This window comes from Bufo gargarizans, chromosome 5 (genome assembly GCF_014858855.1).
Source record: "Bufo gargarizans isolate SCDJY-AF-19 chromosome 5, ASM1485885v1, whole genome shotgun sequence".
Lineage (NCBI taxonomy): Eukaryota > Metazoa > Chordata > Amphibia > Anura > Bufonidae > Bufo > Bufo gargarizans.
In genome coordinates this window covers 94,523,999-94,596,087 of record NC_058084.1, presented here as the reverse complement: position 1 = coordinate 94,596,087, position 72,089 = coordinate 94,523,999, and the positions used below count along the sequence as shown (strand labels likewise).

General features: G+C 46.8%; 1 protein-coding gene across 1 annotated transcript; it reads right to left on the bottom strand.

The window, feature by feature from the left end:
* Positions 1–24,955: 24,955 nt before the first annotated feature.
* Positions 24,956–53,167, bottom strand: LYPLA1 (lysophospholipase 1). The gene is made up of 9 exons (XM_044293463.1): positions 52,969–53,167; positions 49,561–49,592; positions 48,646–48,711; positions 47,350–47,397; positions 41,829–41,899; positions 34,266–34,339; positions 30,217–30,318; positions 27,761–27,937; positions 24,956–25,465 (listed from the first exon to the last, which is right to left on the bottom strand). The coding sequence occupies exons 1-9, from the start codon at positions 53,035–53,037 to the stop codon at positions 25,415–25,417; spliced, it is 690 nt and encodes a 229-aa protein (XP_044149398.1). The 5' UTR covers positions 53,038–53,167; the 3' UTR covers positions 24,956–25,414.
* Between the last annotated feature and the right edge of the window lie 18,922 nt (positions 53,168–72,089).

The following is a 72,089-nucleotide window of genomic DNA, read 5'->3' as shown; positions in this document are numbered from 1 at the left end:
TCTGAGATGACAGCGCGTCACCTAGCGGCGGGAGGTGGAAGTGCACTGTGCGTCTCTATTCTTCAGTAGAGCATCTGGAGCTGCAGGTCTCCTGGATGGATGATGCAACAAGAATTTATAAAACTTTTTTGGGGGCAAAATTATCATAAATAAGCAGCTTTTGAGATAAAACTTTATTTTTCCTTCTTTTTTTCTTTTTTTGGGGGCAAAAAAACAGACTTGCTCATCACTTTTGATAGCGGTTCATAGTAGTTTTTTTTTTTTTTAGGGATTTTGCCCACATAGCGCATTTCACTACACAGCATTTGTTTTGTTTTTTGCATGCTTACATTTTTTGTGAGGACAGTATGTCCCCCCTGTAGAGCAGTTTAGGGAAAATACATTTGTAGAAAAAAAATGCCATTAACCCCGTCCTGACAGCTATTTTACATTTTTTACTCCCTGTCTTCCAGGAGCCATTACTTTTTAATTTTTCCGTTCACATAACCTTATGAGGAGTTGTATTTTTGCAGGAAAAATGACCCGAATTTACAGTGTTGCCACATTTATATAGTTTTTTTGTGTTTTTAATACTGAAAATAAAAATAAAAACTTTGGAAAAAACTTTTATTTTATTTTATTTTCTTTGCCATTTATGTCTTTGGAGCTGTGTGAGGGCTCGTTTTTTTGCAACCTGTAATTTTCAGGGATACCATTTTGGAGTGTGTAAGCCTTTTTGATCACTTGTTTTGAAAACTTTTTTTTACATATATCACATATTTTACGTCCTCTTGGGGGACTTAAAGAAGTGATTGTTAGATGACTTGTCCCCAATGAATTTACAGCAGTGTTCCTGGGGAAACCTGCCTCAGATGCCTTGGTCACAAATTAGCACAGCATCTGAGGGGTTAAAGAGGACCTTTCACCTCTACTGACACATCTGTTTTAATAGCTTCATGCATTCCCCATGTAATAACAATTCTGGGACATCTATTCTTATGTCTCTATGTTGTGCCGTTCCTTTATTATTTCTACTAGAAGTTATGAATGGATTGCTATCAGTCTGCAGTAAGGGGACAGAGGGGTGGTAACCAGTTGGGGGGGGGTGTACCCGCACAGTCTGAAATTGGCAGCACTGATTGGATAGAGCGAGTCTGTGCAGGTACACACCTTCAAGTGTGAAAGCGCTCCTATTTTATCTTGGGAGTAGCATTCCTCTGCCCTTCCTATCCAATAGAGCGCCTTGATTAGGTGGTACATATGGCTGTGCTTGCTCCTCCTCCCATTGGTTGCTTGATGCACATGGAGGGGACTAGGAGCAGCACAACATATGTGCGGCGTCTGCGCTCCTGAACATAGATGCCAAATGGTGTAGGTAGTAGGACCCGCCTGACCTGAGACCACCTTGGCGCGGGTAGGTGGGCACAGATATGTTTTGATCAAAATATATTGACTAAGGCCCCTTTCACACGGGCGAGTTTTCCGTGCGGGTGCGATGCGTGCGGTGAACGTATTGCACCCGCACTGAATCCTGACCCATTCATTTCTATGGGGCTGTGCACATGAGCGGTGATTTTCACGCATCACTTGTGCGTTGAGTGAAAATCGCAGCATGCTCTATATTGTCAGATTTTCACGTGACGCAGGCCCCATAGAAGTGAATGAGAAGCGTGAAAATCGCATGCATCCGCAAGCAAGTACGGATGCGGTGCGATTTTCACGCACGGTTGCTAGGAAACGATCGGGATGGAGACCCGATCATTATTATTTTCCCTTATAACATGGTTATAAGGGAAAATAATATCATTCTGAATGCAGAATGCACAGTAAAATAGCGCTGGAGGGGTTAAAAAAAAATAAAAAATAATTTTACTCACCTTAGTCCACTTGATCGCGAAGCCAGCATCTCCTTGTGTCTCCTCTGCTGATGAACAGAGGTGAGCTGGGTGAGCTGCTGCATTAAATAGAGGTTAAGGACCTTTGATGACGTCACTCCGGTCATCACATGGTCTTTTACCATGGTGAATCACCATGGTAAAAGATCATGTGACGTACCATGTGATGACCGGAGTGACGTCATCAAAGGTCCTTAACCGGTATAGCAGCTCACCCCAGGTCCTGTTCAGCGCAGAGGAGACACAAGGATATGCCGGCTTCGCGATCAAGTGGACTAAGGTGAGTTAAATTTTTTTAATTTTTTTTTTAACCCCTCTAGCGCTGTTTTACTCTGCATTCTGTATTCAGAATGCTATTATTTTCCCTTATAACCATGTTATAAGGGAAAATAATACAATCTTCAGAACATCAATCCCAAGCCCGAACTTCTGTGAAGAAGTTCGGGTTTGGGTACCAAACATGCGCGATTTTTCTCACGCGAGTGCAACGCATGACAATGTTTTGCACTCACGCAGAAAAATCACGCATTTTCCCGCAACGCACCCGGCTCTTATCCGGGCAAAAACCTGACGCTCGTGTGAAAGAGGCCTAAGTGTCTCACATTTTATCATACCAGAGTGAGGGCTTTGTCCATATATAATGCTGGCATCTATTGTGATTTTATATATTTTTTTCTTTCCATATATGTTCACACTGAATTCTTCCAACATGGATTCCGGTACAGAATTCACACCCAAAAACTACGCCGAAAATGCTTTTTCCTGCTTATGGCCATGATGCGGATTCTGCACAGAAAGTAGTTCTGATCACTGTGTCAATCTGTGAAGCGGTCGACAGGCCTCTTCCGACCTGAAGCCTGTGTTCCAATTTCCTGCCATCCCGGCGCTGGCAGCCGCAATGGAGATATTGCACCACCTGCATCCTGGCGCAATGATGTCATTACTACTGCCTGAGACCTGGAGCAGGCGGTCGCAATGATGTCATCACTTCGCAACCGCCTGTGCTTCCTCATAGGCTTCAAGCCTAGTGACCTGTGAGAGTGAACGGTGCGATTGGGAACCACTTTTCAACTGTCTTGCCATCCACCAGCCCATCTGGCATTTGCTAGACAGGCAGTCAGGCCCTGCTGTGCAGCCATTAACAATAAACATCAGATGAACAACTGAATTCTAGTCATGCTGTGGCTTGCATGGCCGCTCTGGACTCAGCCACATGGTCACCGCATCCCAAATATAATACAGCTGCCACCATACCCAGACTTATTTCACATGCTGCTCCACACTTTCTACACTGAACAAAAATATTAACGCAACACTTTTGGTTTTGCTCCCATTTTGCATGAGCTGAACTCAAAGATCTGAAACATTTTCTACATACACAAAAGACCCATTACTCTCACATATTGTTCACAAATCTGTCTAAATCTGTGTTAGGCTACTTTCACACTAGCGTTCGGGCGGATCCGTTCTGAACGGATCCGCTCATAATAATGCAGACGGAGGCTCCGTTCAGAACGGATCCGTCTGCATTATTTTTAGCATAGAACAGCTAAGTGTGAAAATAGCCTAGTACGGATCCGTCCAGACTTTCAATGTAAAGTCAATGGGGGACGGATCCGCTTGAAGATTGAGCCACATTGTGGCATCTTCAAACGGATCCGTCCCCATTGACTTACATTGAAAGTCTGGACGGATCCGCACGCCTCCGCACGGCCAGGCGGACACCCGAACGCTGCAAGCAGCGTTCAGCTGTCCGCCTGTCCGTGCGGAGGCGAGCGGAGCGGAGGCTGAACGCCGCCAGACTGATGCAGTCTGAGCGGATCCGCCTCCATTCAGACTGCATCAGGGCTGGACGGCTGCGTTCGGGTCCGCTCGTGAGCTCCTTCAAACGGAGCTCACGAGCGGACCAGCGAACGCTAGTGTGAAAGCAGCCTTAGTGAGCACTTCTCCTTTGCCGAGATAATCCATCCCACCTCACAGGTGTGGCATATCAAGGTGCTGATTAGACAGCATGAATATTGCACAGGTGTGCCTTAGACTGCCCACAATAAAAGGCCACTCTGAAATGTGCACAGTTTTGCCTTACTGGGGGAGGCAGCCGCAACGATTTGATACATATGCAAATTAACCTGAGATGCGTCCTGTACGCGACTCATCTCAGGGACAGGACTCATCTCAGGCTAATTTGCATATGTATCAAATCAGGTTTTTTACACAATAAAAGCACACAGAGCTATGGGGACTGGGTATTGCGGATGTGCTAGCGGCCATCTAGCAACCCATGTCCTCAGCTCTATACCCAAAATCCCGGTGACAGGTTTCCAGATCCGTTTTATATTGTGTCATAGAAAACGGATCCGTCTCCACTGACTTACATTTGTTTGGCTCAGTTTCATCAGACGGACACCAAAACGCTGCAGGCAGCTGTTTTGGTGTCCGCCTCCAAAGTGGAATGGAGATGGAACGGAGGCAAACTGATGCATTCTGAGCGGATCCTTTTCCATTCAGAATACATTAGGGCAAAACTGATCTGTTTTGGACCGTTTGTGAGAGCCCTGAACGGATCTCGCAAATGGGAAGCCAAAACGCCGGTGTGAAAGTAGCCTAAGAGAGATTTGTGAACAATATGTGAGAGTAATGGGTCTTTTGTGTATGTAGAAAACGTTTCAGGTCTTTGAGTTCAGCTCATGCAAAATGGGAGCAAAACCAAAAGTGTTGCGTTTATATTTTTGTTCAGTGTAGTTACACGAGAATTGTGGGGCAATTTTGGCACTAAATGCCACCTATTAGACCCTGCCTCTTTACAGTAAGCCGTTCCTTCTTTCGGGCACGGAGCAGATGCTTTCTCTAAACCTAGATGCTTAAAGGGCTTCTGTCACCCCCCATTTAGCAATTTTCAGTATCGGAGATCAGCTATTTGCTAATGTCAGTTGAGTCCATATATATCACTCTTACCTCTCTCTGTGCTGTCGTTTCTTTAAAAATCGTACTTTTATAATATGCTAATTACTTCACTACCAGGAAGTTGGGCGGTTACTTGCTGGTAGCCGCCGCATCCTCGGACTATAAACACGCCCCCTCCTCCACTTGATAGACAGGGCCAGCAAGCGTTCTCCTCCTCCCGTTGGCCAGGTCCGCCCATGAAATCCCGCGCCTGCGCCGTACCGGTCTGAGAGAAGGACGCTTTTCTGGGTGTAGGCTGACGTCATCGGCGTAGGCGCACTGAGGAAGGGGCGGGCAAGCGAGCGTCCTCTCAGAGCGCCTGCGCCGAATGAGGACCGGTACAGCGCAGGGGCGGGATTTCATGGGCGGATAGGGCCAATGGGAGGAGGAGACCGCTCGCTGGCCCTGTCTATCAAGTGGAGGAGGGGGCGTGTTTATAGTCCGAGGATGCGGCGGCTACCAGCAAGTAACCACCCAAGTTCCTGGTAGTGACATTAGCAAATAGGTAATGTCCGATACCGAAAATTGCTAAATGGGGGGTGACAGAAGCCCTTTAAATTGTGCCATACTTTGGTCTGCCGAGCTCCTACTTACACATAGCAGCCAATTTGAGCATGCTGCGGTGTAAGGCATGGGAGAGGGACAGGGCAGCAGCAGGTAGAGCTACTGCTGAGACATGAGGTGCATGTGCACTCACTGACAAAAAATAACGCACCCAGATAGAAATGGTGCATTGCTATAAAACTCAGCATGCAGTTATGTCTCAGACAGATATGTGAATGAGTACTGGTGTGGTCTGATTGGACACTAGGTCTTGCCACGAGAGGGCTTAAAAGTGCTTCCCTACTTCAGATGCTACTTTTGGGTAGTGTACCTCTTGGTGAGAGATCATTGACTGCAACATATTCCTCTATAATGCACTCAGAGACATTTTGCACAGTTGACAGACTTTGGGATGGGAGCATCAATAGGCCTCTTGCACACCAACGCATTTTCTTTCAGTGTCCGTTCCATTTTTATTTTTTTGCGGACCGTATACGGAACCATTCATTTCAATGGGTCCGCAAAAAAAAGGAAGTTACTCCGTGTGGATTCCATTTCCGTATTTCTGTTCCGCCAAAAAATAGAACATGTCCTATTATTGTCCGCATTACGGACAAGGATAGTACTGTTCTATTAGGAGCCAGCTGTTCCATTTCGCAAATTACGGAATGCACACGGATGTCATCTATATTTTTTGCGGACCGCAAAATGCATACGGTCATGTGCATGAGGCCTTAGACTGAGAAATGAGTATTACACTCACCGGTAATCCGGTTTCCTGGAAGTCTCCATGACACCACATGCTGAGATTGACTCCCTCCTGATTGGACAGGAAAAACACAGAGAGGTTAAAACCCCCACCCCCTCCTCACATCACCAGTGTATTTTAACGAAGAACCCCAGGATGAAAGGATAATAGCTAATAGCAGAACAAAGGGTGGGATGTATGTGGTGTCATGGAGACTTCCAGGAAACCGGATTACCGGTGAGTGTAATACTCATTTCCCCAGTCGTCTCCATGACACCACATGCTGAGATAATATCAAAGATATCATTAGGGGGGGACGACTGCCGACAGGACCTTACGTCCGAATCTTAGGTCATCATTAGCGGCTAAGTCTAGCCTGTAGTGCTTAGTGAAAGTATGAGCTCTCTTCCAGGTTGCTGCCCTGCAAATCTGTTGTAAGGAGGCTGAAGCTTTTTCCGCCCAGGAGGCGGCCATGCCTCTCGTAGAATGTGCCTTTAGTGAAGCGGGGACATCTTTTCCCTGAGCTTTGTATGCTTCCGAGATGGCCATCTTAATCCATCTAGAGATGGAACTTTTCGCCGCTTTCCTCCCCTTGTTGGGACCTGAAAATTGGACAAACAGATTTTTGTCTATTCTCCAAAGACTGGTAGCTTCCAGGTACTTTAGTACCGCTCTCCGGACGTCTAATGTGTGGTAAGTAGATTCCTGATCGTTTTTCGGATCGTTACAGAACGAAGGGAGAACAATGTCCTGAGACCTATGAAAGGTCGAGACTACCTTGGGGAGGAAAGTTGGATCTAATTTGAAAATTAATCTGTCCTCAAATATTGTAAGGAATGGTTCTTGGATGGACAAGGCCTGCAGCTCACAGACCCTTCTGGCTGAGGTTATTGCCACCAAAAATATAGTTTTAATTGTAAGCCATCTGATGTGAATAGAGTCCAGAGGTTCAAACGGATTGGAGGTTAGACCCCCTAGTACCGTATTAAGGTTCCATGGTGGCACCATGTTTTTAATCGTAGGTCTGATCCTATCTGCTGCTTTAAGGAATCTGGATATCCAGGGATGTTCCGTTAGCTTGGTATTATATAGTGCCCCTAATGCCGATACCTGGACCCTAAGGGTATTAGGGGATAGCCCTAAATCTAGCCCTTCTTGAAAAAAATCCAGGATTAGTGAGATGTTGGCTCTGAACTGGTTGAAGGAGGTTCCAGACCAATCCGCGAATTTCTTCCATATTTTTTGGTACTTATCGTTGGTAGTCTGCTTCCTGCTAAGGAGTAAGGTGTTCACTACTTTTTTTGATAAACCGAAGTTTAATAAGTTGGATTCTTCAGAATCCAGGCTGATAATTTTAGTATTTCCAGGTCTGGGTGAGTGATGGGCCCCTGACTTAGAAGGTCCGGCCTCCGAGGTAGAAGGAAAGGAGCTTCCACGCTGAGGGCTTTCAAGAGGGAGAACCAACTTCTTTTGGGCCAGAAGGGGGTTATCAGTATTAGTGTACAACTCTCCTTTAGGAACTTCTGTAATACTTTGGGAATAAGCGGAAATGGGGGGAATGCGTAGACTAGGTTTGTTGTCCAGCTCTGATTGAAGGCGTCTACTGCCCCCGGATGATCCCTGGGGTTGAGGGAGAAGAACTGGTTTAGCTGATGATTTCTCCTGGATGCAAACAGGTCTATCGTCGGCCTGCCCCATTTCTTTGTGATTAAGTGAAAGACTTCTGGGGCTAACATCCATTCCCCAGGGTCTAGTCTGTGCCGGCTTAGGTAATCGGCCTGAATGTTTAATACTCCCTTCAGATGAACCGCTGAAAGAGATTGAATGTTGCTTTCTGCCCAGGAAAAGATTTTGTTCGCCTGGTTCTGTAACAGGTGATGCCTTGTGCCTCCCTGGTGTTGGATGAAGGCCACGGCTGTAGCGTTGTCCGAGTAGACTAGGACGTGACGTCCTTCTGCCAGCTGACTCGTATGTTTCAGTGCTTCCCACACTGCCTTCAGCTCCTTGAAATTTGAGGATTGCTGACTTACGTAACTCCCCCATGTTCCCTGGTAGGAGTTCCCCTGGACGATCGCTCCCCAACCGTGGAGACTGGCATCTGTTGTGATGACTAGAGGGAGATCTTGTGCCCAGAAAATCCCGTTTTCTAGGTTGGATCTGCTGAGCCAACAAGGTAGCGATTTTTTGGTCTTTGTATCTAAGAATATTCTCCTCTCTAGGGTTAATTGTGATCTGTTCCATTTGTCTAAGATGAATTTCTGAAGTGGTCTTAGATGGAACTGTGCCCAGGCTACTGCTGGAATGCAAGCAGACAGACTCCCTAATACCTTCATGGCCTGTCTTATCGAACAGAATTTCTCCTTCTTGAACTTCCTCAAAGCTGTCTGAAGCTTTACTATCTTTTGAGGTGGCAGAAAAGATCTTTGGGAGACTGTGTCTAAGGTTATGCCCAGAAAATTTTTCCGTTTGGATGGGATTAAATCCGATTTTTCCCAATTGATGATCCAACCTAGGTTCTGTAGATGCCCCAGGACTAACCCGAGATGGTTTTTCATGGTCTCTATGTTGTCTGCCACTACCAGTAGGTCGTCCAGATAGGGGATCACACAAATTGCCTTTTCTCTCAAGGTTGTCAAGGCTTCCGCCATTATTTTGGTAAAAACCCTCGGGGCAGAAGAGATCCCGAAGGGGAGACACCTGAACTGGAAATGTTGAATGTTTCCCTCCAATTTTACTGCGAACCTTAGAAACTCCCTTGATGACCTGTGAATTGGAACATGATAATAAGCGTCGCTTAAATCTATTGTGGCCATCACTGCGTCCTTCTTCAAGAGCTTCACTGCTGACTTCAGGGTCTCCATTTTGAATTTTTGATATCTTACATATTTGTTTAGATGTTTCAGATTTATAATTACCCTGGATTTCCCGTTTGGTTTTTTTATAATGAAGAGGCGGGAATAAAATCCCAGCCCTGTCTGATTTTTTGGAACTGGCTCTATGGCGTCCAAGGTTAATAGGTTTTTTATATCTTTTTTTAAGGTCACAGTTTGAGATGGGGGAAGGGTAGTGATTACGTATTTCTGTGGGGGGGGAGAAAGAAGATCTATCTGATAACCCTCCTGTATAATACTTAAGATCCACCTGCTGTTTGTTACGTGCTCCCAAGATTTTAGAAAGGAGCTGAGTCTTCCCCCCACAGGTATAGCGTCATTGTTTGCTATTGGATGAGGAGGCCTCTGCCCGGTTTGGGTTGAAGAGGAAACTTCTCCCTCTGCCTCCCTTCGCATAACTCCACCTCCCAGTCTTCCCTTTATCTTTTTTATTTTCGGGTTGAAAAAATCGGTCACGAAAGGGCTGTCTCTTTTGTTTATATCTTTCCTCGGGAAACCCCCTTTTTTTATTTGTTGCGTTGTCTAGGATTTTGTCCAAATCTTCACCGAAGACGTACTGACCGTGGAAGGGTAGTGCGATTAATTTATTTTTAGATGTGATGTCTCCTGACCACGCTTTGAGCCATAATGCCCTTCTCGCAGTATTTGAGAGAACAGCTGTACGGGCAGATAGTTTCACTGATTCGGCTGCTGCGTCTGCTAGGAACGAGGTTGCCATCTTTAGTAGAGGCAAGCTCTCTAGAATTTGATCTCGTGGCGTTTTGTTAACAAGATGTATCTCTAGCTGGTCTAGCCAGAGGTTCAGTGTTCTGGCCACACATGTAGAGGCGACGCCTGGTTTGAGAAGGGCCGCCGTAGTCTCCCAGGTCTTTCGTAAGAGACTCTCCGTTTTCCTGTCTAGAGGATCTTTCAACTGTGCTGAGTCCTCAGGCAGGGCCGTATGTTTTGCTACCTTGGCCACAGGCGCGTCCACTTTTGGAATAGTTTCCCAATCCGTACAATCCTCTTGGCTAAAGGGGTAGCGTCTCTTAATTCCCCTTGGGATAAAGGATCCTTTATCCGGTTTTTCCCATTCTGATCGAATTAGTTTTTGTACACTATCAGGGACCGGAAAAACCGCCTTCTTTCTTTCCCCTAGACCCCCAAATATTTATTGTTGGGTAGACTTAGGGGCTTTAGGCATCTCCATCTGAATGGTGGCCCTGATGGCCCTGATAAGTTCCTCAATATCTTCAGGATTGAACAGGAAGCGCTTATATTCGCTCTCTTCGTCTGAAGATCCTGGGTGCTTTTGCACCGATTCGGAGTCTGAGACCGCCAGTCCCTCAGAGTCGGAATCCAGGATGAGTGATTTAACACTACGGGAATCCTGAGTGGGAGCAACTTTGGGGGGAGTGGGTTCTCTGGCAGCTAAGGCTAGCTGGACCTCCTCTTTTACCACTTTTCTAATGTCTTCAATTAAACCAGAAGACTCAGCCTTGATGACACTGGCTGTACATTCTTTACACAGGGCTTTGGATCCTGTGTTAGATAATCTCTTGCCGCAAATACCACATTTTTTGGTTTTTTTGGCTGCAGAAGTGGAATCCTTTTCTCCCTGAAAATGTTAAGGGAGGAAAGGATGAGCAAACTGAACCCACCATACAAATCATATGCCTGAGAGCATGTTACTCACTGTCCCAGGGTTTGATGCAGGCTCGGTTCCAGAGCCCGGCGTGAGGGGGGTGCTCATCTTGACTCCCGACCGCACAAAGATGCTCCTAGTATGAGCCACGCTTAAGCAGGGCGCCATTACCCAGGTCCTGCGCGTTTTTATGGTGTTCCCTCGCTTCAGGACCTGTGGCGCATGTAGATGACGTCAGCGCGCTTGCTCCGCCCCTGGCGTCTGACGTCACTTGCCTGCCAGCCGGAAGGGACGCATCTCAGCGCCGATCCGCCGCGTCCTCCTCCCCTCTGCATCAAGCCCTCCTGGACCGCCGCAGAGGGAATCTTCGCAGGGGCACTACGTGTGTGCCCGAGCCCAGGCCTAACCGAACAGAGGAGGGAGAGCTGCACTGCAGATCCGACCTCGGCCTGTAGATGAGACGATACTCCAGGTGAGCCCAACAAGCTCCGTGCACTTCTCCTGCTTCCTTATCCTGATGGGACAGGAAAAACACTGGTGATGTGAGGAGGGGGTGGGGGTTTTAACCTCTCTGTGTTTTTCCTGTCCAATCAGGAGGGAGTCAATCTCAGCATGTGGTGTCATGGAGACGACTGGGGAAAAGCAGGATGGTCATTTCAACGAATTGTCGTTCTGACCTAGCTGTTAGGAGGTGTTGAGAGCAGTGGTTACTTGAAGGCATGCACACATGGCGAACAGGCTCCGGATGTCCCAGACAGACAACTAGTAGAAAGAACTGTCAGCTTCATTTGAGGGAATGCGCAGTGGAGCATCATTATAGTAAGGGCAAGCGGAAGTGGAATAGGCCTATTTAGTCCTGAGTGCATGAAAGGTAATGAAAAGGCCAGAAATTGAGGCCTCTTCCATTGGAAGTGCTAGAATGCTGGCTGGGTAGAAATACCTTGAGGTCCTAGCGGGTGTGCACCCTGGTGGAACGCACGCCTATGAAGGAACACTGGATGTGGGAGCTTAGGTAGTATATACAGGTGCAACTCAATAAATTTGAATATCATTGAAAAGTTTATTTATTTTTAGTAATTCAATTCAAAAAGTGAAACTCATACTATATAGATTCATTACACACAGAGTGATCTATTTCAAGTGTTTATTTCTTTTAATGTTGAAGATTATGGATCACAACTAATGAAAACCCAGAAGTCAGTATCTCAGAATATTATAATATTGTGAAAAGGTTCAATATTGTAGTCCCATAGTGTCACACTGTTCTAATCAACACAAAACACCTGCAAAAGTTTCCTAAGCCTTTATCAGGCATCTCAAACTGCGGCCCTCCAGCTGTTGTAAAACTACAACTCCCACAATGCCTTGCTGTAGGCTGATACCTGTAGGTTGTCCGGGCATGCTGGGAGTTGTAGTTTTGCAACAGCTGGAGGGCCGGAGTTTGAGATGCCTGTTTAAATGTTCCTTCAGTCCGGTTCAGTAGGATACACAATCATGGGGAACACTGCTAACTTGACAGTTGTCCAGAAGACAGTTATTGGCACCCTCCACAAGGAGGGTAAGCCCCAGTAGGTCATTGCTAAAGAAGCTGTCTGTTCACAGAGTACTGTATCCAAGCATGGAAAGTTGAGTGGAAGGAGAAAATGTGGGAGAAAAAGGTGCACAAGCAACAGAGATAACAGAGGCCTTGAAAGGATTGTCAAGAAAAGGTCATTCAAGAATTTGTGGGAGAGTCACAAGGAGTGGACCTCGACTGGAGTCAGTGCTTAAAGAGCCACCACACACAGACGTATCTAAGACATGGGCTACAACTGTCGCATTCCTTTTCTCTGGGTCATGAGTGGCTTGACACAACATCAGAAGCGTCTTACCTTGGTTTACCTGAGAAAAAGGACTGGACTGTTGCCAGTGGTCCAAAGTACAACTTTCAGATAAATATCCATATTGCATTTCATATGGAAATCAAGGTCCCAGAGTTTTGAGAAGTTTCCACTATCAGTGATGGTTTGGGGAGCCATGTCATCTGCTGGTGTTGGTCCACTGTGTTATATCAAATCCAAAGTCAGCGCAGGTGTCTAAAGGGAAATTTTAGAGCACTTCATGCTTCCCTCTGCTGACAAGCTTTTATGGAGATGTTGATTTAATTTTCCAGCAGGACTTGCCACCTGCTCCACTGCCAAAATTACCTAACTCGCCTGATCTGTGGGGTATTGTGAGGAAGATGAGACACTAGACCCAACAATACAGAAAAGCTTAAAGGGGTTATCCCATCATAATGATCACTGTTAAATCTGTTAATGATTTGACAGTGATCATTTTTGTAAATATACTTTATTAACAAATTCCCACCGATTAGGATAAAATTCACCCCCACTTACCTTATTGTTGTGACTCGGTCTCCCCTGGTTACGACCACCGCTCTTCTCCAAAATCCCGATGGTCGCGCTTGCCCAGAAGACTCCTTCTTTTCTCCCGGCCGGTCCGCTCGCTGTCCTGAACGCGCACGCTGCCGCGCATGCGCGACGGTGACTTCTTCCCGGCCAGAATAGTACAGAGCTGCGTACAAGTCACCATTGCACATGCGCGGTGGCGTTCGCGTTCAGTCCAGCGCGCGGCACGGCCGGGAGAAGACTTCAATCAAGATGAAGCCCGCCCCCAGCCAGAATCCAGGAAGTGAACGCGTGGTGGCAGCAGGTAAGTTTAAAAACGCAAAGTGGGATAACCCCTTTAAGGCCGCTATCGAAGCAACCTGGGCTTCCATCACACTTCAGCAGTGCCACAGGCTGATTACCTCCATGCCATATCATCCAGAATAAACCAAAAATAAAACTGCAGCACTCGCCGGTCTTCAATTCATGCTGGTTTATTCACCAAAAGTTTCGACCTCTCGGCCAGGATTGCGTAAATGTATTGAGGGCTATGTGTCAGCTTGTGAGACTTGTGCGCGTGCCAAGGTGACTCATACTCGGTCTTCAGGATCTCTACTTCCCTTGTCTATCCTGTCCTGACCGTGGACTCATTTGTCCATAGACTTTATCACAAATTTGCCTAATTCTTCAGGGAAAACTGTGATTCTGGTAGTTGTTGATCGCTTCAGCAAGATGTTGCACTTTATAGCATGTTCAGGTCTACCTAATGCTAAAACTCTCGCACAAGTGTTTGTCGATAACATTGTGAAACTACACGGTATTGCCTCTGATGTGGTGTCTGATAGGGGGACTCAGTTTGCTTCCAGATTCTGGAAGGCATTCTGTATTTGCCTGGGGGTTCAATTGTCCTTCTCTTCGGCTTTTCATCCTCAGTCGAACGGACAGACTGAGCGCACTAACCAGAATCTGGAGACTTATTTGAGATGTTTTATCTCGAAGAATCGGCAGGAGTGGTCTTCATTTTTGTTGTTGGCTGAGTTTGCCATAAATAACCGTAGGCAGGAGTCCACTGATAAGTCGCAGTTTTTTTGGAGCATATGGGTTCCATCCGCAGTTTGACACTTTTTCTGGTATTGAGACTTCTGGTATAGCGGAAGAGGAAAGATTTTCCTCTTCGTTGTCATCTATTTGGTGGAAAATTCAAAAAAAATAAAAAAAAATATGGGCAAAAAGTATAAACGTATGGCTGACAAGAGACGTATGAGTGGTCCGGACCTGAGAGTAGGCGATTCTGTGTGGCTGTCCACAAGAAACATTAAGTTGAACGGTAGTTGGAAGTTGGGGCCAAGGTTTATTGGGCCACATAAGATCTCTTCCATTATTAATCCGGCTGCTTTTCATCTTAAACTTCCGCAGGCTTTAAAAATTCATGTTTTTCACAAATCATTACTGAAAAGATATGTTGAACCTGCTGAACAGATCTCCTTACCTCCTGCTCCTGTCTTGGTGGACGGCAATCTTGAATTTCAGATTGCCAGGACAGTGAACTCACAAATTCTGTCGATCTCTTCAGTATCTCGTGCACTGGAAAGGTTACGGTCCAGAGGAAAGAATGTGGGTTCCTGCGACTGACGTTAATGCCAGTCGCCTTGTGAAGGCCTTTCACAGGGCGCATCCTGGTAAAGTCGGCCCTGGGTGTCTGGAGGTCACCCGTAGAGGAGGAGGGGGGGGGGGGGGGATACTGTCATGGTCCCTCCCATGACAGATGTGAGAAGATATGAGAGACTGGAGGCATGTGAGGGCATCTGTTTTCTCCTTGCAGTGTTGTTGTTTGGCAATGACCACACCTCTTGGCAGGTGCAGCTTGTGGTCATTACTTAGGCTCTATTTAGTTCTGGCTCACACTGCTTACCATGCAGTAGATATTTCCTGCTGGAGTTGGTTGAGCTGGTGTGTTGTTCCTTTGGATCTCCTGCTCCTCCATTCTTCTTTAAGCTAAGTGCATTTTGTTGTTCGCTTGTGTTTGTTGTCGTCTAGGCCTCAGGGAGACGCTGGTTCATTCCCCTGGGGAGGAACCAGTAGTCTCAATCCCTGCCACTAGTCCTAGGGAATTTCACGGTCTCCAGGGCTAAGGTTCCGGTGTATGAGTATTTCCACCTTCAGGGTCTACTCATACTGGCAGGAGCCAGGGAGAGGTCTAGGGATTCCTAGGAGGTCACCATCCCTCTCCCTTAGCTTTGAGGCCTAGACTTCAGTTTATTCCTTCTGTGCGTTATCCCCTCCCCATTACCCGTGACAAGAGCCTTACCTGGATAACCCCTTAAAGGCCCCCCCCCCCCCCCTTTTTTTTTCTTTTGCTCACTAAGGAAAACCACCAAAGGTTTGCCCATACCATGTGGTTGTCATCTCATTGTTTTAGGGACAACTAAACCAGTTTTGATAAATCTCCCCCATTGAATATTCACATATGGCCGTTTAATATTTTTTGCTAGAAGGGTCCCTTTAGACTACCTGCACATGCTGCGGATTACATAAAAACCGCAACAGAATACAGTACTAGTAAACTGTATGAGATTAGACAAATCTCATGTTCACTTTGCTTCTTCGTTCTGTGCAGATATTGACCTGCTAAGCGGATTTTAATATCTGCAGCACGTCAATTCTTGGTGCGGATTTCACCCTTTTCAATGCAAGGGCGAGATCTGTGGCAATGTGTTACTTATGGTTTTTGGTGCAGATATACACAGAAATCCACATGGAAATTTCTGCAACAGCACGTACCCATGTGCAGGTAGCCTTAATGTGGTGCGGAAAACAGGTCAGCCTCGAGGATTCTGAGAAAAAGGACATTAACTATATAAAGGTCAGAAACGAAGACAAATTTATTTTACCAGTTCTTTATTTTCACAATTAAGTTGATCATAAAAAAGCCTTAGAGTAAAGCCAGTTCACATTGGTTTTAGAAAAAAAATGGATTGCAATTTAAAACATATTCCTAACATTACCATAATAAACACATCTACTCTTCATCTGCTTTTACCCAGTCTCCCAACAGACAGAAAACTGCTCATAGAAAGTAATGACTTCCTACCATAAATAACTGCAATCTGATTGAGAATATAGACACCAGACATTTATAGACTAAAACCACAAAATAGGTAAGAAGTCTGGAGATTATACCTGGAATATGTAATATTAGAGATAAAAACGTATGGCTTAAAGGGGTTGTCTCATCATGGACAATGGGGGCATATCGCTAGGACCGGCACCTATATCGAGAACGGAGCCCTGCAAGTAAAGGGCGCACTGCGCACGCGCAGCTGCCCTCCATTCATCTTCTATGGGGCCAGCGAAAACAGCCGAGCACTGGCTCGGCTATTTCCATCAGGCCCATAGAAATAAATAAGAGCAGGGGCCGCGAATGGGGAGTCCTCCAGCCACAACCTTGCAGGGCTCCGTTCTCGATAGGTGCACCTTTAAGACAATAGGGGCAAATCCTAGCGATATGCCCCCATTGTCCATGAGGAGACAACCCCTTTAAGAAGATTGCTAGTCCTGAAACATGGATGGCATCTGAAATGTCTACAGATGTACTTATTCTATATGATTAAGAAACATCTAGAACCCCTTGCATACCATCTGCACCACCTCGATGCATATTGACTTTATGGTTTACATTCAGGGATGGGGGTGTTGGCAGGGGATAGAATAAAAAAATAAATACAGCTGAAGTTACATCTACAAAGTTGACATGGCATGTTGAAACATTTGCTACAAGACTGATTCACATGGTAAAGTTTTAGGGGGTTGTTCAGGTTTAGAGCTGAACCGGGACATATCCCTATCTTCACCCCTCTGGCCCCATTGATATGATGCTCTCCCTTGCCCTTCCTTTTTGTTTTCTTTGGCAGACTGCTGGGTGGAGGCTTCCACCTAGCAATGTTTCCAGTGACGTTACCGGTTCTGATGAGCGGGCTTTAGTGCTGCCCTAGTAGTTTTACAGGCTAGGGCAGCGCTAAAGCCTGCCCATTAGTGTCTGTGACGTCACCAGGCTAACTGCTTGGCGGAAGCCTCCGCCTAGCAGTCCCTATGGAGAGCCCGGTACGTCACCAGATCTCCTCCCTGTGCGATTCAGTGCAGGACAAAGAAGAGCATGAAATACTCTGATGCGCATATCAGGGGGCTGGAGGGGTGAAGATGGGGATATGACCAGGTTCAGCTCCCCCCTTTAATTTAGAAAAAGTCAAAAATGTCCAGACTGACAACTATATTCAAATCGTTCAAAACAAGACCTATGTTTGTTGACCTTAAAGGAGTTGTGCAAGAAGGAGGGGGGGGGGGGGGGGGGGGGGGAGTTGTTGGTTGACATCACCACAGCCAAATCACTGGCCGCACCGGAAAGCAGATCTCCTTGCATCATGTGACCATTTAACATGAAATAAGGGCAGCAGGAGTCCGCAGCAGCCAATGATTGGCTGCAGATGTCAAACCGGACGTTTTCACCTAGGGAGCCCGGCAGAGCATTGCAGGCTGGGAGGAGGAGGAGCGGGGAGCCAGCACTGGGAAGCAGGTAAGTAGGCTTCCCTTTATAGGTCCGCAAAGTGGTCCCTTTAAACAGACCTTATGATCTTAGAACATTTTACAGTGAGAGGAGCTTGTTAGATTAACAGCGTACCGGTACCATGTATACAAGTGTCTTTACCCTTTCAGCTCCTTTAACTCTCCTCTGATTAAGATCTCTGCTTGCTGTTATGAAAAGAGATCCCTTATTTTTTTACTTCTGTAGGCTGAAAATTTGTTCTGGTCAATTTATGATCACGAGAGTAGACAAGTTATTATAAGTCAGAGCACCGATTAAGGGTTTAGCCATATATTTTAACAATGCCAAAAATCTCAGCAACTTCTGTCACTTGTGAAAAAAAACCAAGGCTTTTTCCACATCTCCGGACTCTGATGAAAGACTGCAACGTATCCCACTGCATAGACATACAATGAGGTATGTCACTAATAAACTGGTGTAAAGTAGAACTGGATTCCACTTTTTTATTTTTCACAGCTCCTTTGGAAAATTAAAGGTGTAATCCAATTGGTTGCTACATGTGTAGTATACTGTGCTATGCTATACTGATCCAATGGAGGCCGTTAAGACAGTCTTTTGCACTACGTCAGGAGAACAAAGCGCTACAGATACATTTGGAACAAAGATTGGATGCTTTTCCAGGCATATATGTCAAATGTGGTGTGAACAGAGCCATACAAAAGAGAAATATTGAGCTGACTCTTCGTGCTCCAACTGTTCACTGCACCCTATGGGAGGATATCATGATGGAGCCTAAGGGTACTGTGACACTAGCGTTTTTCTTTTCCGGTATTGAGATCCGTCACAGGGGCTCAATACCGGGGGGAAAAAAAAAAAAAAACGGATCAGTTTTATCCTAATGCATTCTGAATGGAGAGCAATCCGTTCAGTATGCATCAGTTCACAGCTTGCTGCAGTTTTCTCTCCAGCCAAAAATCCTGAACACTTGTCGGAATGCCGGATCCGGCATTAATTTCCAATGAACTGGATTAGTGCCTTAAAATCTCTGCATTGACTGATCCGGTCTGCGCATGCGCAGACCTTTAAATCTGTGAAAAAATAAATACTGGATCCATTTTTTTCAGATGACAACCGGAAAGACTATCCAGTATTGCAATGCATCCGTTTGCGTCCGAATTGCCGGATCTGGCGATGGAAATGCCTGCCGGAATCTTCTGCTGCAAGTGTGAAAGTACGATAAGGCTACCTGCACACATCACGGATTACGTGTGGATTCTCATGCAAAAAGATCACAGCGTAATACAGTACCTGCAAAGTGTATGAGATTTGTCAAATCTCATGTACACTTTGTATTTTCCTTTTCGTACCGATTTAGAAATCCTCAGCACGTCAATTCTTTGTGCGGTTCTTTCGTGTGGATTTCATCCATTTCAATGCACTGCATCAAATCTGCCCCAAAAATGCAATTAACGCACGCAGTTTTTGGTGCAGAAACTCACAAAGTTTGCAGAATTTCTGCAAGACTGGCCGCATTCGTGTGCAGGTAGCCTAAGGCCCCTTTCACACGGGCAAGTTTTCCGCGCGGGTGCAATGCGTGAGGTAAACGCATTGCACCTGCATTGAATCCGGACACATTCATTACTACGGGGCTGTGCACATGAGCGGTGATTTTCACGCATCACTTGTGCGTTGCGTGAAAATCGCAGCATGCTCCTCTTTGTGCATTTTTCACGTACCGCAGGTCACTACGTCCTTCACATGATCCAGCACCATGGTGTCATCAAAGGTCCTATTCCTCACAGAAGAAGACAGAAGAGATGCCGGCTGCGCGAACAGGTAGATTAAGGAGAGTTAAATTATTATTTTTTTAACCCCTCCAGCCCTATTATACTATGCATTCTGTAGTCAGAATGCTATTATTTTCCCTTATAACCATGTTATTAGGGGAAATAATACAATCTACACAACCTTGAACCCAAACCTGAACTTTTGTGAAGAAGTTCGGGTCTGGGTACCACATTGTTTTTTATCACGCGCGTGCAAAATACATTGCACCAGCGCGATAAAAATGGAACGCAATCTCAGTCAAAACTGACTGCAATTGCGTACCTACTCGCGTGGGTTTGCCGCAATGCACCGGGACGCATCCGGACACGGTCGTGTGAAAGAGGCCTAAGGGTGGATTCACATGTGACTGTGTACACCAGACAAATCTACATTTGGGCCCAACACAGGCTCTTAACTAAAAGTGAACAGACCCTAACTGTGCTATATGGACTCATTTACCAGTGCGATTACGTGACCTGGAGATATATTCAGCCTCTGAAGCCTGGCAGAACGCACACAAGCACTTCTATTAATGCGTTAGTGTTTTTAAAAAAAAAAATTTAGGTCTCATTTAGGCCGCAAAGTGCGGCACAGCAAAACACGGATGCTGGCCGTGTGCATTCTGTATTTTTCAGAACTGAACATCCGGCCCTCAATAGAGCAGTCCTATCCTTGTCTGTGATACGGACAAGAATAGGATGGGTTTTAGGTTTTTTTGTAGGGCAGCGGAACGGTCGTGCTAATGCGGACAGCACACAGAGTTGTGCGGCCTTATTGAAGTGAATGGGTCCACATCTGACCCGCGGCTCGGATGTGGACCCAAACCACATTCGTGTGCATGAGGCCTTAAACTGTATCTACCGTTATGCATTTTTTGTTTAGAATTACAGGGGCATAAATAATTTGCAGGATGGTTCTATTTCTGTAGTACAGAACACCATTAGGCTACTTTCACACTTGCGTTCGGGACGGATCCGTCTGGTATCTGCACAGACGGATCCGCACCTATAATGCAAACGCTTAGATCCGTTCAGAACGGATCCGTTTGCATTACCATGAACAGAAAAAAAAAACAATTTTTATTTATTTTTTTGTTCATACACTATACAATCGTGATCTAGTGTAAAAAAAACATCCCGTCATCAGATATAAGAAATTGCTCCCCAATGATCAATTGCAATTTGTGAGGGAATCTGGCAGTACGTCTTCAATTCCTCTGGAGAATTTAAAGTGTTAGGGTACTTTCACACTTGCGGCAGAATGATCCGGCAAGCAGTGCCGTCAAAACTTATGCCAACTGATGGCATTTGTAAGACTGATCAGGATCCTGATCAGTCTTACAAATGCAGTGAAATGCCGAATCCTTCTTTCCTGTGTCATCCAGAAAAACAGATCCGGCTTAGTTTTTTCGGTCTGTGCTAATACATTTCTATGGAAAAAAATGCCGGATCCGACATTCAGGCAAGTATTCAGTTTTTTTTGGCCGGAGATAAAACAGTAGCATGCTGCGGTTTTATCTCTGTCCTTATCAGTCAAAAAGACTGAACTGAAGACACCCTGAATGGATTGCTCTCCATTCAGAATGCATTAGGATTAAACTGATCAGTTCTTTTCCGGTATAGAGCCCCGAGGACGGAACTCTATGCCGGAAAAGAAAACCGCTAGTGTGAAAGTACCCTTACTCACTTGATGTTAAAGAGGACCTGTCACCACAAAATGCAGTGCAGTCTGCATGCAGCGTGTTATAGGGCAGATTAAAATACAGGCCCTGATTCATCAAGACCAGCGTCTCCTGCGTCGTCTAGATGGCTCCTCAGTCGGGGCAGGCCCTATGTCATTTATGACAAGGCACAAGCCAAAAACAGGCATGGGGTAATAATGGATTTCCCTCATAATTTTATGGGAAAAGATTTAGCATATCTTGTACTTAATTCATTAAAATCTCTGTTTCTGATTTAGTTGTACACAGGTGCCATCTTATCAGAGGCTGTATACCGACAGTCGCTGTACTTTTACACAATTTAATAGAGAATGTTGTAAGTAGCAAATTTCTAAATCACTTCATTTGAAAAATATGCCTACAACCCCCCAAAAAAAAAAAAAAAAAAAATGTAATGGCCACTAGGGGGTCTCGCTTCCACCTAAGTTGCAGTCTACTGCCCGTTGTCAGGCAAGGTCTGCCCCTTGTGACTCAGAAGACAGCAGAGAGGGAAAAAAATGGGGTGTCAGAGCTAGCAGAGATCCTGATATTAAAAAACAAACAAAAAACAACTGCTTCTACACAGCTTCTGACTTCACAGGAGCATCCTGCCTTTCTGCAAGTTTGATTTATCCCTATTTATCAATCAGGTTTCTGATCATCCTAGAAGAAAACAAACATTGGGAGTCAGGTCACTGCATACAGTACTGGTAGCAGGGAGACCCACTGCTTCTGAGAGAAATGCATCTAGCTATGTAGCTGAAACAGGGATTACTATGGCTGAAAAGATACTTTAGGGAAGCCCAAACACAACTGTTTATTAACAGTTATGATTACACAAAGAAGCACAGCCATTATGCAAACTTTTTGGAAACTCAGGTATGCTTTAAGGCTACTTTCTCACCAGCGTTTTTACTGGATCCATCATGGATCAGCAAAAACGCTTCCGTTTCTGAAAATACAACCGTCTGCATCCGTTATGAACGGATCCGTCATGAACACCATAGAAAGTCAATGGGGATGAATCCGTTTTCTATTGTGTCTGAGAAAACAGATCCATCCCCATTGACTTACATTGGGAGTCATGACGGATCCATCTAGGCTCTGCACCACAACACGGACAGAAAAATGCTGCTTGTAGCGTTATTCTGTCCGCGATGGGGACGGAACCAAACCGAGCGGAATGTATTTTGGGGCATTCCGTTTTGTCCCCATTGACAATGAATCGGGACAAAACAGAAGAATTTTCCCCTTCTATTAAGATCCTATGATGGATCTCAATAGCGGAAAGGAAAAGCACAGATTTGAAAGTTGCCTAAGGCGCATTTACATTGCACCGACTGGAAGACCATTATCAGGGAAGCATTCCTTCCTGACAATTAGCTGCTTGTCAGTTGAGGTGAAGAGCACATTTACATGCATCAATCACCTCCACTGTATGAGGACAAAACAGCTACTGCCATCACTCATCCTCATACTATTTAATGGTTTCTGGGCAGCAGATTGTGCTGTGTAAACCGTGATCTGCTGCAGGAAATGATTGAGGTGTGCACACCTCAGAGTTTTGCTCGTTCGTTGGGTGATTTGCGGCATGTTTACGCGGGCAGATTATCGGGAACAACTAATCTGCTCAACAATATGGAAGTCTAAATGAAGCGTTACATAAGGAATGCTGTCAGACATAGCTATCAACCACTGATAAGACAGCCCGCCCCCATGTACAACTGAGCTCAGAAAGAGCAGATTTAAATGCATATATTACAAGTTTTGTTGAATCTTTTCCCACAAAACTATATATCAATCTGCTCAGCTCCTCCTGCTCTAGAACATGCTGCCTGTAGAACAGGTCTACGTATATGTGTGACAAGTTCCCTTTAAAAATGGGTTTCCTAAACCAGCCAAACCCTTTTACAGCTTGGCTTTAACATTGTAACAATCACCCAAGCTCCCACAATGCAGAGCTCTCTGGTTTTGGGGATGCAGCAGAAATTTACATTCTAGAAATAAAAATGCTTTACTTATCTTGCTCTGACATTTAAATACATTTAATCATTTTAAAGAGAAACAATCAGCAGGACCAACCCTATTAAACAAGGCATTTTGCCTGGTGGGGTTAATCCCGCTGAGAGAAACAATACCTCACATATGTTCCCTGACTGTCCTGTACCGCACAGTCTAACAATCAGCGCATGCACAGTGCATCTGCTTCCCCAGCAGTGTAGAAGACTGCACATGTAACGATGATGTCATCTTCCTCTAAGAATGGTACGCATCCGGCTTCATTTGCGTGGAGCAGACGTTGTTTGTGAATGCGCAGTAGTCATCTGCGCTGTTAGGGAAGCTGAGGCAGATGAACTGCTCGTGCACCAACAGTGTAGGCTACAGACCAGGGGCTAGTCCTGGCCCTGTCAATCAATGGGACTGGCCAAAGCGCATGCAGGAGCTGTGGTGTTCCGGGGGCTCAGGCCCAACCTTCAGTTCAGCGACGACCTAATTTGCATATTAATAAGAAGTTATTTTTTATTTCATAGGTACAATACAACAGAGGAACATAAATTAAAGGGAACCTGTCACTGGGATTTTGTGTATAGAGCTGAGGACATGGGTCGCTAGATGGCCGCTAGCACATCCGCAATACCCAGTCCCTATAGCTCTGTGTGCTTTTATTGTGTTAATAAACTGGTTTGATACATATGCAAATTAACCTGAGATGAGTCCTGTATGTGAGATGACTCAGGGACAGGACTCATCTCAGGTTAATTTGCATATGTATCAAATCGGTTTATTTACACAATAAAAGCACACAGAGCAATGGGGACTGGGTACTGTGGATGTGCTAGCGGCCATCTAGCAACCCATGTCCTCAGCTCTATACACAAAATCCAGGTGACAGGTTCCCTTTAAGTATCAGTTTGCTTGGCAGGTTAAACCCTACCATACATTAGGTCTAGTTTAATAAGGTTGATCCTGCTGCCAGATGCTCATCTAATAGTATAATGTCATAAACAGCTTACACAAAAAGTGAAGATTTCCTTCAAAAGGGGCCCCTAAAAATTGCTTTCCAAAATACTCAATGGTGTAAAATGAGTAATACTCACTTTATCTTTTGCATACCGCACCTTGCCAGTCTTTCCAACCTGGCACCCAGCAATGACATTTCGACACAGACATATGACCACTGGCTGCATCGGTCACCACGGCCGATGTTGAAACATTGCTGGAAGCCAGGACAGGGAAGCTGGTGGAGGACCGGGAAGTGGCAGCAGGGGATCGGCAAGGTATTAGTTTGTTATTTCACACCACTGTAAGCTTTTGGTAACCAATTTTTAGGGGCTGGACAACCCCTTTATGTGTCTTGCGTTCTTTAGCAGACAGGTTCACAACACTTTTTTTGCACCCTATTGAAAGGTAACTTTTTTTTGTTGGCCAAATTTATCGTTACACCAGGACACAAAAATGAGGCAGGATCCGTCTTTCTGAGGTGTCTGTGTACAACAGAAGTTAATGGCAACAGCAAGGAACAGGTCAGGCTTGTGGAAAAGTACCATTTTTCGAATTTTATAATAAAAAACAAAAACAAACAAAAAAAACTAAAAACTTTAACTTACCCTACCCAAACACACTGTAAAAAAAAAAAAAAACTGTACAGATGATTGCAATGGTGAATATGACGAAGCAATAGTGAACCTTCAACCATTTTGGTACTTGGTAAGGGGAACACTCTGCACCTAAACCTTCCTGAAATGTACAGGAGTAGAACATCGGGGTCATCTACCGCACTGTACCTCATATACCCCAACTACCTCAGCACTCCGCTCAAGGTTTCTTTTTTCACAGAAAAACGTCAAATGGCCGGTGAACGTCAAACAGATGAAATGCGGTGTGTGTCACAAGTGATCAGCTACATAGGACTTTATTCTAGAAAGTTACAACAAAGGTTAAAACCCAAATAAAAAACAAAACAAAATAAAAACTCTGTAGTATTAAAATCAACAGAATGAAATGGAAATATCGATTAGTGGCATCCTGGATGCAGGTGGAGAAGACCTTTCAGTGCAGACGGTGGACAGAACACTGGTTACACTACGTACAGTGTATAGCCCTTACACTGCTATAAATAATATAGCAATCTGTCTACTACATGTAATATTCTATGCGCTTAAATATCCTGTTTTTTTGTTTTGTTTTTCTTTAACCAAAAGCCAATCAACCAGCCCCTTAATAATTCAGTTGACTTCCCTGACCCCCTTGGGACTGTGCAGCTTTGGAAAAAAATTATCTTTTTTTTACTTTTCAAATTAAAAAGGAGCATAGTGACTGCTGCTGGTGCTTTATCCCAGAAGGCATCTTTCTCAGTTAACAGGGAGGTAGCTGCTTCTCGATAAAATGCTTGATGTCTGTCATTTCCTGATGGACAAAAAGAATGAAATTTTTTTTTTTTTAAAACAAGCAAAATACGTATTAGCACAAATGTGTTACAATGGTTTGGGGGTAATCGCGCAGTAAAAATAAATTCCTTCATTCCTAAAGATCTGGCATGAGACTAATTTGTAGGCACAATAAAAATAAATAAACAGTAATAAAAAAAAACAAAAAGTACAAACTAATAAAAATTATTACTAATACAATACTACTACAAATAGAATAATAATGCAATCATCAGTACCCGCTGCAGCTACATTATAAAAATTGAGTTTTTTAAGACACCTTTATATGACTGTCGTAATTCATCTAAATGAGGCTGGTAGAAATCCATGTGTTTGCCACCAACCCCGTTCAGTTGCAGCAAACCGAATTTCAGTCTCAGAAATGTATGGAGCAAATCCAGCACACGTATGTGCGTGTATATTTATAGGCTGATGGCTTTGAATATCTGATTGTTCGGTAGGGATTCCAGATTTTTGGGTAATGCACATGACACATAAATAGGCTAGTGAGCTTTCCACACGAGTGAGTCTTAAGGGCACATGATAGAAGTTTTCCATGATCCTCCACCGATGGTCCCTTCCATTAACTGAACATAGGGATCTCTATTGCAGGGGAATACCCTTAAAAATAATCTTCTCATAAGGACTCATGCGCACGTTTCTTTCCCCACGTCCAATCCAGATTGTTTGCTGATCGGATGCGGACCCCTTTACTTCATTGGGGCCGCAAAAGATGCGGACAGCACATGTCCTATTCTTGTCAGTTTTCTGGACAAGGATAGGACATGTCTTCAGGTGAAAAAAATTAAATAAAAATATGGCGTCTGGCTCTTGGCCAGTATCAGCGATTTGCGGACTGCAAAAATTTCTACTGCCGTATGCAAGAGCCCTAAGGTGAAGTCTGCGATTTTGGACATTAGTAAGTGGCTTGGACTAACTTTGCCTACATGATAACTGCCATTTGCTGGCATTAAAAGGTTTGTTCCAGTTGTGTCAGGATAGGCCATCACCTCTGGCACCCTCCACGGACCGCAGCATTGGCGTAGTGCTGTGTCCCCTTTGCCGTTATAAAGTGAATGGTGGCAGTTCACAATCAGGTGGTTCGGAGTCCCAAATGATAAAAAAATAAAATAAAAAATTATGGGGTATCCCAGTTATGTCATCACTTTATACGGTAGGAATATTATATATCTATATTCAATTTTCATAGGGGTTGGATATAGACCATCTTTTTCCCCCAATTCATTTAACTATTCCCCAATGCAAACTTTTATCCCTTTATCCCGTTTGAATCAAACTGCAGTCACACGAACACCAACCACTCGATTACACTGTATGAGCTGCCGAAGCAGCGGAGGACAAGCGCCTGACCATCTCCAGTAGCCCCATAGAGTTAAAGGGATTGACGGCCCCTGTTTTTGTGATCGTTGGGGGCTGCAGCAGTCTTTGTAATCGGACAACCCCTTTAAGCTCTAATCACATTTGCATCGAAGACTCCGTCTTTCATTGACAAGGCCAAACAGAGAAAACATCATCACGCCTGGCCCTGTCAATCAAGAGGGAGCTGAGCCTCTAGGTGTAACAGCAACGCCCCCGTTGCTCCTAGAGGCTCATTTGCATATATCAAAAAATCATTTTTCAAATCAATGCAGGCACGTATTAACACAGGACCAGATGCCTTCAGCTGCCAAGCGCACATCTGCTGACATCTGCCCTTTAAATACCACATTCTTGTGGCGCGAGGGTGTGGAGAGATTCCTGCAGGAGAAATTTTCTTCCTGCCAGAGGGTTTTAAGAATCAAAAGAATAAAAATAAATAAATAAAACATATCTTAAGAAGATTGTCTAAGATTTTGATATTGACAGCCTTTCCTCAGGATAGTCATCAATACCGAATCAGCAGGGGGTCCAACACCCAACAACTCTGCTGTTTGAATAGACTGCGGCGCTCCAGTGAACGAGGCTAGTGAGAGTGGTCAGGTGGCCTAGGCACAGTTCAGCCCTATGGAAGTGAATAAGACTGAGCTGCAATACCAAGCACAGCCACTATACAGTGGACGGTGCTGTGTTTAGTAAATTGCGAGGAGGCTGCAGAGCTCACTGGAGCGCCGCAGCCTCTTCAAACAGCTGGAGGTGCCGATCTGATATTGATGACTTCTCCTGAAGACAGGTCATCAATATTAAAACCCCAGAAAAACCTCTTAATAATCTGTACAGTTTTTATCCATATCATCCTTTAACAAAGACAAGTCATTACTATGAGAAGTTTATTCACCTGGTTGCAAGAGCTGTGTGCCAACCCTGGGTAGGTTTTGAATTTGATATTTGCTGGATTTATTACAGATTTCAGCTTCTCTGAAGTCATGGAACCAAACATAAGAGGAACTAGCGGGTCACTTTCCCCATGGCACTGGAGAACAGAAACTTCTTTGTTGGCACTATTAGCAGCAGCCTGGCACAGAAGTAAACCAGCATTAGTTTCTGCAGAAAGTCAAACTGATGAGAAATCCAGTTAAAGTGCAATGTAAGGCAAATAACAAAAAAAAAAAAAAAAAAAAATCACACTGGAGACAGTCTATGAGCGCAGAGCACCAATTTCTACGGCTAAAGACGCTTTCACTTGAAGACTCGGAAGGCAATCATCGGGAATGAACAGTTCGTTCCTGAAACTGCCTGCTCGTCAGAGGAGGTGAGAGTTGCATTTACATGCAGCAATCGTCTCCCCTGCATGGAGAAGAGCAATTGCTTGCCCCAATAGAGAATCATTGTTTCTGGGCAGCAGATCCCTGTTTACAAGGGACGATCTACTGCCCAGAAACTGATTATGGTGTCTGCATCAACAATGCTTTCACCTGGTGATCTGTGGCATCTTTACGCAGGGCAGTTATTGGGAATGAGCAATTCCAAGAATAATCCTTCCCGATAACTGCTCAGATGAGCGTGTGCAGTACGGGAATCACGCACCGGGTGCGAGCGTGATCCTCCATTCTGGACACTGCTCCTCTTGCAGGAGTGCATGGCATTATCATGATTTATAATGCTATGTGCCACTGCATGACCCGCTACAGGATCATACGGACATAAAGCTGACATTATGATTCTGCAGCAATAAGGTCATGCAAAGGCACAAAGCATTATAAATCCGCACAATGCCATGCGCTCCTGCAAGACTAGCCGTGTCCAGTGTCGGAGCGCGATTCCGGCACAGCGCACGCTTTTCTGAAACAGTCCTTAGGGGACAGCAACGATTTAGATGGAGCCTCAGATATTAGAAACTACTGAAAAAACAAGGAATACCCTATTGATTCGAATTTTGCTTTAAGAACGTTGCATCAGATTCCAAGCCACGGACACCTGAGTGGCCCCCCGGGGACTTGGATGGCTGGTAAGATTTGAAAATGACAGCTGTCCAAGCTCATGGACTGATCTGGTTCTCGGTGTCTTTTTTGACATAACAGTGGCGAGTTAGGCTGCGTTCACACTTCAGTTATCTGGTCAGTTATTTTGATCAGTTATTGTGAGACAAAACCAGTAATGAAGCCTTCACAGAGATCGGGTGTAATTATTTGATCTGCACCTGTTCTGTGTTTTTGACCCGCACCTGGTCTTGGCTCACAATAACTGATCGAAATAACTGACCAGATAACTGAAGTGTGAACGCAGCCTTATAGGTGGATTTTCTTACTGACTCTTCTGCTGACAAAAGGTCTAATCAAAGCAGAAATTATACAATTCATCATATGCCCCTGTCCTGAGCGCGCTCTTCTCCTAGAAATTTCAGATATAGTTAAAAGAGGATATGTATGCCATGTAAATCCTTGTCTTCCCCATAAATAGAACTCTACATTGTGCTGTTCCTCCTCCTGGCAATGTATAAATAAACTGACAACTATGCGTTACTATTCCACTTGCGAATAATTGTTCCTACACAGTCCTACACTTACCGACAGTTTTACCGCATTTATTCCCGACCTGATTTCTTACAGCGATATCTTGCTGCTAATTCTGACAGTTTAAAATGCCAGATTTCAAACAAGACCAGGCCCACGTCTGTAGCTGCTACCAATCAGGAGATATCAATAGCTAAAACAGCCCCCCTTTTCAGAGATGGGTTCATTAGGGTTTATTCACATGACCGTATGAATGGGTCAGCATCTGTTCCGCAATTTTGCGGAACGAGTGCGGACACGTTCATTTAGACGGGGCTGCAAAAGATGTGGACAGTACACAGTGTGCTGACCGCATTAGTAGTTCCGCTCCGCAGCCCTGCAAAAAAAAAAAAATATATAATATAAATATAATATATATATATATATATATATATATATATATATATATATATATATATATATATATATATACACACATATATATATAGAGCATGTCCTATTCTTGTCCGCAATAGCAGACAAGAATAGGCACTTTCTATATAGCACTGGCCCTATGCGTTCCGCAAAATATATAACGTACTTGGCCGGTATATGTGTTTTGCGGTACCGGTAAGTGCCTTTCCCAGAGCCGGAGCTGAGCTCGGGGAAAACAGTTAGGTGGTTAAAGAGGTTTTCTCATCTTAGAAATGAATGCTCACTTTGAGGGTCTCATTCTGGAGACATAGGTGGGCCTTGCACCACTGACATTGCGGGCATATCCCAGAGGAGGTTAAATTCCACTTTAAAAAGGTAAATAAATGAAATGTTGCACACACTCAGTATATGGCCATTGTTATATTACCTGAGGAAAGGAGGTTCTGAGCGGCAGCCAACAACTTAGAGCAATGATCCCCGCTAGCTTCTGGTTTGATGTTAGAGCAGTGTACAGAGACAGGGCTCCTCCCTATGGAGAAGACAAGACGTGGGTTATTACACACAGGGAGGAATATATGATAATGCTTTACGAGGAGACCGTTCATCTCTATAGATAACTGAACATACTAGGGATCGACCGATATTGATTTTTTAGGGCCGATACCGATAATTTGTGAACTTTCAGGCCGATAGCCGATAATTTATACCGATATTCTGGGAATTTTCATTTTTGAAAAAAAAAAAAAAAATTCCCACAAATCTGCTGAAAATTAATGTTTATTGTTAATGTGTATTTTTTTTTGTAAATCTTTCTTTTTCATTTATATTTAATATTTTGGTGTTTTTATTATTTTTTTTGTAACTTTTTTTTTAACTAACTTTTAGCCCCCTTAGGGACTAGAACCCTTGTCCTATTCACCCTGATAGAGATCTATCAGGGTGAATAGGAGCTCTCACTGTCCCTGCTGCTGTGTGCTTTGTGCTTGTGCTTTGTGCACACAGCAGCATGGAGCTTATCATGGCAGCCAGGGCTTCAATAGCGTCCTGGCTGCCATGGTAACCGATTGGAGCCCCAGCATTACACTGCTGGGGCTCCGATCGGAGGAGCAAGGGAGAGGGAATCCTGTGGGGGGGCGCACTGCGACTGGGGTGGGGGGGCCCTATGCGCCACCACTGGGGGGGTGGGGGGCGCACTGCGCCACCAATGTCTGATACTGGGGGGCTTGGGGGGGGCGCACTGCGCCACCAATGAAGCTTAATCCCACATTTATTCATATACAGGAGGCGGGAGCTGGCTGCAGGATCACATAGCCGGCTCCCGACCTCTATGAGCAGTAGCTGCGATCCGCGGCACCTGAGGAGTTAACTACCGCAGATCGCAGCTACAGCTCATAGAGGTCGGGAGCCGGCAATGTGATCCTGCAGCTCCCGCCTCCTGTATATGAATGAATGATAGATTAATCTTCATTGGTGGAGCAGTGGCCATAGCTCCTCCCCTCCTCCTGTCCCCTGTCCTTTCATTGGCGGCAGCGGCAGGAGCAGCACAGGGGGAGGAGACACTGCTCCTTCTCCTCTGTGCTGCTGCTAAGGGGAACACGGAGAGCGCTGTCAGCAGCGCGATCTGTGTTCCCCATACACTATCGGAATATCGGCAAAATAGATGCCGATACCGATAGTGTTCAAAATCCTGAATATCGGCCGATAATATCGGTAAATCCGATAATCGGTCGATCCCTAGAACATACGATAATATCCATCCACCGACCGTGGCGGTTACGAGCAGCGATGTAAATACTTTAAGATACATTTCCTTCTATTTAAAAAAAAAAAAAAAAAACCACTAAATCATGTCTGATATTTGGGACACTTACTGGGAAGGAATGCTAATTCCCAATAATTACAATGTGTAAATGTGTCGCCAATCACGCACATGTCTGTAGGGCGATTAGTCTTTTATACAGCAGACGGGATGATTAAGATGAGGATGCAGCCAAGTATACAATAGACAGATCCATAGCTCTTCCAACAAATGCATTTATTTACTAGAAATATAAAAGATATCTAGTCCTGTAATGGAGATAGTTAATATGATATCTACCTATACGCATAGGTGTACATGACGACAACACCTCACACCTTGACACTAATGCCAATCTCGGTGGAGGTGTTCTATCTACACATTATATTCTCTGAACAGCGAGTCGTATCCCTGCAAGATTGTTGTTTGGGGGGGGGGGGTTATTGTACGAAAGTTTTATTTTAGTAAAAATTATACCCGATTAAAAGAAATATAAAATATATTTAATGAGCATTTAAACCCAAAAGTAAAAATGGGCACGTATTAACAAACAGAAATTAAAGCAGCATCGCAATTATCTTACCGAGGCCTCTTTCACACGTGCAGTCCGTAGTCTCCACACGCCGCTCCACTGACTGTCCATGGTGACGCCACAGAAGCATGCCCTATTTTGTCAGCGATTTTGGATCCCTCATGTTCATTAAAGTGTATGGGTAAGGCCTCTTTCACACTTGCATTGTCCGGATCCGGCGTGTACTCCACTTGCCGGAATTACACGCCGGATCCGGAAAAACGCAAGTGAACTGAAAGCATTTGAAGACGAATCCGTCTTCAAAATGCTTTCAGTGTTACTATGGAAGCCAGGACGCTATTAAAGTCCTGTTTGCCATAGTAGTAGTGGGGAGCGGTATACTTACAGTCCGTGCGGCTCCCGGGGCGCTCCAGAATGATGTCAGAGCGCCCCATGCGCATGGATGACGTGCCATGTGATCACGTCATCCATGTGCGTGGGGCGCCCTGACATCACTCTGGAGCTCCCCGGGAGCCTCACGGATGGTAAGTATACTGATCCCCCGCTCCCCACTACACTTTACCATGGCTGCCAGGACTTTAGCGTCCCGACAGCCATGGTAACCATTCAGAAAAAGCTAAAGGTCGGATCCGGCAATGCGCCAAAACGACGTTTAGCTTAAGTCCGGATACGGATCAATGCCTTTCAATGGGCATTCATTCCGCCTCCGGCCTTGCGGCAAGTGTTCAGGATTTTTGGCCGGAGCAAAAAGCGCAGCATGCTGCAGTATTTTCTCCAACCAAAAAACTTTCCGGTCCTGAACTGAAGACATCCTGATGCATCCTGAATGGATTTCTCTCCATTCAGAATGCATTAGGATAAAACTGATCAGTATTCTTCCGGCATAGAGCCCCGACGACGGAACTCTATGCCGGAAGACAAGAACGCAAGTGTGAAAGAGCCCTAAGTGTATTTTTTTTTTCTTTTTTCCTTTCTCCTCTCTCAGTCTGGGTTGGGGTGGGGGTTCAGCGATAAAATAATGTTTTTGATTACAGATTTATTTTTATATTGGTCTGTATTTAAAAAATGGTATATAAAATATTTTGAAAAAAAAAATAAAGTGTACGGGTCCGCAAAAAACAAAACAAAAAACACGAATACAACACCAGTGTCCTCCACGTTTGGTCCACGAGTTTCACAGACCACTGGAAGGAGATGCTCTGGTAAATAAGCAGTGTCCATAGAATACACAGAGGGCAAAAGACGGACCAACCTTGGGTTCCTCATGGAGGAACCACTGAGCATCTCGCCGCGACCGTCATAACGAACATGGCCTAACAAATATCTGCAGGTTTTGTTTTGTTGTGCAGGAGATTTACAGGATTTACAGCCATATTGGTTTTCGCCTTAGATCTGGCTTCCCTGTACATAGTCATGCTTACAAAACAGTAGATCATCAGTTTCTGAGAAGTTAACTCACAGATGACAACCAATATGGTCCCCTGTCAATATCCGCAAAACGCTAATAGCTCTGTAAGTAAAAGCAGCAGAATTCTAAAACATTTGCGGTTTTGGGCGAATCAAACGCCATGGATTCTGAGAGGGTGGTTCTTGCGGGCGTTGCTTATCAGCATACAGCATACAGCAAGCTGCCCGCACCCAGAATGTAGTCTGCCATAAACGATGCTGTATACTGCGGACAGCACTTGCAGAACAAAGGCAGGAGACTTTATTTCCCTATAGGATTGGGGTCCATTCACACGTCCGCAGAACACGGACATCGGCCATGTGCGCTCCGCATTTTGGGGACCGCACATAGCCGGCACTATGATAGAAATGCCTAATCTTGTCTGTGGCTGTGGACAAGAAGTGAACATACTCTGTCTTTTTGGCGGGGCAGCGCAACGGAACTACGGATGCGGACAGCACACTGTGTGCTGTCCGCATCTTTTGCAGACCCATTAAAATGCTAAATTACAGAACGGATGCAGACTTATTCATGTAGAAATGTGAATGGACCCTAAATCACCATATTCACCTTCACTCGTACGGAATTAGACAATTGCTCACAATACAACTCCCAGTACTTGAAGCGGTGCAATACTATACAATAGTAACACCGATGTCGTAGACCTGCCACCATCATGTACAACTACTGCACACTTGCCTGAGAGAATCCTCCCAAGAGGATTCTGTTTGAGGGGATCCCGCTTTTTACTTCTTGGTCTATCAGCGCTTTAACTGTTCGGAAAAAGAGAATTGGTGATGGACGGATATAGATGAAAATTCAACATCAATAATATAGGATGGTTTTATTCTATAAGACAATTTCTCCATGAGGTCAGTGTGATCGTGCACCAATATCTGCACACAGAATACACTGCCGGACATAGGAAGTTAAAGGGGTTGGCCACTTTCCGGTTACTGTTGTCCAGATGATTATATGACACTTACTAATATAGTCTTTGTTGAGATTCTGCACCAATTTCTATATTTCAGAAGGTATGTCCCTTGTTTACAAAGTTTTTTTTCTGCTGTCCACACATAAGATGGCCGCTGATTGAGGGTCATGTGACCAGGCAAATTGCCTCCATGTGATGTCTCCTTCAGTCAGTCAGGGCCAGCCTTTGGGGTGTCCAAGCTGTGTGGCCGCACAGGGCGCCATGGCAACAGGGGCACCCAGCGGCCGACAGCTCGCAGTCGGTCTCTTACAGCAGGCCGGCCCGAGATTGTGCGAGACGAGCCTGGCGAGCTGAGCCGCTACAGCTGCCAGGTCAGGTCCCGTAGCGTGGAGGAGGAGCTTAGGGGCAGCATCCAAGTGCGGCGCCTTCACAGAGAGCCGCGGAAGGATCCGCTCAATGTGTGAGGGCGGCGGCCGGGGCTCTGCAGACAGGGAGGGAGCAGAAGACTTCAAATAGCGAGCACCTGGTCTTGTTTTTTAACCAAATATCTTTCATTAAATGGGGGCAGGGTCTAATTAAGGGGCAGGGGACTGGATAAGGGTGACAGGGTATGATTAAGGGGGGAATGGGACTGGCTATGGGTGACACTGGGTATGATTAAGGGGGGCAGGAGACTGGGTAACACTGGGTATGATTAAGAAGGGCAGGGGACTGGGTAAAGGTGACAGGGTATGATTAAGGGGGCAGGGGACTGGCTCTGGGTGACACTGGGTATGATTAAGGGGGCAGGAGACTGGGTAAGGGTGACACTGGGTATGATTAAGGGGGCAGGGGACTGGCTCAGGGTGACACTGGGTATGATTAAGGGGGCAGGAGACTGGGTAAGGGTGACACTGGGTATGATTAAGGGGGCAGGGGACTGGATAAGGGTGACACTGGGTATGATTAAGGGGTGCAGGGGACTGGGTAAAGGTGACTGGGTATGATTAAGGGGGCAGGGGATTGGGTATGGGGGACACTGGGTATGATTAAGGGGGGCAGGGGACCGGGTAAGGGTGACACTGGGTATGATTAAGGGGGGCAGGGGACTGGGTAAGATTGTACTTGTTTGCACTTGCACTTAAATTATCTGTAATAAAAAAAAAAAAAAAAAAAAAAAAAAAAAAAAAAAAGTTTGTTACAAAGATTGTATTCCTTTTTGTGCGTTTAGGTGAACCGGGAGGGGGCACCACAAGATTGGCTCGCACAGGGCACCTGAACACTGCCCTGCATTCAGTTACACCACACCTGCCATCTGCACTTTTTCTGTTGGGAGTTCAGTGCAGGTTCAGTGTGTTTTGAAAGGAAGTGACATCACATGGAGTCGATTTGCCTGGTCACATGACCCTCCAATCAGCGATCATCTTATGGACAGGACCTCTGTGTGGACAGCCCCCACTTAGCAAACAAAGGAGTATACCTTATGAATTATACAAAACTGGGCAGAATATAAAAAAGGCTATATTTAGCAAGGGTACTTTCACACTTGCGGCAGAGGATTCCGGCAGGCAGTTCCGTCGCCGTAACTGCCTGCCGGATACGGCAATTCGGACGCAAACTGATGGCATTTGTCAGACGGATCAGGATCCATCTGACGAATGCATTGCAATACTGGATCAGTCTCTCCAGTGTTATCTGGAAAAACGGACCTGGTGCCGGATCCGCTTTGCCAGAACACTTTATGCCGGATCCAGCACTAATACACTTCAATGTAAATTAATGCCAGCATTCCGACAAGTGTTTAGTATTTTTGGCCGGAGAGAAAACTGCAGCATGCTGCGGTATTTTCTCCGGCAAAAAAACTTAAAAAGGGACTGAACTGATGCATCCTGAACGGAATGCTCTCCATTCAGAGTGCATTAGGATAAAACTGATCATTTTTTTCCGGTATTGAGCTCCTGTGACTGAACTTAATACCGGAAAACAAAAACGCTAGTGTGAAAGTACCCCAAGTGTCATAATCATCTCACACATTGGACAACAATAATGAGAAAGTGGCCAACTTGTTTAATACAAGGCACTAATGTATTGTGATTATCCATATGGCTTCCTTTGCCGGCTGGATTCATTTTTCCATCACATTATACACTGCTCCTTTCCAGGGGTTACAACCACCCTGCAATGCAGCAGCAGTGGTCATGCTTGCACACTATGGGACAAAGCTCTAGCCTCTCTAATGGCCAGGACCCTTGGGAGCGCGTTTGCCATGCATGCGCAGCAGCCCCCGTCCCAGCCACCTCGTATCTGCGCTGCAGCAGTGGTCATAACCTCTGGAAACGAGTGGAGTATAATGTGATGGAAAAATTAATGAAGCCAGCAAAGGAGGCAATATGGACAATCACAATACATTAGTTAGTGATCCGATACATGATGACTGCCATTTGATGAGGCGAGACAACCCCATTAAAGCTGCAAACTACACAAGTGATTTCCATAGACAAACCTGGAGGCAGAAGGGATATTAAATTAAATGCAGGATAAATATGTAGGGTGAATGGTCTATACAGAATTGCTAAAATAAAAAATCTGCAGCAGTCATCTAAAGCGCAGGCGGCAGAATGTGGTCCTATGTAGGATCAGAATCTGCAAAATGTTGAAAACGATGAAAAACTTGAGACAAAATAGACAAGGAATATATTGTTTAAGACATTTCAGCGAGAAGTTGAATAGAAGCATTATATCGTCGGTACTCTGTACGTAACACGTCGTAGAGGGCACAGACGGGAGAAGTGAAGAAGGAGGCACCACCAGGAGTGTGGAGAGCAGTGCATGAGAAGAAGGCCTCCCAGTCACTCCAGAGCGGTGGAGTCGGGTCAGTCAGTGTGAGAGACAGCAGCTCCACCAATGAGACATACCTAGAAAAGAGACAAACCAAGAGGAAAGCACAACTAACATACCGACGACATGTTAGTATGCAGGCCCTTGTAATCATCCTGCTCAGGATCAATACACCCACGTGCACCAGATCAAGTGGAGCCATCATTTAGAGGATGGGTTGAGATCCAGTCAAAGAGTTTATGAGACTACTCCATTACAGGACCTCTCCCAACAGGTCCGTTTTAGTAACTACTTGCATTCTTCATGCAATAACAATTCCAGAGCATGTATCCTCATTTCTCTGTGATGTGCCATTCCTTTATTATTCCTGCTAGAAATGAATGAATGAATTGCTAGCAATTTGCAATAAAGGTCAAGATGGGCGCTACCAGTTAGTATGACACTATCCAACCAGTGTTGCCAGTGTCAACCCCCCCTAACTGGTAACACCCATCTGGACATTCACTGCAAACTGCTAGTAAGTAATTCTTTCATAGCCTCCAGCAGGAATAATAAAGGACTGGCGCACCATAGAGTCTTAGGCTGAGTTCACACGAGCGTGACAGATTTGGTCCGGATGCGTTCAGGGTGCGTTCAGTTAAACTCGCACCATTTTGCAAGCAAGTTCAGTCAGTTTTGGCTGCAATTGCGTTTAGTTGTTCAGTTTTTTCCGCGCGGGTGCAATGCGTTTTGATGCGTTTTTATGCGTTTTTCACGCGCGTGATAAAAAACTGAAGGTTTACAAACAACATCTCCTAGCAACCATCAGTGAAAAACGCATTGCATCCGCACTTGCTTGCAGATGCAATGCGTTATTAACGCAGCCCCATTCACTTCTATGGAGCCAGGGCTGCGTGAAAAACGCAGAATATAGAACATGCTGCGATTTTAAAGCATTGCAGAAGTGATGCATGAAAAAAAATGCTCATGTGCACAGCCCCATTGAAATGAATGGGTCAGGATTCAGTGCAGGTGCAATGCGTTCACCTACTGCATTGCACCCGCGCGGAAATCTCGCCCGTGTGAACTCAGCCTCAAGAATAGATGCTCCAGGATTGCTAGTAGTGTTGAGCGAAGCGAGCTTCGGATCATAGACCCAAAGTCGTGTTGGTCAAAACTTGGTTTGAATGGTGTACTGAGATCCGTCTCCGTACAGCATTCACATGTATTGGCTCCGGTAAGGTGAAATTAGTCATCTCCGAAGTCTTGTGAGACTATGGTGAATAACTCCGGACTTCGATTTTTCAACTTGGGAACCATTTTAAAACTTGAATCCAAAGTTGACTTTGGTACCGAGGTGCAAACAGCTACTGAAGCCGACTTCAGATTCAAGTAATAGGATTGAAGTCTGATGTTATTCACGAGACTTCGGACATAACGAATTTCACCTCGCCGGAGCCCATACATGTGAGTGCTGTACAGAGACTGATCTCTATACAGTATTCAAATGAAGTTTTGACTGAAGCTCACTTCGCTCAACACTAATTGCTAGTCTATGGGGAATGCAAGTAGTTACTAAAAATCAGTCATGTCAGGAGAGGTAAGAGGTCCTCTAGAAAGGATTCAGGCTATTGTCCTGGTAATTGCATCAGCGGCTAGCCTCCATGTGTTGCATGCTCGCCATGGGGCTGGAGCTCTGGATACTCGGTGCGACCTACGACCATTGAGGATTCTACGAGCTCACCTCTACTCTGCTGACGCCCGACCATTGTTGCTGTGTAGCCCTAGTCTAAGGCTCTATTGACATGTCAGTATTTTGTAATCCGTATCCGTTCTGCAAATTTGCGGAACGGAATGCGGACCCATTGATTTCAATGGCCCCGCAAAAAATGCGGACAGCACTCAGTGTGGTGTCCACATCCGCTGTTCTGTTCTATTATGCGGATCTGCAAAAAAATATATATATATATACACATAATAGAGCTTGTCCTACTATTATCCGCAAAATGCGGTCCGTAGTCCCATTGTAATCAATGCGTCCTCAAAAATGCGGATGAATGCATCAATATATCATCCACAATTGCGGATCCATTTCCAGGAAATGGGGTACTAAAAAAGATTTTGTTTTCTAGCAACATATATTTTTTTGCGTACAATTGGTAAAAACAGAAGGCTTTTGCAGAAACACGGATCCACAAAAAAAACTGAACAAATCTGGAAAAGAAAAATACTGACGTGTGAATGGACCCCAAGTCTGTGTACCTTATGCCAAGTGGAAATCACAGAACTAGTCACTGAATGGTTAAGCACGAGTTGATCTTTCGGCTGCGCCGTTCTAATCTGATGAGGGAGGGGGGCTGTAGATGGAGAGAATCTCATTATGACCTCCATAATACAGACAGATCAGGAATGGTGTATGCTAGGGCTGAGACTGGCCGTCCTCGCTTCCCTTCTGGTTCAGTGTGATAGGGAATTACAGACGATTGGCCATTTTCATGTGTGCTGTACGGATACATCCAAAGCAACATAACAGCAATTTCACTTTTTTCATGCAAAAATCCCCTAAGGTTCTCCATTAGCGCATACTGGAGGATAGGGTTAATATTACCCTGTATGGAGGAAGCAAGCTTTAAAGGAAGAGCTGCAGCGTTTCTCATGCCTCCTATTTTCTCAGCATAAGAAATGTGTCCGTTTCATGCCAATTACATCCACTGGGGCGTCACTTGTCATAAGGACACAACCAAGTCCCTCACGGAGTCAGTTGTGAAAAAAGACACTTGGAAACACCTTTCCTACATCTTATTAGCATCCTTAAAGGGCACCTGTCATCAGATTTGTACCTATGACACTGGCTGACCGGTTGCATGTGCTCTTGGCAGCTGAAGGCATCTGTATTAGTCCCATGTTGATATGTGTCCACACTGCTGAGAGAAATGAAGTTTTAATATATGCAAATGAGCCTCTAGGAGCAATGGGGGTGTTGTCATTGTAGAGAGAGCTGAGCCCATTGCTCCTATAAGCTCATTCGCATATATTAAAAATTGGATTACACTTACTGGTCATTTCCTTTTAATGAATCCTCCACGACGGCAGGGCATTCCTCCCCCCCTTTAATAATAATTTTTAAAAAATAGGGTATATGGAGTAAATATACCTGTCTGAGGCTAGTTTCACACTAGCGGCAAGGGACTCCAGCAGGCTGGTGAACGGCCTGTCGGGTCCGTCCTGCCGCTAGTGCACGCGTGCCGCCGGACTACCGCTCTGGCCCCATTGACTATAATGGGGGCAGGGCGGAGTTCCGAAATCCTAAAAGTGCCTGAATAGAAAAACACGGGGTTAACTTAGATTCTAGACACCAGGAATAGAACAGTTTCCAAACTTTAGAATACAACCTCTTTACTACTAGCCACCATGCCTTCATTCTTCTCTCCACCCAGTACTGCCTCCTGAGTGGTCCCATACCAAATGCCATGAGAAATGGCTTCTCCCCACCTGGAGGGACAGGAAGACACTGAGGTGGACTGGAGGAGGGCCTAATTTTACGCTTCCTGTCCCTACCTGGTTGGAGGAGGGTCATCTCTCATGGTACGCAGTCGTAGAGGATGAAATGGGAAAACATAACTTTTTTCAGTAATGCGGACACATATGAACATGTGTTCCCACATTGCCTTCAGCTGCCTATCCTCCAAATCTATCAGATCGTGGGGCGGTCCTACCACTGGGACCCCCCTGATCACAAGAAAAGGGGCTCTGTACACCCTGCAGCTCCCTGAATTGAACAGAGCGGCTGGTCGGGCATGCATGCAGCTGCTACATTTATTCCTATGAGAATTCTGTAGATAGGTGAGCTCTGTACGCCGATATCTCCGGAACTCCCATAGAAATGAACGGAGCAGAAGGGAGATTTTCCGACCATTTTAGGGCAGGGCTCTGCTGGGTAAAGAGCCCTCATTCTCATGTTCAGTGGGGGTCCCAGTGGTAGGACCTTCCCTGATCTGATAATTATCCCCTCTCCTGTAAAGATTAGTCTATGCAGTGCACATCGGTTGGCCCACGGTATCCCCCATGAACAGCGAATTGGGTGCTAGAACATTTTGTAGCCACAAGTAACATTTCTTGACTGCAAGTTTCAGCATTGTGCATCTGAGGCTTTGGGGCTGGGGGATTACGACCCAAATTAAAATTGCGATTTATGGAACATTTTACCCCTAAAAATCTAAATAATCATTAATTTTAATTGTTGGTTTTGCACTCATAGTTTACATTTGGAGTCAACAGGGGCAGCGGGGGGAAGCGGCCATAGGTGACGTGAGCGAAGGAGGGGAAAGAAGACTCCGTAGAGCAGCGCCGGTTGTAACCAGAATATTGTAGACAACAACTGGGACTTTCTTCTAAAGTGTCGTAAAAAGTAACTTCTACTATAACAATTAAAATCTTCAAATAGTCATATTTTGTGCTGGAAACCTGTAACCAGAATAATTGAAACAGGCAAAATGATGTCAGGAAAGTACAATCCAGGTAAACCGGCTTACTATTCTCTGCTGCCTGCTTGATGCCAGCATCATCTTCCTGTGCATCGGGAGACAAACCTATGATGTCAAACCTAAAACAAGAACATAGGTCATTAAGAAAAAGGCCACAGGTATTCAGTGTATTTGGACAGAAGACACTGTTTGCCCATCATTATTATTCCTAATACAATTGCAAACATCTCAAGTAAATGCAAAAATTAATATTATCCTGCCGAGCTGTGCTACTCGTAAAGCCTTGAGGAACCATTACATTTTATGTCATGTTGTATCCAGACAACACTAAGCCAGCTTTGCCCTGTGGACACTGCATTTTTAATTACATTGTCATTTAAAAATTAATTAGCGGGAAGCAGATATAGTCAAAGTCCCTTGGCAGAGTTGCAGCAGGGACATTACTACGACCTGTAATATGAAGAAATAGGGGGCTACAATCTGATAAACCCAAATGGAAACATACAAGGTATTAATGAAAAACAAATGTGATATAAAAGAGGTAACAAATTGTCATCTCACTGTCATTTAATTCATCTTCATTTGCTTCCTAAATGCAAAACTAAGCAATATTTTATAGCTATCGTTTTCGTTGCATAATTCCTACCACTGTGCCTCTGCAGAGTGTGCGCAAGTCCTTCACTTAGCTGGTGGTCCTGCTCAATCTGACTGAGCACTGGTCCTGCTTCAGAGCACTCTCTTTCTGCTCTCCCCCTTCTGTTTTTTTTTTTTTTAAATAGCAGCCGGGGGTGATGGGTGGAGATTGTATATGGTAGATGTATGTGGAGAGGGAGTAAAGAATCCAAGCAAGGCAGGAGACAGCTCATACAGGTTGCAGTTTGACAGCAGCATCCTGGACACAAAGGGGCACATTTATTAAGACTGGCGTTTTAGACGCTGGTCCTAATAAAGCCCTAAGCCGGCGGTGGTTTCACCGAAGATATGAAGAGATGCAGGCCTCTTCATACCTTCGGGGCATCCAGCACCAGTTCTAAATGCAAGACCGCTTCTGAGCCGTGTTACTATTTAGACCTACCGGCCCGTCCCCGTCCACAATTTTAGACATGGTGTGAGCGGGGAGAAGTCGCCACAATCTGCGCCTTAAATACATCTAATTTAGGCGTATTTCAGAATGATAAATGACCCCCATAGATTTCACATCAAGAGAAGGACATGTCCACAGGAAAAAAAAGTCTGAAATTAGGAGCAGGTTGTAAACGGACTTTCAAGGGGTCTGAAAATGAATGAAGGGGTGAAAATAGCAGCCAAACTTTTGCGTAACCTTTTTTTACTGAAGGAAGCCACTAACATATGTAAAACCATCTTTTTCCATATCAAAAAGGTGTCCACAGCCTTCGATTTTGTGTTGTCACATTCAGACAGCTATATATTTTATACTTTTCTGCCGATAGTCGTCTATTTAGGGGTACAAAACGTATTGATTAAAGGGGTTCAAGAGACAAAGAGCTGAATGAAATGAGGGGGGGGGGGGCACCTTTAGCACGTGACCACTGAGATCAGTGTTTGGCTACAGTGGTCGTATGAACAATGAATGGAGCGTGACTACTGCAGGCCCAGAGGGGATCAAAACACCGGCAACTGGGATGGCGGGACATTCAGAAGGGGAGCATGGAGGTTTTTTTCTCTTCATTTCAGCCTCCTGTTCTCTAGCAGCAGCCCTCTGTCAGACTCCTGCGATGATCATGCAGCCACAGCTCCTGTGATCACCATGACATAACTGTACATGACAAAGGGTTAATGCAAGCCAGTCCATGACATACATTTTCGGCACAACGGCTTAATGGGTTTATCTTTTTGTGACAGCAGACATTTCCGTCTATCTAATCCATTTACAGTGCTCACATTCAATTTATTATGTAGCAAAGCCAACCGCTGAAGAACATCACAGGGAGACCTTCAATGAGAATTACTACAAGAGGCGACAATGGGGAACATGTTCTTATATCTGGGCATTACCAAAACTGAAGAGTAACTTTAAATTCAAGGAAATTAAATTTAAATAACGAGATATTAGAAGCTTCAGGACCAGCTCTGAAGGAACTCCTCAATGACCCATATTCTGACATGTCACAGTGGCATGTGAGAAGAGGGCGACGGAACCCATTTATAAACTCCATAACTAGGAGGATTGCCAGTTTCTCCACTGCCATCACAAAATGTTAATGATTTATATTGCATTTTCATATAGATGATTTTATGGATATGCAACAGAGACTTAACAGTAACATTTTTCTATATAATGTGATCAGAGCATGCATAAATAAATAGCAATATAAACATCATAGGCAACACCTGTACTATTAAAATATAAAAATATTTTTCCAATACGGCAAATGACGTAACTGAAAATAAAGGGTTAAAATGGCAGATTCCCAATTTTTTCATCTCTTCTCTTACCCAAATTTTTTTTTATGAGATGTGATCAAAAAGTCACACAATCCAAAATGGTATCTATAAAAATTACACATCGTCCAGCAAAAAATTAGCCCCCACACAGCTCAGTAGATATAACCATAAAAAAAAAAAAAAATAAATAAAAAAAAGTTACGGGGGTCAGAATATGGGGATATAAAAAACTAAAAATTTTTTTTTCAAAGTTTGAATTTTTACACTATTTAGACATAAAAAAACCTATACATATGTGGTATCGTTGTAATCGTACTGACCAAGAGAATGAAGAGCACAGGTCAGTTTTGCCTTAAAGGAAACACCGTAGGAACAAAACCCATAAAATGGGGGAGAAATCAATTTTTTTTTCAAATTCCACACCATTTGAATTTTTTTTCCACCGTTTCCTAATATATTGTATGCCGTATTAAATAGAGGCATTAGAAAGTGCAACTTGTCCCACGAAAAATAGGCCCTCATATGGATATGGGAACTGAAAAATAAAAAAAAAGTTATGGCTCAAGGAAGATGGGGAAGAAAAATTAAAAACGCAAAAACAAATAAAGACCCTATGCAAGATGCTAAAACAACGTTCATGTGATATATTGCCCAAAACACGCTAATGGTAGAATATCCAGATTCTGGAACAGCCATGTGCTTCTTCTGTAGAGAGCCTAGAACCTAGACAGACCAAGGAAATGTCTCCAGTCACGAGACCATTTGTTTGGGTCACAGAGGCCTTGTGGTGCCGCAGGAGATTCTTTTGAAAACGTTTCTTCATGGCCAATGATGAACAGAATAAGGCCTCTTGCACACAACCATATGGCTTTTTCAGTATTTTGTGGTCCGCAAAAAATATGGATGACGTCCGTGTGCATTCAGTTTTTGTGGAACGGAACAGGTAGCCCCTGACAGAACAGTACTATCCTTGTCTGTTATGCGGACAATAATAAGACATGTTCTATCTTTGAACGGAAAAACGGAAATACAGAAACGGAAGGCATACGGAGTACCTTCCGTTTTTTTTTTTTCGGATCAATGGAAATGAATAGTTTCGTAGACTGAAAACTTCTTTGTGTGCAAGAGGCCTAAGCAAAGAAAATGTTCTACTGCTGGTTTGTCTGTAATGGTCTTTCCACATGGTCGGGTCAAGCTTCTATTGAGAACCTTTCCTCTGTGCAGGAGGAGGGTCAGATGTAATCTCTGTGCACAGAAGTCTAGTTATTGTCCCTTTTCTCAAAATATGCAAACCATTATCCAAACGTCAATGACACCAGAACCAGTTTAGCAAGCATAGGATGACCAAGAAACTCCTCAAAAAGAAAAGGACACGAGCCAAATACACACAGGTGAGGAACCGACGCTCTTCCTTTACGATAATAAGCTAAAGGGTCTTATACACCAGAAAAGCTAGTATAAGCATATACAGCATTGTCAGGCAGACGCGTCCTCTACGAGAGACTACAGAGTCACAGCCAAACTAACAGGGTGGCATATGGCAACACCTGCTAAGCTAGCCAAAAGAAAGGATCACTAAGATTTGGCCTACATTTGTATACGAGAGCTGGAAAACAAAGCTCCACTCATCGCGCTGTACGCAGCATCCACACAGTCTACGTGACATTCGAGAAAAGTCAACAGCACAGTCTTCTCTAATGTACAGAAACACATTATGTGGACGTCACAGAGGAGTGTGCCTTGCAAAAGCTCTCCCTTAGGCCTCTTGCACGTAAACGTTGTGCATCCGTTCCGTGCATTGGGGACCGCAATTTGCGGTCCCCAATGCACGGGCAACGTCCGTGCAACGGCCAGGATGGATTGAGACCCATCAAACTTGGGTCTGTGATCCATCCAACAAGTTCTATTTTTTGGCGGTGCAGAGGCACGAACAGAAACACCACGGAAGCACTCCGTAGTGCTTCCGATCAGTGCTTCCGTTCCGGGGCCCATGTTTTGCGGATTACAATACGGCCACGGGCACACAACGTTCATGTTCAAGAGGCCTTATAAGAGAACAGAAAGCCATGGCGGAATTGGCACAATCCTGTATTATACAGATGCTCAAAGGTGAACATGAATCGTCACAGTAATCTGAATTAGTAGGGTTTAGGCCCCATGCACACCACTATATTTTTGGTTCACATCTAATCTGCAAAAAATGACCCATTCTTTTTAACAGGGTCGCAAAACTGTGGACAGCGCACCAAGAAAAAAAAAAGATAGAGCAGGACCTATTCTTGTCACAGCCGGAGTCGGTGTTTTGTGGATCCGCGATTTGCAGACCCCAAAACGGTTGTGTGCATGGGGCCTTAGTCTCAGGGTCTGATGACCCAACAGCAGAACACAGACCGTCGCCCATGGGCGGACTTGCCATAGACTCTACAGAGAAATATCCTGGTGGGCCGATTCCCAGAAGGCCAGCTAAGCCCTCCAGCTGGATACATAATCTGATGCTCTCAGTATTAAAGGGAACCTGTCACCGGGATTTTGGGTATAGAGCTGAGGACATGGGTTGCTAGATGGCCCCTAGCACATCCGCAATACCCAGTTCCCATATCTCTGTGTGCTTTTATTGTGTAAAAAAAAAAAAAAAAAAAGATTTGATACATATGCAAATTAACCTGAGATGAGTCAGAGCTTGAAAATATGACTCTTCTCTGGTCACACAAGTAAGATATTACTCTTATGTTAATTTGCATATGTATCAAATCTTATTTATTTTTTTTACACAATAAAGCACAGAGAGCTATGGGAACTGGGTATTGCGGATGTGCTAGCGGCCATACCTCAGCTCTATACACAAAATCCCGGTGACAGGTTCCCTTTAACTAATGTAGGAGCATCAGGACCCGTCTAAAACATAGGGCCACTTTAAGGCTTTTTCCAGGGCCACTTTAGGTTCCCAGTCCACCCATGCCGTCGTCTACATTATGCTGCCTGACTCGCAGAACAAGTATTTGATTTCCCCTCCTCTTTTCTGCTCAATCTTTCGATCAGATCTGCTAGTAAAAAGTAAATGATTAAAACTGCTGCTTAGGTCATTCTCACATATACAAGGCCTATAAGTGTAATCCTAGACAGGAAAGACGCATAATACTGAATTATACACCGCATTACTTACCAGGATGGCATTGCCATGTTCATATTCAGTGAAACTGGCATGATGGGCCTAAAATTAGAAATTGGCAGTTACACAGACTACAAAACAATTACCGTAAGTTTCTACATGTTTAGTCTAGGTTATCGGCAGTTAACTCTCTAATGCTTAAAGGGGCCCGTCACTTCTCCTGACTGGTCTGTTTTAGTAATTACTTACATCCCCATGTAATAACAGTTTTGGAGCATCTATCCTTATGACGGTGTTGTGCCATTCCTTTATTATTCCTTCTAGAAGTTAAGAACAGATTGCCAGCAATTTGCAATAAAGCTCAATCTGGTTTTCACCAGTTGGGGGGAGTGTCCCTGCCCAGTATGACACTATCCAATTGGTACTGCCAGTGTCAGACTGTGCAGGGACACACCCCCAACTGGTCACACCCATCTGGACCTTTACTGAAACTGCTGGCAATTAATTTATAAATTCTAGACTTTATTCATAAGAATAGATGCTAATCAGGAGAGATGACAGGTCCAGTATTCAGCAACCTGAACAATGGCATTATAGCACAAGCACCGATGTAATTGTGACATCATGGCAGATAAACCGGAGCTGAAGAGAAAACGTAGGCTCCATTATTTCTCCATAAAAGGATAGTACAAAATCTGTAGTATATCTTATTAAAGAGAAATCTTCAAACTTCACTTATCAGATGCTTCTTCTCCTCCCTACTTCTACATAGTCTCAACGCTAATTATCAGCTCACTGAGGGATCATGTTACAGCTGCTGCCCTGACTATGGAGAGGGAGGGGAGAAGAGAGGAGCTCCAGTGAGAGAGACAGAGATGCTGCTGTTTCCAGTAAATGTTTTACTACTACACCCCAGTGCTGGATGCACGACTATACTGCTCAGCACTGCTGTACAATCTCCTCCACGCTGCTGCTTATAAGGTTGTGCTGAGGAGAGACAGGGGAGCAGGATCTCCTCTTCTCTCCACCCATCAGCCCAGGGAAAACTGGGAATTAGAGGTAGAGCCTACAAAGGAGTAACCTTGTAATGAATGCAGGATACAAGTCATGTAATGGCCAGATACAGCGTCATCTCTATCTACACATACAACAGTTACATTTTAACTGGCAGCAATATCGACGGCAGGTCTGACCACACAAGATTACAGCTACAAAACAAAAAAAATTATGTTTTGGAACAAGTATTGAGATGAGTCTAGATTATAAAAAAAAAAAAAAAATTTAAATAATAAAAAAAAAAAAAAAATATTTGGGGGAATAATCTATCAAATTCACACAGATTACACTTACGCATGGGGACAGATATACTTCACATGGGGACTTCTGATGCTTGCCATAGCTTCGGCCCAGCCATGCCTGATGGCAGGAAAGAAAACATGAATACATGGTCCATACAAGACTGGATGCTTAGCACCTCGATACGAAGCGGATACAGGAGCACTCCAGCCTCCCGGCATATTACATGAGCGTTTGGTATCACTCTATGCTCCGAGATTGTTCTAAAGAATAAAGGCTCATTTACCTGCAGCGACCGAACAGGCAATTATTGGGAAGGGATTGTTCCTTCCCGATAATGGCCCGCTCATCAGCACAGGAAAGAGCTGCATTTACATGCAGTAATCTCCACCACGGTATTGGCACTAGTGATGCCACATGGCTGCATTGTTTCTAAATAATCGTTTCTGGCCAGTAAATTGTGCAGTGTGAACAGGGCTCTGCTGCAGCGATGATTTAGGTGTCCGCAAGAACAATCATTGACATGGGAACGAACATCGTTCCTGATAATCAGCCCGAAAATTGTCCAGTGTAAACCCGCCATGAGGCTTTTAGAGCAATCAGTGCATGTCTGTAGGCCAAGGGCTTCACATGCCCATCTGGCGTTGGCGAAACGTACCAGCAGCCGTACTGGTCATCAAAGCTAAACTGGTTACTAATACTAAAGTAAATTGCAGGGGCCAATTCTGCAAACTCTTCTACACTATGCTGAACTGTTCGGTAGAGAAAACATTTGTCTTTCCTATTTCACTGTATGGCGGTACTTAGAGTAAATAAAGTCAAATCTATGACGGCTATTAAGGCTGCCCGACACTTCACCAGCACAAGTCTAATAAACTGCTCTTGCCCTCAGGCACATTGCTGAACCACATTCCTCACTGACTCTCGGAGGAGTCCCTACTTGTGTGTAGACAGATACATTATACATACCCGGTATCTCCAAGCCCGTGCAGGAATATTACCTGCAAAAAAAACACAAGAGTACGGGGTTAATACACATAAAAAGACAATTCTGTAGCACCACTGACCCGATGGGCACACATGACGAGTTAACATGGTAACCCGACGCCAGCACATTAGACAGGTTAACTATAAAGTCCAAGGTTTGATGGCAGCTGCAGTCACGTGTGCAACAAGGCCTGAGAGACGGCGGAGCAGGCAGCTCTGAAGCTGCAAATCACTAAATTCTGCGCAGCACAGAACATGAAATGTGAACACAAAAAAAACTAGTCATCCAGGAACGGTGCAAGGTGCGTTCTGGATCACGTGACGGGTCCGATCCAGACTCAGCACAAGGTTGCCCCCTCTATAGTGAAACACATCATTCACAAGTGCATGCCCGCCGTCCGCTGCAATCAACCACAAGGAAAATGGCTACTTTTCCCTCTAGGATAGAGACTGTGTTCAATCAGGTCCACAGCAACCTCATCAGTCTTCTCATCATGCTGGACCGGGACGGGTCTCTAAATCTGGCTATACACGTTCCTCATGATCCCACCATGCACATGCATACTCGGCTGTGCTCCCAACAGGGAGAGGGGAATAGACTGCTCAAATCCAACATGACCAATCCTTCTATTCCAGATCAGCCGAACCCTGCTGATATTGGTGGGATTGGCTGGCCCTATAGTGGGTAAGGGGTGTGCCTCCTGTATTAGGGGGTATTCACGCGCTGCAGAAAGTTCTGCAACTGAAAATCAGTTCCATTCATTTGAATAGGGGGCAAGCACATGGATTTCTGCAAGCTCCATTCGGGTGAACAGGTTTTGAGTTGCAGAAATTTCTGCAATAAAATCTGCATTGTGTGAAGGCCCCATTATACAGGGGACACACCCCTTACCCATTATAGGGGGCGGCCGATCCCACCAATAGCAGCGGGCTTGCCTGACGTCCGATCTGTACACTATGTCCTTTGCCTTAAAGGACATATAAAAAAAGAATGATGCCATGAAGCTTGAACCTGGATGTGGGAACCAGTCACCGACCTCCGCGCGGCACTGCCTCCTAACAGGATGACTGCAGTGTGGTAGAGGAGGACGAGTGGCAGGACGCAAGGCGCATGACTCTGGTTACAACTCAATTATTGATGGCCCTGGAAAGTAGAACACATTGTCCTCGGCACAGCAGATACTGTCCTGGTCTCCAATCTTCTGCAAAGTAATAAAACCGTAAAAACATAAAATCCGGGCTGCCGTATAAAACATGCTACTTACATGTAGGAGGAGAAGAAAGCATATCAACATCGGTGTGATTATCCAAGCATGTAGCTGATATACCGTAAATAGGGGGGGGGGGAAATACTGCAATATAACCTCACTGGCGAGCGCGGCGTCATACTGGGCCAGACTGGTGCGGATGGGAGTAGTAGGCTTTAGGCTAGGTTCACAAATGCAGCACATTTTTCAATTTCTTTTCTAGTATAATGGGGGCCACCAAAAGAGTCCAGTGGACCCCATGGCTTATAATGGGGCCCGCGGGTTCTTCCAGAAAAAATGCTGCAGCGTGCAGTGGTGTTTTTTGCTGGAATGTGAGAAGGAGGCGTAACCTCCAGCATAGATAGGAATCTGGCCTAAGGCGGGAATCACACAAGCAGTTTTCGATGCAGTTTTTTGAGCCAAAGCCAAAAGTAGGTTAGGAGGAAACTAACAATATCAAAGTGAGGATCCTACTTCTCCTTCCTGGCGGATCCACTCCTGGCTTTGGCCTAAAAAGTCAAACTGCATGGACTCAAGGACACACAGTCCCTACGGTCCTGGGGGAATTTTGCCGCAGACACCGAAACAAAATTCTACACTGTGTCAGGCTCCCTTTGTTTTCAGTGGCAGGCAATGCTGCGGTTTGCGGGCCATGATTGCGCCAAGAAGGGACTAGTCCCTTTTTATCATCGTGCCCGGGCGGACACTGCTTGACGATGTGGTGGGTGTCCGCTCGCGGTTTAACACTATTTAACAGAACTAAGCCAGGAGCAGGACCGGGGTCGGCGAGAACGTTCCCTTACATAGCTGCAGGTCCGTACTGCACCATATGCTGCTAGGTGAGGAGATTCTCGTAGTAAAGCATGCAATCAAAAAGGTCATCCGAAATTCAAGGTGTCTCATTCAGAAATCCAAGGAAACAGAGGCGCAGCTTGGGCCCATAACAGCCAATGAATGCCTCACTACAGATCAGTATAATACCGCCATATGCTACAGCCCCAAGATAGCATAACAAGCAGACAGACAAGTCTAAACGCCATAAAACAGACTGTGCAGCGTCCTATCCATTCCCCTGCAAGACGGTGAGCACCAGAAAACACAGGAACCGTCACGTATGTACACATGACGACATTCCTGGGGGGGGGGCGATGACACCCGCGAGTCTTCAGGGTGGGGCGGGTACAGGTTATAGATTCACGAGAATAGTCACATCGTACTCTTACAGCAGTGGTCTGCTGCCTGAGGCTCTCAGGAAGAAGTACCAGAGGGGAGGGGACGCTGGGAGTTGTAGTCTTCAGACTGAGGCAGTCAGAATTCTGATATTTAGGCCGCATGCGCACGACCGTATTGGTTTGGCGGTCCCCAAAACACGGATCCTGGCAGTGTGCATTCTGCAATTATTTTCTCTCGTCTGTATCCATACAAGAACAGGACATGTTCTATCTTTTTGGCGGGCTGACAGAACGGACATACGGGCGCACTGTCCGCATCTTTTGCAGCCCCATTGAAATGAACGGGTCCGCACCGAACATGCGGTCATGTGGATGAGACCTTCGCATAAGGTGCAGAGCGTCTACACATATTCTGTACAACTGCCTCACGTGCCAGCAATGAAAGGGTCAATTTTCACACTGGCCTCATTCACATGACTGTCTGAGCGTCCATCCGCAGGACGGCACACGGACGCTTCAGTGCGCATCCCGATTTATTCTCACTCCACTAATGGGCCACTAAACCTGACCAGAACATGCAGAGGACACGGATCCACGGAAAATCGTGAACAGCGCCACTGACATTTATAGGTTGGAGTGACGTCCGTTTTTAAAGTGGACGACTGGCATTAGAAAAACAGTTGTGTGAATAAGCCCTAAGACGTGGTAATAGCAAACTGTATACACATCACATAAAGAGAAGTTACAGAAAATACAATATATATATATATATATATATATATATATATATACACATACAATAAGACAACACACAGTAGGACATAAAAGACAGTATCAGACAGCTGCAGTGTGATTGCAGCTCTGAAGTACACGCAGGGTCCCCTGCAGTCACACGGGGCAGGTGCGGCGGGGTGGAGAGAGAAGTCAGGCAGGACAGTGACCTACAGAGGAGGGGCTCACACTTCACTCACCGCGGCCGTGGCCTTGCGGGCGGCGGGCACTATGGCAGGCAGAGGTGCGGACATGTTATTGCCGCACATACACCGGGTCTGCACGGAGCCGTCCTGCGGTGCCGGGATCCTGGGCTGTACACGGCTGCGCCGCCCTTATCCTGCAATAACCCGGAGCTAAGCCGCGCGGATGGGGGCGTGTCGCTATCGTCAGAATTTCCAGGATAGACACGCCCCGTCTTCACCAGCCAATAAGCGGACGAACATAACCCCGAACTATAAGGAGTGGGCGGGGAAGAGGGGGCGTTACCTCAACTCACGACTGCCTTCCATTGGACAGAAAGTCTCTGTAGGCGGGGATAAAATGGGCCACATTCGACCTTTCGGGTAATTTTTTTTTATTTTTTGTGGGGAAGTGAGGAGGCGGGCTCGTCAGTGACGTCAGCAGACAAGAAGAGGCCAGCGTGTGGTGTGCGTGGCCGGTGTAGTCTTGTGATGCGCCGCTCTGTGCTCCCTACACAACTGAGGAGCGTTCAAGTACTTGCAGGGGTCTTACAAATTTCTTGAAGACTTGCCTGAGGATGCTGCCTTTTGGGGGCGCACCAAATACTGCACGCGGTTTTTGCAACAACATCTACGTTTATGCTGCGTTTTTCCTTGTGGGTTCACACTAGCGTAGGGATCTCAGTTATGGCTTTCCGTTAGAACATGGTTATAGCGGAATCCATGAAAGGACGGATCTGTTCTTCTGCCCATAGATTTGTATTATGACGGAATGCAAAACGGATGCCTTTAAAAGAATGTTAGGCTACTTTCTCGTGCTTTTTTCCATTGGGGGACACAGACCATGGGTATAGCTTAGAGGTATTAGTAGGAGGGACACTATGCAAATGAAAGAGCTCCTCCTCCTCGGGCTATACCCCCAGACTCCACCAGGAGGAACTCAGTCTTTGCTTAGTGTCTGGTGAAGGAGGTTGACACTCTCTGATTCTACTCCTTTTTGTTATTTTTATTCTAGATGGGGACACAGGTCGGCATGGCGCCTTCCTGGTCCCCCGTGGAGTGCCCGCCGCCGTCTTTGGGACGTTGCCTGGCTGCCTCCATTTCCCCCCAAGAAGATAAGTGGATCCGGGCTCGACCTGTTAGCTCCGGCATCCCACCAGCTGCTGGGACGCCTGCTGCCTACCCTCCTCCAGAGCACTGTTCTCCTGGATTGGAGTCAGAAGTCTGAAGAGGCGCATCCCTGCTGGTCTGGACATCGAGGGAGCATGCTGAGCAGATAAGTGTTGCACAATCCCTCCCCCTCCCTCTGTGTCTATTTGTCTGTGGCTGCCTGGGTGAGCTTGAAGAAGGATCCTGATGGGGCACTTTCTTCATTTTGGCACTGGAGTACTGGCATCTCTTCCCCTTAAACTGTGGGCTTCAGCGCTTCTCTCGTCGGGCCTTGGCTGCTGCGCTCCCTCAGCGCCCGCCGGCAGGCCGCTCCTCCACGTGGTGCGCTTATTTTCGCGCATATTTTCGCGCGCGCGCTTATTTTTCGCGCGCGCTTATTTTTCGCGCGCGCGCTTTTGGCGCCATAATGACGCGTTAGGGGAGGCGGAGCCTCGGCATGCCGCTCTGACTCTCCTTACACCGGAGACTGTTTGCTCATGGCCGTGCAGCTCCTCATCACTCTACTCCGTTTTGTGCCAGGCAAGCTGGTAGCTCAGTGGTACTGCTGCTGTTGCCCCATGTCCAGGCTTTCTGAGTTCAAAGCCCCTTTCAGCCTTCAAAAATTGTTTATATTATTCTAGATGGGGACACAGGTCGGCATGGCGCCTTCCTGGTCCCCCGTGGAATGCCCGCTGCCGTCCTTGGACGCTGCCTGGCTGCCTCCATTGCCCCCCAAAGAAGACAAGTGGATCCGGGCTCGACCTGCAGCTCCGGTATCCCACCAGCTACTGGGTCTCCTGCGGCCACCCTCCACCAGAACACTGCACTCCTGGACAAGGAGTCAGAAGCCTGATGAGGTGCATCCCTGCTGGTCCTGGAGTCGAGGGAGAAGTTCTGCAGGAGCAGATAAGTATTACCTGCATCCCTGCCTTACCCCCCTCCTCCACCCCTCCTCCACGTCCCTGGGGGCCTGCGGTCCCCGCTTGGGCATCTGCCATGTCCAGCGCGGCCGCTAAATTGGTCTTAGTCACCAAGGCAACCATGTCCTTTAATCCTGTGGCGCTAACGACTCCATCTCTCTCAGTGGTCCCCACAGTGGGTGACTGACTACGAAGAGGCAGCGTGAGCGGCAGCATCCCACCTCGGATGTCTCTGTCTCTCCACCCCCCTCACCTCGCCGGTGGCGCTTGCGGACTGCTCTTCCCCCTCCCTAGGGAGAGTACTCCGAAGGAGAATTATCCGGCTCGGACGAGCCACGTCCTTTTTGGACTATAGGGCATTTTCAAATCCTGTGACGCCAACCACCTCTCTAAGTGGTTTTCCACAGAAGACGCCCGAATACTAACAGGGAGCGTGAGCCAGAGCCATCTCCCCCCCCCCCCCCCCCCTCGTCTAGAGGCGCGTTCGGGCGACTCTCCCCTCCCTTAGGGAGCGCAAGTCTGAAGGAGAATTTCCGGCTCTGATTAGGTCATGGAGCGGGACCCCTCGCCTAAGCTCTCCACCAGGGTGGCTGACTTAGTGGTGACTGTCCGAGACACCTTTATTCTCCAAGGGGATTCTCCTCCTTCCACTGGTCAGGAGTTCCCCCTTTTTCCGTCCAGGCAGTCGGAGACTACCATGTTCCCGGTCCATGAGGGATTTTTCCGCGGTCATGTCCAGGGCCTGGGGTGGTCTTAATAAGGTTCTCGACCACCCAGCGCATGAATATACTTTCCTTTCCCTGCTGACGGCGAGGAGAGGTGTCTCCTCCCCCTAAGGTGGATCCTCCGATGGCCGGATTAGCCAATTATGTGGCCCTTCCTGTCTTAGTCAGTTCCTCTTTCCAGGATGCTGTAGACAGACGCATAGACTCTCTTCCAGGTCCTTTTTTCGCTGGCAGCGCGTCCCTGTGACCTACCTTTCACTCAGCAGGGGTAGCCAGTGCTCTCTCGGTGTGGTTACAACACCACCACCAGGAACTGGCGGTACGAGATGCGGCTACTAACACACTGGAGTTGGTTCTCCAGATGTCTCAGGCTTCTAACATTCTTTGCGAAGCTTCTAGGGACATTGTTTCCCTCTTTGCCCGCAGGTTGGCCATCTCTGTCACTCAGCGCGAAGAGATCTGATTGAAGGTGTGGGACGCTGACGCCTCCACCAAGCGTTCCCTTGCTAATCTCCCCTTTAAGGTTTCCAGGCCTTGTGGGGATCAGCTGGACGAGTTCGTCTCTGCATGCCTTTTGCCGTTTCTCATCTGGTAGGCCGTCGCCTGCTTCCTCCGCCGGGGGTCTCAGGTCGCCCGCAAAGAGGCCTTCCTTTGCACCAGCCTTCCCGGCACTAGAGGGCCCAGTCAGCCCGCCCTGCTGCTCCTAGGCCTATCACATGTCCCGATTGCGGAATCCCACCATCGATTCCTGCGCTTCGCCATTATGGGTCGACACTGTCAGTTTGTCGCCCTTCCTTCGGGTTGGCGACCACCCCGCGGGTCCTTGCCACGGTCCTGGACCGCTCATGGCGCTTCTTCGTACCAGGGGCATTCCTTTGCTGCCCTGTCGGGACGATATCCGGATAGAGGCCCCCCTCTCTACCGCAGACCACGGACAGCGTCCGGATCACTGTTCAGACCCTGGAACGGTTCGGCTGCCTGGTAACTTTCCCAAACTCCTGCCTCTTCCCGTCCCAGAGGCTCTCCTTCCGGAGGGTGATTTTGGACACCTCGGCTGCCAAAGTATTCTACCAGCCTTCAAGTCCTCCCAGGTCCAGGGGGCAGTGTCGCATCTGCTGCGCTCCCCGTGCCTCTCCATTCGGGAATACTTGCAGGTCCTGGGTCTTATGGTAGCCTCTTTCGAGGCCTTTCCATATGCCCAGTTTCACACTCGCCTGGCGCAACAGGAGATCCTTTACCTTTCAGCGGGTTCGGGCAGTTCTCCCTTGGTGGCTGTTCCCAAAGAACCTGAGGTCGGGGAGTTCCTTTCTCGCATTCTCCTGGACGATCGCCGCCACCGATGCCAGCATCCTGGGTTGGGGGGGCGTTTTCCAGTCTCGCACGGTTCAAGGAATTTGGCCGGCGGCAGAGTCTCGCCTTCCAATCAACTTTCTGGAATTGAGGGCGATTTTTTTCCGCTCTCTCTCTCCTATTGGACCTCTCTCCTTGCGGGCCTCCCAGTGCGGGTTCAAACGGGCAATGCCGTGGCCGTGGCCTATATCGACCATCAGGACGGGACCCGCAGCCGGATGGTGATGCAGGAGGTGAAGTGAATTCTGACGTGGGCGGAGACTCACGTTCCGGTGTTGTCAGCAGTTTGCATTCCAGGAATGGACAACTGGACAGCGGACTTTCTAAGCCACAACACGGTGGATCCAAGCGAGTGGTCTCTGCATCCAGAAGGGTTCGAAGAAATCTGCCACAGATGGGACCGTCCGGATGTGGACTTAATGGCGTCCGGGTTCAACAACAAGATCCCAGTGGTCCTGGCTCGCGCCCGAGATCCGGAGGCGTACGGATGGATGCGCAGGTGTCTCCGTGGCAGGACTTCAGCCTCCTCTGTTTTCCTCTCCTGCTAAAGGGTCTACGCCAGTTCGAGGCGGAAGGGACTCCGACCGTTCTCATCACCCCAGAGTGGCCTCGCCGCGCGTGGTTTTTCGGACGTGGCTCGGTTGCTGGCGGACGCCCCATGGCCTCTTCCCGACGGACAGGACTTACTGTCTCAGGGCCCGTTCTTCCACCGGAATTTGCGGTCTCTTCGTTTACCGGCGTGACTGTTGAAACCGCCATCCTGATAAAGATGGGGTTCTCGGATTCAGTGGTTAGGACCATGATCAGTCCGGGGAAGTCTTCTTCCTCCCGGATTTACTATCGTACCTGGATGGCCTTCCTATCCTTTTTTGAGGGTTCGGGGTTCCCTCCCCTTCGGTTTTCCATCTTGATGGTACTGTCTTTTCTTCAGTCTGGGCTTGTGCAGGGACTGTCGCTTAGTTCCCTGTAAGGTCAGGTTTCGGCGCGGGCCGTCAGAGGTCCCTTGCTCTTAAGGGTCCGGTGGTGACCTTTCTTCGGGGGTGGCGCATTCGGTTCCCCGTATGTTCCCCCTTTGTCTCCTTGGGATCTCAATTTGGTTCTGCGCGCTCTGCAGTCGGCTCCCTTCGAGCCTTTGAGGAGGGTCTCTCTGACTGTTCTCATCTGGACTTCCTTGTGACCATAGCTTCTGATACAGCTACATAGCGTAGTGATTAAAGTTCTGGGCTATTATGCAGTGGCTGTGAGTTCACGTCCCATCACGAGCTTTTAGGTCAGACTGGTGTCGAAGCTGGCCGCTCTTTCCTGTCAGGAGCCTTAATGGTTTTCCTCCAGGATTAAGTTGTGCTCCGTCCAGTCCCCTTCTTTTTGCCCAGGGTGGTCTCTCCCTTCCGCCTTGATGAGGATCTTGTCCTGCCTTCCTTTTGTCCTTCTCCGGCTAACCCCAAGGAACGCACTCTGCATTCCCTGGATGTTGTACGGGTCCTGAAGGTGTGTCTCGCGGCTACTGCTTCCGTCCGCCGTTCTTGGTGCTCTGGATCTGCTTGGCTATTTCCGCGGCTTGTCACGCTTGTGGTGGAGTTCCCCCGGCTAGAATTGCCGCTCACTCTATTGGGGCGGAGGGGGCTTCCTGGGCAAGACGCAGTCGTGCCTCTGCGTCTCAGCTGTGTACGGCGGCCACCTGGTCGTCCTTGCATACCTTTGCAAATTTTTGTCAGTTGCATTCACTGGCTTCGGCTGATGCGGCTTTGGCCGCAGGGTTTTGCAGGCTGTGGTTCCTGTTTGACCGTTGGGGCGTTCCTCCTGGCGGTGCTGATATTTTTTCCCACCCCATGGACTGCTTTTGGACGTCCCATGGTCTGTGTCCCCCAATGGAAAAAAGCACGAGAAAAGGAGATTTTTGTGAAACTCACCTGTAAAATCTTTTTCTCGTCTTTTCCATTGGGGGACACAGCTCCCACCCATTATTCCTGTTGCAGGAGGGGTCTTTAGTTCAGTTTTTCTGTTTCTGGTTGGACCTTATGGCTTGGTCCGATGGTTTCCATGATTTTTTCTTGCTCCTTCTCCTACTGCTTGTGCAACGCCTGAGTTCCTCCTGGTGGAGTCTGGGGGTATAGCCCGAGGAGGAGGAGCTCTTTCATTTGCATAGTGTCCCTCCTACTAATACCTCTAAGCTATACCCATGGTCTGTGTCCCCCAATGGAAAAGACGAGAAAAAGATTTTACAGGTGAGTTTCACAAAAATCTCCTTTTCACACTGGCGTTTCTGGTTCCGCTTCTGAGATCCGTTTCAGGGCTCTCACAAGCGGACCAAAGCGGATCGGTTTAGCCCCAATGCATTCTGAATGGATAAGGATCCGCTCAGAATGCATCAGTTTGCCTCCGTTTAGCCTCCATTCCGCTCTGAAGGTGGACACGCGTTTTGATGTCCGTCTGACGAAACTGAGCCAAACGAATCCGTCCTGACTTAAAGTCAATGGGGACGGAGTTGTTTTCATTGACACAATAAGGTGCAATTGAAAATGGATTTGCCTCCCATTGACTTTCAATGTAAGTCAAAACAGATCCGTTTGTATAATCATGAACAAAAAAATGTATTATATTATTTTTGGTTCATGGTAATGCAAATGGATCCGTTCTGACTGGATACAATCGTCTGCATTATAGGTGCAGATACCAGACGGATCCGCACCCAATGCAGGTGTGAAAGTAGCCTCATCCGTTTAGGGCCGCTTGTGAGAGCCTTGAAACCGATCTCATAGGCGGACCCAGAAACGGCAGTGTGAAAGTCGACTTACACTAAAAGTCAATGGGGGACGGATCCGTTTTCAATTGCACCATATTGTGTCAGTGAAAACGGATCCGTCCCCATTGACTTACATACATTGTGTGTCAGGATCTGTTTGGCTCAGTTTCGTCAGACGGACATCAAAACGCTGCAAGCAGTATTTTGGTTTCCATCTCAAGAGCGGAACGGAGGCAAACTGATGCATTCTGAACGGATCCTTATCCATTCAGAATGCATTGGGGCTAAACTGATCCGTTTTGGGCCGCTTGTGAGAGCCCTGAAACAGATCTCACAAGCGGACCCAGAAACGCCAGTGTGAAAGTAGCCTAATACAAATGGATCCGTTCTGAACGGATGCAGACAATTGTGTTAGGCTACTTTCACATTAGCGTTCGGGGCTCCGCTTGTGAGTTCCGTTTGAAGGCTCTCACAAGCGGCCCCGAACGGATCGGTACTGCCCTAATGCATTCTGAGTGGATGCGGATCCGCTCAGAATGCATCAGTCTGGCACCGTTTGGCCTCTGCTCCGCTCAGCAGGCGGACACCTGAACGCTGCTTGCAGCGTTCGGGTGTCCGTCTGGCCGTGCGGAGGCAAATGGATCCGTCCAGACTTACAATGTAAGTCAATGGGGACGGATCAATTTGACACAATATGGCTCAATTTTCAAACGAATTCTGAATGGAGAGTAATCCGATCAGGATGCATCAGTTCAGTCTTTTTGCCTTTTCAGGACGGAGATAATACCGCAGCATGCTGCGCTTTTATCTCCGTCCAAAATTCCGGATCCGGCATTTTTTCCCATTGAAATGCATTAATCCGGCCCCGACTTCCGTCAAAACGGATCCGTTTTTGCGGTCTGCGCATGCTCAGACCGCAAAAAATGTGAAAAAAATAAATGCCGGATCAGTTTTTCCGAATGACACCGGAGAGACGGATCTGACATTTCAATGCATTTGTCAGATGGATCAGGATCCTGATCCGTCTGAAAAATGCCATCAGTTTGCATACGTTTTGATGGATCTGGCAGGCGGAATCCTCTGTTGCAAGTGTGAAACTACCCTTAGGACGGAATGCCTTACCCTAAGTTCACACCTGAGCGTTTTACAGCGCGTTCAAACGCGCTGTAAAACGCTCAACACGTGAAAACCAATGCTTCCCTATGGCCCTGGTTCACACTTGAGCGTTTTACAGCGCGTTTGAACGCGCTGTAAAACGCCCGACGCATAAACAAGTTCTTGAGCTTTTTCTTGGGCGTTTGTCGTGCGTTTGGCCCATAGACTCATTGGACAACACTGCAGTCAATCACACAAACGCGCGTCTACTATTGCAAAAAACGCGCGACAAATACGCGCGTAAAACGCGCGTCTCAGAAACGCTCAGGTCTGAACCCAGGGTAAAGGCTTTCGTTTTGCATTCTGTCTGGGTGTTTCATTATTTTCCGTTATAGCCATGTTATAACGGAATCCCTAACGCTAGTGTGAACCCACCCTTAGTGATGGCTTTCTGTTATAAGGATACTTTCACACTTGCGTTAAACTTTTCCATCCTAGGAGCTCAATACCGGAAAAAAACTCATCAGTTTTATCCCCATGCATTCTGAATGGAGAGCAATCCGTTCAGGATGTCCTCAGTTCAGTCACTGTACGGTTTTTGGACGGAGAAAATACCGCAGCATGCTGTGGTACTTTCTCCGTCTAAAATTCCGGAACAAATGCCGGATCCGGTTTTAAAAATAAAAAAGATAAATATCGCAGTGCGCATGCCCCGGCCAAGCTATGGATAGCGCAGGCGCCGGATCTAGCTGCAGAGAATGACGCAAAGGAAGAGCGGGGTGGGCAGAGGAAGAGGCTGGGGCGGGGATATGATGAAAAGAGGCAGAACAGCCTGGGCACCAACGAGGTGAACGCCGCCCCTGGGCACTTGCGAGCCCTAATTTACATATGAATAAAAGTTCATTTTTGCCTTGGGGGAACTTCACAAGAAAACATCAAAGGTACCATTAGAATCATAGACTGCTATGCTAGAGCGCTATGTAAGCGGTCTATAAGGTCACAATCTGGTGACAGACTCCCTTAAATTCTCCCGCCTGGTATGCTAATCAATAGCATCGGTACAGGGAGGAGGAGACTGCCCTGTTTCTCAATGGGCGTCTCCTTCTCCCTGGCTGTGACGCTCTCCTTTGTGATTGGACCGCGCTACAGCCAGGAAGAAGGAGACGCCCATTGAGAAACAGGGCAGTCTCCTCCCTGTACCGATGCTATTCATTAGCATACCAGGTGGCAGAATTCAACAGGGGCACAGCGGGCGAATGGAGCGGCGCCAAGAAAAATAGTAAGTGCTCTTAGGTCCCTGATCTATGCCCTACATAACCTGCTAGTTATTTCATATTGTCTGGACCCATGAAAGGTCCTCTTTAAATGCATCCGTTTTGCTTTCTGTCATAATGCAAGTCTATGGGCAGCATAATGGAAACAGGACCGATCCGTTCTGCTGCCCATAGTATTATGAAGGATCAAAACGGAATGCCTCTTAAAGGCTTCCGTTTTGATTTTCGTCTTATGGATTCCGTTATAACCATGTTATAACGGAAAGCCATAACGCTGATGTGAACCCACCCTTAACTTAAATTTATATAGGGTACTTTCACGGCAGTGTTCAGCAAAAACGCTTCCGTGGTTGTATTATCTTTAACATAGCCAAAAACGGATCCGTCATATACTTCATTGAAAGTCAATGGGGGACGGAGCCGTTTTCTATTGTGTCTGAGAAAACGGATCCTTCCCCATTGCCTTGCATTGTGGGTCATGACGTCTTGCTCCGCATCCCAGGACGGAAAGAAAACCCGTAGCATGCTGTGGTTTGCTCTCCAGTATGGGAACGGAATGGAATGCATTTTGGAACATTCCGTTCTGTTCAGTTACGCTTTGTCCCCATTGACAATGAATAGGGACAAAACTGAAGCGTTTTTTTCCCCGATATTTAGACCCTGTGACTGATCTCAATACTGGAAAATATTAACACTAATGTGAAAGTAGAACTCCGTTTTGTAATTTAATATACCGTAATTCAGTTTTGCTGTGTGTGGATTTTGTTAGTATTCTGCACCCAAATGCAATGCAAAGGGGGAAATCTGCAGAAACAATGAGGTGCTGCTTATTTCCAAATTGGCGCGACAGGTCAATTTCCTAAGATAAACACAAAGAGAGTCATTTATTAAAACTCGCCTGGCGTTAAAATAGTTGACTTTCTATTTGTGATTATTTTAGTGCCCATGTGACAATATTTTGTTAGACAGGTGTTTTTACGCCAAGTAGGACCGGCATATTCTGGCCCCGGGATATTTACTACTTTTTTTTACCTGGAAATAGCGATAAAAGACAACTATACCAGAGGCTGGTGTAGTTTTACAGGCAGGCTCACGCCTCATCATAAATCAGCCGTATACTACAACAGTGCAGGGGAACGCAGACCGGCATAAATGTCACCGTACACCAGTACATGGCCTATGGAAGCTTAGTCCCATTCAAGAGAATGGGGCTGAGCTGCAATACCAAGGACATCCACTATACAATGTACAGCGCTGTGAGCAGGCTGTGGTGCTTACCAGAGCTCCAGTTAGCACCATGCATTTCTCAAATAGTTGACAGGTGGGGTGCCAGGAGTCGGATCCCCGCTGATCTCATAACAACCTCCCAGACTGGGATTGGTTTCTGGTGCCACATAAGCCTCATGACATCTCCCAACAGTGTTGTGTGGCACTGGGATGATGCATTATCAAACTCGGTTCCAGTTCCTATTTGAACATACAGATGGTCCTACCTCTAGTGCCTGGGCTCGAGGTGTCCCACCTCTAGTGCCTGGGCTCGAGGTGTCCCACCTCTAGTGCCTGGGCTCGAGGTGTCCTACCTCTAGTGCCTGGGCTCGAGGGTCTCCCTCCCATGAACTATAAAAGGAGCATGGTTACTTTACTAGCACACACGGCTTTGTGTTATTCTAGGCAGTCTTTGGATATCTGCTCATCCTTCTCTCAGGGCTAGTGAGGCCAGATGGGTAGTCTGGTTTCCTGGCACACTGTCCTCCATACACCACAGGGCCTCTACGGACACTGGGGTGCTCCCCTTTTCAGTGGCTCCATAGTCAGACCGCAGCATTGCTGAATGTGAGCTTCTCTCACTCCCAGCCAGTCAGTAGAGCAGGCAGACAGGGTAAGAGAAGCACTGCGGGCCCACATACAGCTCATATTCAGGTCTTCACATCTCTTTTTTTGCTATTCTTGCCAGGCACCATTACTGTGAGCAGTGGTGTATCTTGGTTTTGTGCTGCCCTAGGCGAGACTAAACTCGGGCACCCCCCTACTATAACCCACCCCTTCCTGTCAAGGCCAAACCCCTTCCTCTCTAAACCCCACCCCTTCCTATGTGCCACCCACAGATCCCCCTCCCCTAAACAGTGCCATCCACAGATCCCCCTCCCCTAAACAGTGCCATCCACAGATCCCCCTCCCCTAAACAGTGCCATCCACAGATCCCCCCCTAAACAGTGACATCCACAGATCCCCCTCCCCGACGCTCACAGGAGTACATTTATAAACTGTAATCAGTAACTTTAATCATCGCTGATCTCTTTTCTTGGATACCTTACTCTTAGCTCTGGTAACAGCAGGCAGTGCGGGGCGGCGCTCACTCACTGACGTCACGCGCCTGCGCCTAGTGGGAGGAGCGCTGCCCGCACTGCCTGCTGTTACCAGAGCTAAGAGTAAGGTATTTATGTAAAGAGATCAGCGATAGTTAAAGTTACTGATTGCAGTTTATAAATGTACTCCTGTCTGTGAGCAGCGTGGCCCTGTATATTCTAACCCCCAGGCAAGTGTCTCCGTCACCATGGGAACGCCTGGGGGTTAGAATATACTCTCAGATCTGAGTATACCGGCGTATAAGATGGATGGGACAAAGGGCAAACAAGCCATTTTGCCGCCCCATTGGAAAGTGCCGCCCTAGGCAAATGCCTTGTTTGCCTCGTGATAGATATGCCACTGACTGTGAGGGGGTGTGGCTTATCATAGTTGTGTCCTGCATTGTCCTCCTTTGTGGCGACCCTACTCCTGACACATTTGCTGTTCTCTTTCCTTACTTTCAGCTTCAGCAAAGCTGGGTTTCTCACCAGCAATAGCCAAACATGTGATAATCCCGGCTCTGAGGCTTCTGCTTCTCGCTCAGGAGTATCTCGTCGTCCTTCTCTGCTCTGATCAGCATAGGGAGAGGTTACAGCTGCCACGTTAGGGCGAGATTAGTCAGTGATTAACTCCTCCAAAAGACTTCATTCAGAGATCGATCTGCAGCTTTGGATGATTGAACTGCTGCTATTGAATTGCTCACTGTTTTTAGGCTGCCCAGAGCGTTTTTCAGTCACTTTTTTCTGGGGAGATCGGCGGCCATTTTGTGTCTTGTGGTGCGCCAGCACAAGCTGCCGCCAAGTGCATTTAACCCTCAATGGTGTGGTTTTTTGGCTAAATCCTACATTAGGGTCAAGCTGTCACACCAAGTGCATTTAACCAGCAAAAGTGTGGTTATTTTTTGGCCATATACTACATCAGGGGCAAGCTGTCACCAAGTGCATTTAACCCTCAATGGTGTAGTTGTTTTTTGGCTAAATCCTACATCAGGGTCAAGCTGTCACACCAAGTGCATTTAACCATCAATAGTCTGGTTATTTTTTGGCCATATACTACATCAGGGGCAAGCTGAGCCTGTCACCAAGTGCATTTAACCCTCAATAGTGTGGTTGGTCAAGCTGTCACACCAAGTGCATTTAACCATCAATAGTGTGGTTATTTTTTGGCCATATCCCAGTCTAATTCTGTCAGTAAACGTATACCTGTCACCCAGCGCCTAAATAATAGGCCTCAAATTTATATCCAGCTAAATCTGTCGTTACTGCTGTACTGTTGTGGCTGGTCAAGTTATTTAGTGTCCGTCAAAGCACATTTTTTGTTCTGGGTTGAAATACAATGCCCTATTTAGCAATTTCTTAATTTAGTGGTTTCTGCTGTATCAGAGCTATTTTAAATCTATCCCTAAAAGGGTATATCAGATTCAAGGGGCACATAGGGTCATTCTGAATAACTTCACACACACACGCTACTGTGCATTTCCAAGTCTAATTCTGTCAGTAAACCTATACCTGTCACCCAGCGCCTAAATAATAGGCCTCAAATTTATAGTCAGCTAAATCTGTGGTTACTGCTGTGCCTGTATTAGTGTAATACGGTACCTAAATAGATAGCCAGATAGTGTTAGCTGTCTTGTCTTTTGTTGTTGTGGTGAACGATAACAATGAGGAAAACATCTAGTAAAGGACGCGGACATGGTTGTGGTGGTGTTAGTGGACCCTCTGGTGCTGGGAGAGGACGTGGCCGTTCTGCCACAGCCACACGTCCTAGTGTACCAACTACTTCAGGTCCCAGTAGCCGCCATAATTTACAGCGATATTTGGTGGGGCCCAATGCCGTTCTAAGGATGGTAAGGCCTGAGCAGGTACAGGCATTAGTCAATTGGATGGCCGACAGTGGATCCAGCACGTTCACATTATCTCCCACCCAGTCTTCTGCAGAAAGCGCACAGATGGCGCCTGAAAACCAAGCCCATCAGTCTGTCACATCACCCCCATGCATATCAGGGAAACTGTCTGAGCCTCAAAGTATGCAGCAGTCTCTTATGCTGTTTGAAGACTCCGCTGGCAGGGTTTCCCAAGGGCATCCACCCAGCCCTTCCCCAGCGGTGGAAGACATAGAATGCACTGACGCACAACCACTTATGTTTCCTGATGATGAGGACATGGGAATACCACCTCAGCATGTCTCTGATGATGACGACGAAACACAGGTGCCAACTGCTGCGTCTTTCTGCAGTGTGCAGACTGAACAGGAGGTCAGGGATCAAGACTGGGTGGAAGACGATGCAGGGGACGATGAGGTCCTAGACCCCACATGGAATGAAGGTCGTGCCACTGACTTTCACAGTTCGGAGGAAGAGGCAGTGGTGAGACCGAGCCAACAGCGTAGCAAAAGAGGGAGCAGTGGGCAAAAGCAGAACACCCGCCGCCAAGAGACTCCGCCTGCTACTGACCGCCGCCATCTGGGATCGAGCACCCCAAAGGCAGCTTCAAGGAGTTCCCTGGCATGGCACTTCTTCAAACAATGTGCTGACGACAAGACCCGAGTGGTTTGCACGCTGTGCCATCAGAGCCTGAAGCGAGGCATTAACGTTCTGAACCTTAGCACAACCTGCATGACCAGGCACCTGCATGCAAAGCATGAACTGCAGTGGAGTAAACACCTTAAAAACAAGGAAGTCACTCAGGCTCCCCCTGCTACCTCTTCTGCTGCCGCCGCCTCGGCCTCTTCTGCTGCCGCCGCCTCGGCCTCTTCTGCTGCTGCCGCCACGGCCTCTTCTGCTGCTGCCGCCTCGGCCTCTTCCTCTGCCTCTGGAAGAACGTTGGCACCTGCCGCCCAGCAAACGGGATGTACCACCAACACCACCACTTCCGTCACCAAGCATCTCAACCATGTCACACGGCAGCGTTCAGCTCTCCATCTCACAAACATTTGAGAGAAAGCGTAAATTCCCACCTAGCCACCCTCGATCCCTGGCCCTGAATGCCAGCATTTCTAAACTACTGGCTTATGAAATGCTGTCATTTAGGCTGGTGGACACAGACAGCTTCAAACAGCTCATGTCGCTTGCTGTCCCACAGTATGTTGTTCCTAGCCGCCTCTACTTCTCCAAGAGAGCCGTGCCTTCCCTGCACAACCAAGTATCCGATAAAATCAAGTGTGCACTGCGCAACGCCATCTGTGGCAAGGTCCACCTAACCACAGATACGTGGACCAGTAAGCACGGCCAAGGACGCTATATCTACCTAACTGCACACTGGGTAAATGTAGTGGCAGCTGGGCCCCAGGCGGAGAGCTGTTTGGCGCACGTCCTTCCGCCGCCAAGGATCGCAGGGCAACATTCTTTGCCTCCTGTTGCCACCTCCTCCTACTCGGCTTCCTCCTCCTCTTCTTCCACCTGCTCATCCAGTCAGCCACACACCTTCACCACCAACTTCAGCACAGCCCGGGGTAAACGTCAGCAGGCCATTCTGAAACTCATATGTTTGGGGGACAGGCCCCAGACCGCACAGGAGTTGTGGCGGGGTATAGAACAACAGACCGACGAGTGGTTGCTGCCGGTGAGCCTCAAGCCCGGCCTGGTGGTGTGCGATAATGGGCGAAATCTCGTTGCTACTCTGGGACTGGCCGGTTTGACGCACATACCTTGCTTGGCGCATGTGCTGAATTTGGTGGTGCAGAAGTTCATTCACAACTAACCCGACATGTCAGAGCTGCTGCATAAAGTGCGGGCCGTCTGTTCGCGCTTCCGGCGTTCACATCCTGCCGCTGCTGGACTGTCTGCGCTACAGCGTAACTTCGGCCTTCCCGCTCACCGCCTCATATGCGACGTACCCACCAGGTGGAACTCCACCTTGCACATGCTGGACAGGCTGTGCGAGCAGCAGCAGGCCATAGTGGAGTTTCAGCTGCAGCACGCACAGGTCAGTCGCACTGCGGAACAGCACCACTTCACCACCAATGACTGGGCCTCCATGCAAGACCTGTGTGCCCTGTTGCGCTGTTTCGAGTACTCCACCAACATGGCCAGTGGCGATGACGCCGTTATCAGCGTTACAATACCACTTCTATGTCTCCTTGAGAAAACACTTAGGGCGATGATGGAAGAGGAGGTGGCCCAGGAAGAGGAGGAAGAGGGGTCATTTTTAGCACTTTCAGGCCAGTCTCTTCGAAGTGACTCAGAGGGAGGTTTTTTGCAACAGCAGAGGCCAGGTACAAATGTGGCCAGCCAGGGCCCACTACTGGAGGACGAGGAGGATGAGGATGAAGCATGGTCACAGTGGGGTGGCACCCAACGCAGCTCGGGCCCATCACTGGTGCGTGGCTGGGGGGAAAGGTAGGACGATGACGATACGCCTCCCACAGAGGACAGCTTGTCCTTACCTCTGGGCAGCCTGGCACACATGAGCGACTACATGCTGCAGTGCCTGCGCAACGACAGCAGAGTTGCCCACATTTTAACGTGTGCGGACTACTGGGTTGCCACCCTGCTGAATCCACGCTACAAAGACAATGTGCCCACCTTACTTCCTGCACTGGAGCGTGATAGGAAGATGCGCGAGTACAAGCGCACGTTGGTAGACGCGCTACTGAGAGCATTCCCAAATGTCACAGGGGAACAAGTGGAAGCCCAAGGGCAAGGCAGAGGAGGAGCAAGAGGTTGCCAAGGCAGCTGTGTCACGGCCAGCTCCTCTGAGGGCAGAGTTAGCATGGCAGAGATGTGGAAAAGTTTTGTCAACACGCCACAGCTAACTGCACCACCACCTGATACGCAACGTGTTAGCAGGAGGCAACATTTCACTAACATGGTGGAACAGTACGTGTGCACACCCCTCCACATACTGACTGATGGTTCGGCCCCATTCAACTTCTGGGTCTCTAAATTGTCCACGTGGCCAGAGCTAGCCTTTTATGCCTTGGAGGTGCTGGCCTGCCCGGCGGCCAGCGTTTTGTCTGAACGTGTATTCAGCACGGCAGGGGGCGTCATTACAGACAAACGCAGCCGCCTGTCTACAGCCAATGTGGACAAGCTGACGTTCATAAAAATGAACCAGGCATGGATCCCACAGGACCTGTTCATCCCTTGTGCAGATTAGACATTAACTACCTCCCCATAACCATATATTATTGGACTCCAGGGCACTTCCTCATTCAATCCTATTTTTATTTTCATTTTACCATTATATTGCGGGGCAACCCAAAGTTGAATGAACATCTCCTCTGTCTGGGTGCCGGGGCCTAAATATATGCCAATGGACTGTTCCAATGTTGGGTGACGTGAAGCCTGATTCTCTGCTATGACATGCAGACTGATTCTCTGCTGACATGAAGCCAGATCCTCTGTTACGGGACCCCTCTCCTCTGCCTGGGTGCTGGGCCTAAATATATGCCAATGGACTGTTGCAGTGGTGGCTGACGTGAAGCCTGGTTCTCTGCTATGACATGCAGACTGATTCTCTGCTGACATGAAGCCAGATTCTCTGTTACGGGACCTCTCTCCTCTGCCTGGGTGCTGGGCCTAAATATATGACAATGGACTGTTACAGTGGTGGCTGACGTGAAGCCTCATTCTCTGCTATGACATGCAGACTGATTCTCTGCTGACATGAAGCCAGATTCTCTGTTACGGGACCTCTCTCCTCTGCCTGAGTCTAAATATATGCCAATGGACTGTTGCAGTGGTGGCTGACGTGAAGCCTGATTCTCTGCTATGGGACCTCTCTCCAATTGATATTGGTTAATTTTTATTTATTTTATTTTTATTTTTATTCATTTCCCTATCCACATTTGTTTGCAGGGGATTTACCTACATGTTGCTGCCTTTTGCAGCCTTCTAGCTCTTTCCTGGGCTGTTTTACAACCTTTTTAGGGCTCTTTCACACCTGCGTTATTGTCTTCCGGCATAGAGTTCCGTCGTCGGGGCTCTATGCCGGAAGAATCCTGATCAGGATTATCCTAATGCATTCTGAATGGAGTGAAATCCGTTCAGGATGCATCAGAATGTCTTCAGTTCCGGAACGGAACGTTTTTTGGCCGGAGAAAATAGCGCAGCATGCTGCGCTTTTTGCTCCGGCCAAAAAAACTGAAGACTTGCCGCAAGGCCGAATCCGGAATGAATGCCCATTGAAAGGCATTGATCCGGATCCGGCCTTAAGCTAAACGTCGTTTCGGCGCATTGCCGGATACGACGTTTAGCTTTTTTAGAGTGGTTACCATGGCTGCCGGGACGCTAAAGTCCTGGCAGCCATGGTAAAGTGTAGCGGGGAGCAGGGGAGCAGCATACTTACCATCCGTGCGGCTCCCAGGGCGCTCCAGAGTGACGTCAGGGCGCCCCACGCACATGGATGACGTGATCGCATGGCACGTCATCCATGCGCATGGGGCGCTCTGACGTCACTCTGGAGCGCCCGGGGAGCCGCACGGACTGTAAGTATACCGCTCCCCTGCTCCCCGCTCCTACTATGGCAACCAGGACTTTAATAGCATCCTGGCTGCCATAGTAACACTGAAAGCATTTTGAAGACGGATCCGTCTTCAAATGCTTTCAGTACACTTGCGTTTTTCCGGATCCGGCGTGTAATTCCGGCAAGTGGAGTACACGCCGGATCCGGACAACGCAAGTGTGAAAGAGGCCTTAGTGCCGAAAAGTTCGGGTCCCCATTGACTTCAATGGGGTTCGGGACGAAGTTCGGATCGGAACTTCTCGAACCCGAACATCCAGGTGTCCGCTGAACTCTACTGCTAACGGATACTAACTTTGAGATAAGATTCTGCAGAACCTTTTTAATTAGTAGAATTTTGTTAGTATGGTGCGGAAGTATTGCTTTTTATGAGTAACCAATCAAATCATTAGTTGGAGAGAGAGGATTTGATTCAGCAAGTGTGTCTGTGTCGGCTCCCTCTGAGCCGTCATAAGCAAGAATTCGATTGGAATCCCGACAATCATAAAGATGGGGGTTTTGCCCTGTCAGGCGCAATGCGTAATGAGGATTGCGTTGGCACGGAATCCGGACCTATTCATTTCTATGGGGCTGTGTACATGTGCGCTGGTTTTCACGCATCACTTGTGTGTTGTGTGAAAATCGCAGCATGTTCTATATTCTGCGATCCTCACGCAACGCTGGCCCCATAGAAGTGAAAGGAGCTGTGTGAAAAACGCATCGCATCCGCAAGCAATTGCGGATGCAATGCTTTTTTTTTACGGATGGTTGCTAACAGATGTTGTTTGTACACCTTCAGCTTTTTATCACGCGCATTAAATCGCATTGCACCCGCGCGATAAAAACTGAACGCGATCGCAGACAAAACTGAATGACTTTGTTTGCGAAATTGCGTCTGGACCTAATTCGGGGGAACAAAGACCGGCGTAGAAAGCTTGTGTCTTTGTGAATTATCCCCTGTGACTTTTTTTACACCAGTTTTCTGGCGCAAATGGTATTACAAATTCTACCGCATCGATTGCTGATTCACTGGAAGGAGAAAAATTTTATATTTGTGAGGGTCTGACATTGGACCTCCAGCAATCTAACTGCAGATA

Bases quoted from the DNA above. Each gene is read 5' to 3' on its own strand.
- LYPLA1 (XM_044293463.1), bottom strand. From the start codon at position 53,037: ATGTGCGGCAATAACATGTCCGCACCTCTGCCTGCCATAGTGCCCGCC. The intron at 49,593-52,968 runs GTGAGTGAAGTG...TTTTTTTTGCAG, and splicing joins CCCGCAAGGCCACGGCCGCG to GTAATATTCCTGCACGGGCT. The intron at 30,319-34,265 runs GCAAGTGTGCAG...TCTTCTCCATAG, and splicing joins TCTTGGGAGGATTCTCTCAG to GGAGGAGCCCTGTCTCTGTA.